The 72,089-nt window shown below is 36.9% G+C and overlaps 1 protein-coding gene and 1 pseudogene across 12 annotated transcripts; one reads left to right on the plus strand and one right to left on the minus strand.

Annotated features, from left to right (window-relative positions):
• Positions 1-9,673: 9,673 nt before the first annotated feature.
• LOC132615430 (serine/threonine-protein kinase STY13-like) lies at positions 9,674-12,929 on the plus strand (annotated as a pseudogene).
• Positions 12,930-13,172: 243 nt separating this feature from the next.
• Positions 13,173-52,978, minus strand: LOC132615930 (ubiquitin-like-specific protease 1D). Of its 12 annotated transcripts, none has more exons than XM_060330528.1 (14): positions 52,482-52,976; positions 46,605-46,644; positions 45,751-45,845; positions 45,421-45,668; positions 44,964-45,012; positions 39,080-39,159; positions 38,947-38,976; positions 38,740-38,835; positions 26,648-26,744; positions 25,593-25,687; positions 16,018-16,140; positions 14,831-14,942; positions 14,146-14,253; positions 13,173-14,054 (listed from the first exon to the last, which is right to left on the minus strand). In XM_060330528.1, the coding sequence occupies exons 1-14, from the start codon at positions 52,791-52,793 to the stop codon at positions 13,956-13,958; spliced, it is 1,584 nt and encodes a 527-aa protein (XP_060186511.1). In that variant the 5' UTR covers positions 52,794-52,976; the 3' UTR covers positions 13,173-13,955. The 12 variants fall into 12 exon arrangements, with proteins under 12 accessions (XP_060186511.1, XP_060186510.1, XP_060186509.1 ...); XM_060330527.1 differs by having other exon boundaries at positions 25,593-25,690; positions 45,421-45,665; positions 52,482-52,975; XM_060330526.1 differs by having other exon boundaries at positions 25,593-25,690; positions 52,482-52,975.
• Between the last annotated feature and the right edge of the window lie 19,111 nt (positions 52,979-72,089).

Here is a 72,089-nt window from a genome sequence, read left to right on the forward strand (position 1 = left end):
GATTAGTGATATTGTCAATGATTCCAATGTTGCCCCTGCAGATGACAATACTAATACCAACACTAAGGCTTTTAATGCCTCTGTCAGGAATGGAAACAAAGAGCCGGTCAAGAATGGTCAGAATTAAGAAGGAACCTGCTATTCCTAACAACACTAATGTTGTTAAGAAATCATCAACTGGTACTGATAATAGGAAGTGGATTGAAGTTGAAATTCCATGGTCAGATATGTGAAGTCTGACCAACAACAAAAGAACAAAAACAAGCAAGAAAAAGTTCAAAGAGATGCAACTCGAGAACAGGTGAAGGGTGAGGAAGATAGAAACAATAATAACACCAAGGAACAAATGAACAGAACTAGAAGAGGAAAAGAAAAAGCTTAAAAGAAGATGGAAGATGATGAACCTGCAGAACAAAAGGAGGAGAATGAAAATGATAACAATGAAATTAATCCCATTCCTAAGGAGATACATCAGGTCAGTAATCAGGAGATGCATCAGTAGATTCCCAGCAACAAAAAGAAAGTCAAAAAGAAGAATAGGAAAAAGAATGATACTATTTCAAAATCTGTCCAGGCTATGAAGAACAAGATATGGAAGTAGAGGAGCATTAAAGGTAGAAAGGGAGGAAAAGGAAAGATGCCAAAGCAGAACACTGAGAAAAGCACTAATCATAAGGATGAGGAGAAGTTGAATTCTAGTAAGGATATGGAGACAAATAGCAATGACAACAATTAGGAAAATAACAAGGAAGGGCAAACCAACTCTCAAAGTAGGACAAATCTGAATGATAATTCCTCTGGCTCTGGGTTGCATGTAACTCTTTCTGGAAATGATAATTTCAAGGAAATGAGTGAGAAACTTGTAGTGGATTTTGGACATTAGAGAATGGAAATCATACAACAAATGGAACAAACTCACACCAATAACATGGAAATGACAAGTAAAGTGGAGGAATTAAATGATGAACCACTGGAAAGTGATCAAAAGCAGAGAGCTACATCCATCCTCAAGGAACCAATGGATCCTATAGCCAAGAACTAAAGGAAATCATTGACATAAAAAGGTTTATCTCCAAGCGTAAGAAACACAAGAAAAAAGGGGAACAAGCAGGTTATAACAGTAAAGCATGCATTCTTTATGACAAATCTCAGAGACTAAAGCTCATCAACATCAATAGTTCTCAATGATTAAGGCAATCATATGGAACATTAGAGGTATGAGGTATGAAGGAGCTTTTGATAGGCTTTTAAGTCTTGTCAAACTTTACAAAATTAACTTTATTGCATTACAAGAACTTTACTCCTTCCAGTACAAATTGAGGAGTTCAGAACCCTTCTAGGTTTTGAACATGCTATTTCCAATATCAACAATAAGATCTGGTGTTTCTAGAATGATTCCTTGAACTGCAATCTTATTGTTCATCACAGACAACAACTAACTTTTAAAGATAATAAAGCTGGTTTCTATGACTTTATTTGGGTTACGACTCTTTATGCAAAGAGTAATTCTAGTATAAGAATGAGACTTTGGAGAAGCCTCAAGGCAATTCATAGCATGGTAGATGGTCCTTTGGGCAGTCTTTGGGGACTTCAACACCATTTTGAATGCTGATGAAAAGAAGGGGGGAGTCCCCGATACTCTTTCCAAAAGTCTGGACTTCATAGACTCATTTGACTGGTAATTCCTTTACCTGGTGCAATAGAAGAAGAAGAAGACGGAGGATATGCAAAAGACTTGATAGGGTGATTATTAATGATGCATGTTCTGATAAATTCCCTGCAACCAGAATTGGTCACCTTCTAAGACTAGTTCTGACCACAACTTATTGCAACTACAATGTGGGCAGGAGGATCAATCTTTCATCAAGTACTTTAAATTTTTAACTTCTGGAAGAACGAGAAGGATTGATGGATGTTGTCAAGAAAGCTTGGGATAATGATTTTCAAGGAAATTTTATGTGGATGGTTCAAAATAAGCTCAAAACATTATCAAAAGCTCTCAGCAAATTGTCAAAGGATAATATAGGGGATGTCTTTAAAACAATAAAACAATTGGAAAAACATACCAAGAAGATAGAAGAGCAATATGAAAATGATAGCTCTGATGGCAATAGAATCCTTCTTCATAAAGCTTAAGCTGATTACATCAAATGGCTTATGCTTCAAAAATCTATTCTGAGGCAAAAATCTAAAGTCAAATGAGCAAAGGAAGGTGATACTACCTCTAAGTATTTTTCAGTGTCATTAGAGGAAGAAGAAGAAGAAGAAGAAGAAGAAGAAGAAGAAGAAGAAGAAGAAGAAGAAGAAGAAGAAGAAGAAGAAGAAGAAGAAGAAGAAGAAGAAGAAGAAGAAGAAGAAGAAGAAGAAGAAGAAGAAGAAGAAGAAAGAAGAAGAAGAAGAAGAAGAAGAAGAAGAAGAAGAAGAAGAAGAAGAAGAAGAAGAAGTAGTAGTAGTAGTAGTATATGGTTACTGATTAAGACAATGATGCTCTGGAGGTTGATCCTACATGCCATGTCCCAAAATACCCGCTAGACGTGATTGGCACCCAGCAAACACCACCCGCCAGGCGAACCATATATCATACTCTTAATCATTTACAAAAGCACTAATAGAAAATAAGTGCAGGTCCAACAACGTTATTAATGATAAAAATGTGAAATAGTCGCCAACCAAATCCATAATCGATTTATGAAAACCAATCAATGCTAAGATAAAAAGAATCTCTAGCCCACATCCCACGCTAAGACCATGGAGCATCTAACAGAGTTACATGCATTTGAGTGTCGGGCATGTAAACCCAAAATAAAAGAAATAACTAGAAATAAACTAGATAAAGCTGAAATGGCTGCCTCCACGAACAATGCGGTGGCTCACCTCAGGAACAGAATCCACTCACGAAGTCTTCAATTACCAGCCTCATTCTCAACGACAGTATCTGCATGGACATGCAGGTAAGGAGTGAGTTATACATAAATATAACCCAGTAAGATCCTCGACCCGCCACTTCAAATACCCCTGGAACAAGTGTTAGAAAATACAAACACACAACAAGCACAAAAATATTATGCACATGAATATATCATTATATAATAGCAACCAAGGTCCAAACCACTGTTTATCAAATATATTATATATCTCAACACAATTTACACTACGAACCGTCATAAGTGCCAGTTAAAGAATTAGTCAACACTATGAATCCACAGCAACATACACAATGTGCCAAATATGTCAGGAAGCATACACAATGCTAAGGGAAGCATACACAATGCCCCAACATCATCAAGAAGCATACACAATGCTAAGGGAAGCATACACAATGCTCCAATATAATCAAGAAGCATACACAATGCCCCAATATCATGGCTCACAACTATATCACATCACAAAATAATTTATAAAGAGAGTTTTGGATTATTTGAAAATAAAGTATATGCGGTTGGCCTTAAGGACCACCGATTCTGCCAAGCACACGCTCGCCCCAACACATGGACCAGGCAGACAAAACATATTTTTAAAACGGGTTTTGAAAAGCAAGTACCCAAAGCTTAAAGTCTCACTTACCTTAAATTCACAATTCAAGCACACTTCCCAATAAATCAAAATTGCGTTCTCGAGTCTCCGGATTTCCTCAAACTACACAAAAACGGATTTAGAATGGTCAAAACCCTTAGGGTAAACCACTTCTATATTTTTAAAGGCTTAAACGGTTAAAGTCAAATTTTAAAGGACGAAAACGTCCTCTGGTCAATGTGTTCAAAACCCGACAAGACTTATGTTTTCGGAAAGGCCTTAACGAGAGGATTCCAACGATATATAAAAGTCTAAAATACGACGCTATTTGCCCTTTCAAATCAATGATTTTGGTTGAAGAACCCTAGAGCTAAACTTTCTCAATTCCTCAAAATATCCTCATGTTTTCACCATAAAGATTCACCCATAATTATGTAATAAACTTAAATAAAAGGTTAGAGTCATTACCTTAATGATTTGGGATGAAAGTTCTTGTTTTTATCCTCTCTTTTCCTTTATTTTTCTCCCTTTCTTTTCCTTTGTCCCACTGGTTTTTTTTCTCCTTTTGTTGGCACGTTTCCCCTTTTTTTTTTTTTCCTTTCAGCAATTTAGTGATTCACGTCTGATGGCTTAGCCATCAAAATTTTAAAGCCCCTTTTTTTTCTTCTTTTTTCCTTTTCCTTTTCGTTTTGGGCTTGGCCCACTAAATTGCTTCTTTTTCTATTTTCTCTTTAATTCTAATTACGAATTTCTTTTCTTTTAAATTCCTTTTAGCTAAAATTACCTACTAAACCCTTGTTTAAAAATTGGGTTATTACATTCTCCACCACTTAAAATAACGTTCGTCCTCGAACGGATCTAGATCATACCTGTCACGTCAAATAATTAAGGATATTTATCTCGCATATCCGTCTCAAACTCCCAAGTAGCCTCCTCGGTTGGATGATTACGCCACAACACTTTGACTGAAGCTACCTTCTTCGACCTCAATTGTCGCACTTGCCTATCAAGAATAGATATTGGACCCTCCTCATAAGTCAAATTTTCATCGAGCTCCACATCCTCTGGTTGAATCTTATGGCTATCATCACCAACATATCGTCTTAGCATAGACACGTGAAATACAGGATGAACAACAGACAATCTCAGAGGTAAAGCAAGTCTATATGCCACCAACCCAATTCGATCCAAAATCTCATAAGGACCAATGTACCTAGGACTTAACTTACCTTTCCGACCGAATCTCATAACTCCTTTCATAGGGGATACTTTTAGAAAGACTTTTTCCCCCTTCATGAACTCCATATCACGTACTTTCTTATCTGCATAGGACTTTTGTCTGCTTTGTGCTGTCCGAAGCCGTTCTCGTATCAATGCAACTTTTTCCAAGGCTTGCTGAACCAGATCTGGACCTAATAGTTGTGTTTCGCCTAGTTCGAACCATCCAACTGGTGAACGACACCTGCGACCATATAGAGCCTCAAACGGCGCCATCTGTATACTCGATTGGTAACTGTTATTATAAGCAAACTCTGCCAAAAGCAACTGATCGTCCCAATAACCACCAAAATCAATCGCGCAAGCTCTAAGCATGTCCTCTAAAATCTGAATAATTCGCTCAGACTGTCCATCAGTTTGTGGATGAAAAGCTGTACTCAACTCGACCTGTGAACCCAACGACTTTTGAAAAGACTTCCAAAACTCAGCAGTAAATTGTGCACCTCGATCAGATATTATAGAAATAGGCACACCATGGAGTCGTACTATCTCACAAAGGTAAATATTTGCTAACTGCTCTGCGGTATGAGTAACCCGAACTTGTATAAAATGAGCGGATTTGGTGAGTCTATCCACAATCACCCAGACTGAGTCATGTTTCTTCAAAGTATTCGGCAAACCAACTACGAAATCTATCATAATCCTTTCCCACGTCCACTCTGGGATAATCAGGTTTTGCATTACTCCGCAGGGTTTTTGATGTTCATAGTTGAACTGCTGACAATTTAAGCAACTTGTCACATGTTTCAAAATATTATCCTTCATACCTTTCCACCAATATAATCCATGCAAGTCTTGGTACATTTTCGTAGCACCTGGGTGGATGGAGTATCGCGAGCTATGAACCTCTTCAAGAATTAGTTGCTTCACATTACCCACCATAGGAATACACAGTCTACCATGACAACGTAACACGCCTTCGCCATCAATAGAGAATGACTTAACGCCCCCATTTTGCACTCGATCTCGCAGTCTAGCAAGACGGGGATCTTCATATTGGAAAGCCTTGACCTGCCCCACTAAGGACGATTGTGCCACCATAACTGCAAGTAACCTGCCCTGTACTGTATGATCAATCCGAACTTCGCGGTTGGCTAATGCCTGAATATCCTTAGCCATAGGTCGTTCTTCAGCAGTAAATCGGGCCAAGCTGCCCATAGACTTTCTACTCAAGGCGTCTGCCACCACATTCGCCTTACCAGGATGATACAAAATAGTAAGATCATAATCTTTAAGCAACTCTAACCACCGTCGCTGTCTCAAATTCAGATCTCTTTGCTTGAATATGTATTGCAAACTCTTGTGATGAGTATAGATTTCACACGGCTCACCATAAAGATAGTGACGCCAGATCTTGAGTGCAAATACAACTGCGGCCAATTCTAATTCATGAGTTGGATAATTCTTCTCATGTTTCTTTAGCTGTCGAGACGCATAAGCTACCACTTTACCATTCTGCATCAAGACACAACCCAACCCGACTCGAGATGCATCACAATAAATGGTGAAACCACCCTCATCAGTAGGTAAGGTCAAAATCGGAGCCGTAGTCAATGCAGTCTTTAATTTCTGAACATTCATCTAACTACTGGAATACCACACCTTTCTGAGTTAAACGTGTCAATGAAGAAGCTATCTTCGAGAAACCCTCCACAAACCTTCTGTAATATCCAGCTAGTCCCATGAAGCTGCGTATCTCTGTGGGAGTAGTGGGTTGAGGCCAATCTCGAACTGCTTCAATTTTCTTTGGATCAACTTGAATCCCATCTCGGGACACCACGTGTCCTAAAAAGGAAACTGTGCTCAACCAGAACTCACATTTTAAGAACTTGGCATAAAACTTTCGTTCCTTAAGTGTCTGTAGCACAATTCTCAAGTGTTGTCCATGCTCAGCCTCACTCCGAGAGTAGACCAAAATATCATCAATGAACACAATCACAAAATGGTCTAAGTATGGCTTGAATGTTCATGAGGTCCATAAATGTTGCGGGGGCATTAGTCAGCCCGAATGACATCACCAAAAATTCGAAGTGCCCATATCTTGTCCAAAAAGCTGTCTTGGAGATGTCCTCAGTCTTGATTCTCAGCTGATGATAACCTGATCTCAAGTCGATTTTGGAAAAATGAGTAGCACCCTGCAGTTGATCAAACAAATCATCAATACGAGGCAAGGGATACTTATTCTTGATAGTCGCCTTGTTCAGTTGCCTGTAGTCAATGCACATTCTCATCGTGCCATCTTTCTTCTTCACAAATAACATAGGTGCACTCCAAGGCGATACACTAGGCCTAATGAACCCCTTATCAAGTAGCTCTTGGAGTTGAGCCTTCAGATCTCTCAACTCAGCTGGAGCCATACGATATGGAGGAATAGAGATAGGTTGAGTCCCTGGAACTAAATCAATGCTGAACTCGATTTCTCTCATCGGGGGTAGGCCGGGTAAATCTTCAGGAAAAACATCCGCAAATTCGCGAACAACAGGAACACTATCAATAGTAACATTCTCCGCTCCAGTATCATGAACGGTGGCAATAAAACCCAAACACCCATGATTAATCCTATCTAAGATTATCACTATAAGACTTGCACCTATTCTACCTAAGTTAATTTCTGAAAATCAGTCAGGATTTATCAAGGGGAGGCTAATCACTGAGAACGTTCTCCTAACACAGGAGATAGTACATGGTATCAAAGGTAACTTGGTTATGAAGCTGGATATGCCAAAAGCCTATGACAAGGTATCTTGCGTATTTCTGATGTCTGTCCTGGGGAAAATAAGATTTAGAGAGTATTTCATTGAACTCATCTATAGACTCATATCTAACAATTGGTATTATGTAATTGTTAATGATTCTAGACATGGTTTCTTTTACTCATCTAGAGGGTTAAAACAAGGAGATCCCCTCTCCCCTACATTGTTTATCATTGGGGCTGAAGTTCTCACTAAAGCTCTTAATCATCTGAACAACAAAAAGGATTTCATTGGTTTCAATATGAGTAGAAATGATCCCCAAGTGAACCATTTGTGCATGCTGATGACATAGTACTCTTTTCTTCCATCAAAAAACATTCTATCAAACTTATCATGATTCATGAGACAACTGAAGGATTATCATAAAGTATCAGGTCAAGATATCTCATCACTCATAATGAAATTCACTTCACCAACAGGAAGATCAAGAGGTGGACATGGTACAATCAGTAAGGAAAGATTACAACTTGAGATTGTTCAATGAAACAACTAGAATGCAATTATTCTAGAAAGTTAACATAGACAAACAAGAAGAAGAGATGAGAGGAATAGAAAAGTGCAGAAAGGAGATGAGGATAATCAGAGAGTCCACAACTTCCATGATGCCCAACTGAGTACGTGAGTGCTCTTTTTGTGACTGCTAATTTCACTTCTCACGTGTATAGCACGACTGCTATTAGCCTTTATCCACAATGTGATCACCAAGTCTTTTATTTTTCATTCTCACCCTGGAGTTTCTCCTAATTATATTTGTTGTATCGGAAGTGTCTCTAGCATTCACAACTCTGCCATATATATCCTAAGCGAGCTATCTCGTGAGGCTTTAGAGTATATTTCTAATATTGAAGCTGAATGTGCATAATTTTTTTGGGCATGCAGTCTCCTCAAAATATTTGTTTGATTGCAGAAAATGGCTAGCTAGGTGAGAGGATTTATATGCAATTAAACAGAACATTTGGTTAGAATTTATATGAGTGAAGATGAAGCTGATTTCATGCTGCAACTTCCAGGCGGGGACTAATTAAGGAGGAAGAGTCGAGAAAATTATAAAGTTTGATGTGCCAAATTGCTCCAACATCGGGTTTTAGTAGTCCTTTTTAGTGTAATTCCTTCAACCAGAAGCTCCAGTTTATTTATGAAGTTTATATCTTTATATGTATGTTACATTATTATTAATTATGCATAGTCATTTGTAGTTTTGCTTGGACTAATGAAAAAAATATACGTGAGAAGAGAAGTTTGATATATAGTCATGTAATCTCAACTCTTTGTGCTTTGAGTAGAGGCAATTTTACAGAAGAAATTAAAAAATTAAAGAAAGATCGGAGAACGTATTCAAGAAAATCACGGAAGACATGAGAAAGGCTCACATTGTCGTGAAAAAATAAGTACGAATATGAATGATGAAGCTTTCATCACGGTAATCTTCGCCTATTTTCTTTCCAATCCATCTCTATGTTTTATTGTAATTTTTAAAATTATTTACTAATATATAAATACCTTTTGTTTCTTATTTTGTATTTTGCTTTGTTTATTTACAACACAAAATAATACCTCCAAGAACAACAATTTGGCACACATGTCTTGAAATTTGTGTTGCAAGGGTAAGAGGTGGTGTTCCCCTGATGATTTTTGTTGCTAATCCAAAAGTTATTTATATAGAATTTCATCTTCTCAAATATATCTAATAGTAATTTAAATGTGTTTTGTGTAATTAACAGTTTTAAGATGATTTTTTTTTTTAATTTTTAAAATATTTCTTTTCTCAATTAGATAAAATTCCAATAAGCTTCATTAAATATAATTAACTATAAATTACATAGAAGTATATGTCCTACGTAAAGCAATTTTATGGATCAACATTAATATGTGCTATTTTTAGGCCTTTTCATTCTCACAAAAAGAGAGGTAGTATCTGAATTCATTATATATAAGCCTGCAAATGTTTTAAAAATTTACTTATGTTTATTACACGGGTAAATTTACCAGTAGTTTAATTCTAAATATCCACTTTTCCACAAGTTTCCTTTTTTCCGATCCTTTCCACTTCCAACTTTGATTTTGATAGCTATACAAAACTATATATACTTGCAAAAGAACAGAAAGTGTACTGCCAAAATATCTTTTAGAAAGAAGTAACTCCGAATAACATCAAAAACCTAGAAAGGTTTTCTTCTTTCTCTTCTCCGCCCAAAACAATTACTTTTTTGTCCTATCCAAATGGCGAAAACAAGAATTAGAGCAGAGATTGATGTGAGAAGAATGGACGAACAGCTTGAGAGGGTTTTAGATCGAATGTTTAGCGGTCACAAGTGTTGTGAAGAGTCGAAAATCGAAGTCATCAACAGTAAAGAATGGGAATTGGATCCCAACAAGAAGCTTAAAGTCAACAACCTTATTGGTCAAGGAGCATATGGATCAGTTTACAAAGGTTTTTATGATGGTAAAGAAATTGCAGGTACGTTACCTTTATATATATTATGCATTTGAGTATATTGCATGGTAGTTTATACATGGACAAATTCTACAATTTATTATATATATTCTATGGTGTTTTTTTTTTCATATACTACTTGATTCTATTGTGTGATAAACCCTACATATACTTGCTTTGTCTCTTTTTTATCCGACTAACCTAACTACTTTGGTTCTTGTAATATTATTACGGTTAGGTTTATAGAGCTTTCAAAGATTTAGCAATACGTTGTACTAGTAAATTTTTGACTAGAAATTACTTAGCATAAATGAAAAAGGGAATTCATTGCTTACTATGTTAAGTTGTGAACGATCCCTAAATTAACCTAACCCTAATAATTTGGTTTTTGTTTATCTTTCGTCTTTGTTATATAGGCTATAGGGAATATACCAAACCCTAAAATATACCATTCGATTCTTCCACGTCTCTACTTCCAATCTACATACCAAAACCCTCATAGATTCCAATAATATTCTCTCTTTGTTTTACTATTTTTTGTATATGTTCTCCTAGGATACAGAAACAATCTATGAAATTATGCAGCCAAATTGAAAGAGCAATCGACAAACTAATTAAGTAATAAGCTTTGTCCTCAATTAGTTCATCTTGATGTTCCACTAAAAACCCTAAAATTGTTTTTTTTTTCCTATACAATTGTTTCCTCTAATTTCAGTTGGAAGAATTTACTGACATTTTAATTTTCGAATCATGCAGTTAAAATACTTGATATGAGCAATGAAAAGAGAAGGGCTGTAGTAACAAAGGCTTTCACGCAAGAAGTTTCTATATGGTACAAGCCAGATCACCCAAACATCGCAAAGGTATATGTTACTCAAATTTCTTTGATTCCTATATTTCTTCATTTGTATTTTATTTTCTCTTATATAATTTCATTTGGTAACCTGCTTTATTTTCATGTCACTAATTTTACTTAATATGAATGGTTTACCTATAGTTATCTTTTAGTTAACTGATATAGTGTAAAAACAAAATTACATAGTCAGTCATGTATAGGAAAGTTTTTATATAGTATTCTGTTGGATGCATTACCTAGCAAATGTCAAACCCTTTTTCTTCAGATAATCGGAGCTTCGAAGAGGTTGCCCAAAGTTAAACCCAAATCTACAAGTGGTAAACGTTGGACAGAAAAATGGATTGAGCTGACTAATCGCTTGATGACCCCATGGAATTCTGATGCGAAAAATCATTCATTGAGAAAACAATCATTTGGTTATGCTGAAGATATTGCATCGTGGTTGAATATGTCTCTGGAGGAACTCTTACATCACATCTCTTAAAACACAGTATCAAAAGGTTGCCATTGAAGTCTGTAATTCAACTAGCATTATATGTTGCAAGAGGGTAAGTAACACTATCCATATCTTGATTTCTATTTCGGTATATAATACTCCCTCCGTTCGAATTTATTTGACGACACTCGAATTTCAAGACTCAAATAAATTAAGTTTTAACCACAATTTTTTCATATGCCTTTTAAATATTTTGAATTATTAATTATTGTAACTTATAATACTTTTTCCTTAGTCTCCAAATATGTAAATATAATTTGAATCGCTAAAAGATTATTTGTCCAAATGAAAGGTCAAAATTAAGAAGTTTGAATCTCGAAAATCGAAAAGTATCACATAAATCGGGACAAAGGGAGTATTAACATTATGAACTTCGTTCCCAACCTCATGTTCTCTTTATCCATTTGTGTAGGTTGAGTTACCTTCACTCTAAGAAAATTGTTCATAGAGATGTCAAGACTGGGAATCTACTTGTGGACAAGGAAGGAAGAGTGAAAATAATAGACTTTGGAATTTCTCGAGTTGAGACTTCATGTCCTATTGACATGACTGCTCAAACTGGCACCGTGGGATACATGGCTCCTGAGGTATGTTATTATGCATTTTTCTCTATTTTTTTCCTTAGTCAGTCAAAAGATAATAAACTAACGTGATTATCCCTATCTCCAGTCCATACTATTTTTTTTTTTAATATTTTTGCATCCCTTAAGAAAGATATTTAATATCCTTAATTATAAGAATATCTATATAAACATCTCACTTAATTACCATTTCACTAATTGATGCAGTAAGTGTGAATTTGAAAACAAAAGTAATAAATTCTTTTTGTTTTTCTAAAATATTAAATATTTTAAAATAAATTGAAATTGTTAAAACCATAAATAATATGGACCGGTGATAGCTTTACTATGTTTTTTTTTTTCAAACTTTATCTACAAAAAGGAAAAAAAAAAATCTCTGTTTACAAATGATATTATTCTGATTGTTCTTGCTTTTCTTTTGTATGTATGCAGGTTCTTGCTGGTCTACCGTATGATCATAAATGTGACATCTATAGTTTTGGAATTTGCTTGTGGGAGATATACTGTTATTCAATTGCGTATCCTAGCCAAATTTCTCTTTCTCAGACATCTCCAACAATCTACAAGGTATGTTTTCAATTTTCAAGTTTTATCCATGGTTTTCCATGCCACAACTAACTATAAAATAATAGCAACCACTAATTTAATTCTTCAAATTGTACAGTCTAAGGCCAGAAATACCAAACTCTTGCCCAAGTGCACTTGCCAATATAATGAAGCAATGTTGGAATGCAAACCCAAAAAAGAGGCCAGAAATGCAGGAAGCGGTGCTGATGTTGGAAGCAATCGACTCATCTGAAGTTGCACAAAATGGTTGTATTTGCTTGACAAGATCAAAAGATCATAATGTAAAATAGATTGGCTTTGGTCAGTGAAGCTTGTATATATGTTTAGGACCATTCTTTTAATTTTTTGTAGAAATCATTCTTTTTAGCTTCTTGGTTTGCAAATAACATGTGCCCAGCAACTTAAGCTGTACCTTTTGGACACATTTTAAATGGGAATCTGATAATGTTCAACCCGGCATGTAATGGACTAATGTCTATAGTCTTGCTTGCCTGCATATGTGCAGCGGCTCGATTATTACTGCTCATCTCTAATATACTTATTTCGGAATGATTGGTTTACTCAAATCCTTTCATTATCATTACATCAGCAAAAAAGCTCTTCTCTAAAAAGGAATGTTCTATTAGATAATCAAAACTGGTTTTAAGCTATCAGTGTCGGTAAATAAAAGAATTCAAGTAGTGTTCTTGCATAGTTCAGATAAACCAGTTTTCTTTTCTTCTATAAATAATTCCTGAGGTGAAAAGAAAGAGCCACAGAACTTATATGAAAAAAGACTGGATCCGCAAGACTTAACTAAATTGGCTCATTTGATAAATTATCAAGTGAGAAGATGAAGCAGTAAAAATTGCTTGCGTGATCCAAAAGTAGGTGAAAATGTGTTGCTTCATTCAGCTGAAGCTTTGACGTTACGTTCGCTTCATTCAATGCAAAATTTACATGTGAAACTGTTTTTAGTAGAAGGAAAACTGCCACAAGTGGAGGGGAAAATATTGGTGATACACGAGACCTTCCATCTTTGAAATGTTACATTACATTGCCGCGGCCTCTGGTTTTAAGGGTTACTCGCTCCAGCAGATGTGACATATTGATTCACCCAAATCTTCTGCTTTTTCCCCTTGGTGGATGTTCAATTAAAACTTCTGTACAATGTATCTGTTGGCCGGGGAAGTCTAGTGTATTTCTCCTTCCCATCGGATGGCCAATATCAGTTCTCCTAAACCTTCTGCCTGTTTATGGATGGATGTTCAATTTCTCCTTCCCGGATTTTGGTGAGTAACCTCGCTTTACAGTGGGGATACATAGAGCAGTTCCATAATCTCTAATGAACAAAGGTGTGTGACTGACAGCATCCGACTTGCTACCCACAGCAGGCATTTCATGAGCTTTGGTGATTTCCTTGTCTATGCTAAAAACCTATTAGTGGAATGCTTTAAGCAGGAGCAGTTACTTGTGCACAGTAGCGATCCCAAAAATATCAATCCTCACTCGCATTCTTGAATTCTATCTTGAGTATGCAGCGGATTTTCATCCTCAAACAAGAGGCTTCTTCAGGTTTGAACCACCTTCGTCCAAACTGAGAATAGGATTAGTTTAAAATAAGGACTGATGCAATTATGCAAGAACCAAAAAATTGGAGAAAGCTATACGTAAAACACAAGTTATACCATCGTGAAATCCTTCTTTTTAAGCCTTCCGTGAACTTGTTCAATGAAACGCTCCATAAAGAAAAGAACAAAGAGACCGCAGTCATACTCATTTCTTTGTTGTGGGACCTGTTACCAGAAAAGTGCAAGAAAAGCGGTTGCCATGAGCTTCCAGACATAGTCATGAAATATGTATAAATTTGCTTCTATAGGTTTCATAAAGTTCTCAAATGGAATACCCAAAACTGAACCAATGTTTTCGACTCCCCTCCCCCAGGTTGACGATAAGTTTTATTAGGATATCCTTTTTAACCAAGAAAAACACGGAAAAGAGAGGGAAACAAAGGAAAAACTAAACCCGTGTAGTAAGAATTTGGAATTTTAAGACAACCTAAACCCATAAAACAGAAGATTTTTATCAAAATAAACAACCACCATTGATATTTTTCACTGCAGTAGAGAAACCACTTCTTTTCACACAATCTGCAAATGGTATATACATCAAATATAGCTTAAAAGAATTATCCACAAACTCCAAACCTTGCCCCAGGTCATGAGAAAATGATTTCCAAAAACAAAAGCACACATCCTATATGATGCAAAACCAAACTGACATATCACAAGGTATTTGAACAGACAAGAAATTCTAGTATGAAAAGAATTTCACAGAGTTGCTTCATGCAATAAGTTTCAAATGAAAGAATACCGGAATGATGTTTTCATTTATTCTTCGTGGAAGATTTTCCCAGATTTTGTCTGAAATAGGAAGAGCTGGCACTTCCCCTTGTCTTAAGAATTTCCATTCTTGTACCAAAAATCTGCAGGAAAGAATCTCCAGGTTTAAGAAGCTTCCAGTTCAAAATGTTATCGTACCGCAAGTTAAAAGAGAAAATTGGTTATAATAGAGTAAAATCTCCAAGATCTTAATATTCAGATTGTGAAGCTACAACGTTGGTCTATCGGAACAGCCTCTCTATCTCCCAAGGTAGGGGGTAAGGTCTGCGTATACTCTATCCTCCCAAGACCCCACTTGTGGATTACACTGGTTATGTTGTTGCTGAAGCTACAACATTATAAAATGACCAAAGAGCCTCAGTAGAAAACATCCAAACAATATATAGATATCCAAGGTACGAAAATCTGAAAGAACGACCAGACTTCTCAACCCTGCCAATCTCTCACTCCAACAAGGCATAAGTTAGTAAGCAATAATGACTTTTCAGTCGCCTACAGGCATTCCAGATCTCAACAGCAAACTATTTTCTCCCTTGGGCATATTGAATGGAAATGAATTAGCACGGACGTAGCCATTCGAGAATTACCATCTGGTATTGGTATCTTTCCCACCAAACCTCCCAACTGTCACTAATTTCCCCATGCAATTTGACTAGCCTGATAAAGTTCATTTCTGTCCAGCACAAGAATGATGACAGTAAACTAAGTAAAATAAAAGATCAAATTGCAGCTTGTCAATGTTGATTGGAGAAAGAAAAGGGGAAAAATAAGATTTGAGCTAAAGCCAACAAAGACAGAAAAGCTCATAGACTTCTAATAAAATTTTATGCCCCTTTAGTTCTAAAGCTGTTACAATTCATGCTTTAATTAATTATTTGTTCCCATATTTAAGCATATCATAAACAAGATCAATATAGCACAAGAAGTTTCAAATAGTCAAGTTATAGCTTATACAACGCCAATGTTCAGAAATAATGTCAAAATGGTACTGGCATAAGCAGTATAATCATGACAATAGTTACGGCAAATCAGAAACAAGAAGAAGTAGCTGCAGTCGTTAACTATAACAACGCCGAATCAAGACTACAATTTACAAGAAGTAAATTCCGTAGCATGGATATCACATTATTTTACAGCTAATGACAGAGTTCAACTTACTTTCTTATGGTAGCGAAAAGGGACTCGCTGGAATGGAGCCCTAATGAATCCAAGTGAAGTAAAATTGGTCCCAGTTGGTCTTCTTTATCTGGTATGCAAATTATAACCAAGCTCCAATGAAGACTACAAAGGAGAAGAACCAACACAAGGACATCAATAGCAGCTCAATAAAAATAGTGTGAGAGGACAAAGAGCTACCTTGAATGCACCTTAACCGATAAAAAATTAATTTGAAGCAAAGTCAATGAACCCCTCTGCCAACTACCAACAGGAAGGATCTCTAAGTTTCTTTTTATTATTATTATTTCATTTTGAGAAAAAATAAAGATTCTTAGTGAACAATTTAAATAAAGCTCCAGAATTTACCACTTGTATGGAGTTTTCTTTCCATCGTCAATAAAACTATTATACCTCATCAAAAAAGTAGTTTCCTAATTACCTTACAAAAATTCAGTAGTTTGTTGTATGCTGACACTCCTTTAAACTAGAGTGTTCAGGTTATATTTAAAATTTGCCATAATCGTCTCCGGTCTGAATCTAACCAAAATCCGACAGCAAAAAGAATGACATCGTCGAAAAACTCAAACAATTTTCTCCTTTTTTTTTGTGTTGGGGGGGGGGGGGGGGGGGGGGGGGAGAGGGGGTGCGTGAGCAATGACTAGACATGTTCGCTAACAAGGACTACCGGCTGAACTGGTCAACGTACATGGATTGGATTAGGCTGGTTGACCTGCTGATGTAGCAGCTACATGGATTGAGATGTAGCTGCTGACAAGTACAACCACCCAAGATAGAAACCTCGTAGGTGCAAACTGCGAAGTGGTGACTTTAGCTCGTGCCTGTGGGCAAGTAGAGAAGATTTTGAGAATGAGATTGTCACCAGCCTGTCTGTCTTGATACAGAGCTCCTACCTAGGTCGATCAGTTGATATGACGACGGAGAACCCCCGCGCACACCAGACCTAGTTTCGCTAAAGGCTTACTTGAGGCATGCTTAAACCTTGAAGCTAGGTGAAACTGAGGTGACCATTTATTGTTTGTTGAAGCAGATTGATTGGACTTCATACTGTCCCTTAATAGTCTTTTGCTGGAACTGGATAATCTAAGCATAGATAGAAGCACCCCTCAAGGAAGGCGCTTCGTCTCATTAGGTGACGCTAAAGTGCAAATACCAAGGTGCTACGATAAGTGACTTATCACCCATGAGCTCTATTTTTAAGAGGGCGACACTATAAAATAGTTACAGCTGCAAAGTGACCTACTAGTTTTAGAGGAAACATTACGAATTAATTTGTTAGTGATTAGAAATAAGAAATTAGAGATTTGTTTTAAGAAAGTAGTCAGTGAACACTAAAAATTGTTTTTTTTTAATCTACAGCAGAAATTCAAATTATTTTAACTTAATGGACATGATTATTTTTAAATAACTGTGGTGTCCAGGCCTGCTAGTGTGCACCTCGACTAATTCCACAGGATACCTCCCACCAGCAACAGGTACCAAGTACTCTGTCCACCAACGCAAGGACAGGTAGAACCACCTAGTGGGTTTAGACCTCATAGTTCTCAACTCACTTCATTAACCACTAGGCCACACCTTTGGGCGCTTGACGGACATGATTTTTACATCATATAGTTTGCCTCATAGTAATTTTTAAATACTTTCTCCAAAAATTCATTTGATTGCATCATATATATTTTTTTATTTTTTCTCCATTAGTGGCTTTCCTTGCAGCTCCCGATGCTAAATTACACTTTGACTCTTCTCTATGTGTTTTGCCTTTTACAGCTCTAGTCGAACCTAAACAGATACCTACCACGTGGGGCACACAGAAAAAACGTGACATCAAAACCAAGACTTCAAGTCGTGTGTGTGGGCACACGAGGACTTCATAAATGAGATTTTCAGCATTGTGTTTTGTATTGACGTGATGAAGGTTATGATGTGGTCAAGTAATTTATTAACTGATGGGCCATGTGCATTTTTATCCAGAAAGCAAAGGTACGATAACCTGAACAAGGTCAAAGAAATTAGAAATAGATGAGCAAAATGAGAAGACAACAAAAATTTATTTAGCAGGTGGACAAGCTTTTTAATTTGAAACCAACAAGGATGGTATTCTAGCATATTTAAGGTGGTCGAAATTGGATGATGGAGAAGGTTACTCTGTCAAAGAAGGTTACCTGCTTCTGAGCTCCAACAAGGACCTGATTGACCAATGGCCTTGGAAGCTCATTTGGAAAACCAAATTACCACCTGAAGTCTCCTGTTTTTGCTGGGTCACTCTAAAAGGAGCTTGTTTGACTCTGGACAATCTCATGAAAAGGAAATTTCATCTCGCTAATAGATGTTACATGTGCCATTGCACTTCTGAGTCCATTAACCACCTGTTCTTACACTGTCCAGTTGCTACAGATGTGTAGAATATGTTCCTCTCCTTTGTTTGGTTTGCAATGGGCTATACCTTGCACTGTCAGGGAAGTTTTTGTCTGTTGGAGTTCTTGGAAAGTTGGGAAGGCGATCAGAAGAATCTGGTCTATGGTTCCTGCTTGCATCTTGTGGTGCTTATGGTTGGAAAGGAACCAAAGATGTTTTGATGGTACTGCAACTGCCAGCACCAATCTCAAGGACAGATGCCTGACTACTCTTTTTAGCTGGGTTAACCTTACCCCCGCATATAACCCAGACTCTTTTTTGGATTTTATTAGCTCCTTAATCTTATGATAGATTCTTGGATTTGTCAGCTCTTTAGACTTATGATAGGTTTTTTTGTTATCTTTGTATGAACTGGTATTTAAATTGGATGATAGAGATGTTAAAACTTGGTAATTTTATTTATTTCCAAAAATGGATGGCTTGAGGCAACTTTAGCCACCAGTTACATCTACGCCTCAATCCCAACATTTAGCCGATAAATAATTAGTGTCCCCTAGGATCGTAGAGACTGCTACTATGTGAAGTAGTTACAGGGAGAGCCAATAAGTTGAGAATGCAAAGATATGAACAACCCATCTTTGTTATTTTCTAGGCATACACTTGCTTTATTTACAAGGATCACTTATCCCACTAGTCATAAGACAACATTCATAAAGATACTACCTAATTTATGTTGCAACAATCAAATGTTTGCTCAGTCACTATATAGGTATAACTTATCAGAATTAAGTAAGTGAATGGTACACGGCAATGAAGTATCAACCACTCAGAATGTAAGTCTATGGAATAACATTACGAACCACTGCAAAGTATTTCCAATTTGGTAATACCTTCTCCTTCATTACCGGTGATGACTATATCATCAACATAAACAACCAAATACATGTACAAATCTTGAGCAAAACAGAATGTTCAGTTTCAATGCGAATCATGCCAAATTCTTAATTTAACTGTGTTAAATTTTTTCGAACCGTGCTCGAGGTACTTCTTCAGACTAAAAAGTGATTGACGTAGGCTACACACCATGTGTTTTACTGGACTCCCCTGAGCATTGTTCCATGTATGCCTAGTTTTCGAGATCCCCATGAAGAAAGGCATTTTTAATATCTAACAGATAAGAATTGCAATGACGAATAACAGTAAGAAAAAAGAGATGGACTAAAGCAATCTTGGCCACGGGAGAGAAGGCATCACCAATTCACCATAGTCGGTATGTATAACCTTGGCAGCAAATGGCGTGTTTAGCAGATCAAATGATGGACAAATTCATAGTGTATACCCATCAACAACCGATGGTAGATCAGGAGTGTCAAGTAGGCATCTACTCAATCATAGCTTCTCGCCAACATGGATGAGAAAGAGTTTCACCTGTAGGCTTAGGAATAGAAACAAATGACAGTAAAGATAAAAAGGCATAATATGCAGGTGACGAACGATGATTAAAAAAAGGTATAGTTAGGGTTAGGGTTAGGGTTACGAGTATAAAGCATACCTTTTCGAGTAGCAATAAAGGACTATGGAGACAAGCCCACGCATGCAAAGAATTTGGTGTCTAGACTGGATAAAGAGCGCGAACAACAATGATAAGTCAAGAATGGTGGAAGTCGAGTTGTTGGAGTTGGAGATGTAGAAGGTGGAGTAAAAAGAGACGATGGCGGATCCTAAAAGATGGAACTGGTAAAATCTCATAAACGTCTAGGTGTTCAAAAGAACAGGGTGCAGAGTAAGGTTGAGTTTCAAAGAAAGTAACATTAGGGGATATAAAGTACAAAAGATGGAACTGGTAAAATCTCATAAACGTCTAGGTGTTCAAAAGAAGAGGGTGCAAAGTAAGGTTGAGTTTCAAAGAAAGTAACATTAGTGGATATAAAGTACCACCGGAAGTCAGGGTGAGTAGAACCAATATCCCTTCCGTACACTTGAATATCCAAGAAATAGACACTTAATAGCTATATTGCTCAGGCTATCCAAAAATTATGCCTCACCCGTATAGTATCCTCCGAAAAAGCATTACTTTTGGAGGATTTGACACTTACCGGTCAACATTTTTGAAGAGTTAGAAAAACATAGCTTTAAGAGTTCAAAAAACATAGCTTTAAGAGTTCGAGAAGCTAATTGCCTTTTCTTGAAGTGAAGTTATGGGCAACACGTGCTCCAAAGACATGATGTGGAGGAGAGAATAAACAAAACTAAGTGTGGGACTTGATTTTGGATGGCAGAGGAAGGCATACGACTAATTAGAAAGCAAGATATGAGAGTATTGCATCCCCTAGAGACGCAATAGAACATGTGCCTGTATAAGAAGGATGGGCACAGTTTCAACGAGATGCCAATTTTCTCTTTGGTATGCCAATTTATTGTGCACTGTAAGCGCAAGAAATCTGATGAATAATCTCGTGGGTAGTCATAAACTATTGAAATTGAGAGGATAGATATTCAAATGCATTATCACTGCAGGAAGTGCGAATAGAAACACCGAACTGATTTTGTATTTCAACACAGAAAGTTTGAAATATAGAAAATAACTCAAACGTTCACCATCAAGAAACTCAAGTACATCTCAAGTAATTATCAATGAAACTAACAAAGTACTTAGAACCCAATGTTGAACTAACTCGATTAGGACCTGAAACATCAGAAAGAACTAAATGAAAAGGAGACTTTGCACGATTATTTGTACTAGGAGGAAACACAGTTCGGGTGTGCTTCTCGAGTTGACATGACTCACATTCTAGTGTACATAAATTGAACAAACTACGTACCAACTTTTGAAGTTTGGATAAACTAGAATGTCTCAACCGTCTATGAACTAATCTGGAGAATAGGAGGCTGAACAAGCTGTAGTGTAATACGGAGAGGTGGGTTAATAAAGTCCATGCGACTTACACCTTGCGCCAATAATCTTTCCTGTATTATGCTCATGTATAACAACAGTCATTAAAGAATGAATCTTGAACAGTTTGGATTACTAGACAAACAACTGACTGATATAAGGTTAAAATAACAACCAGGGCATAAAATGAAATCATAAAATTCAGAGTTAAGGGGGTAAAGGATAGGCTTGACCAACTCCAGTCGCTGTGGTCAGAGATCCACTAGCTAAGATGATAGTTGGAGAGGACTGAGAATACGTAATGGTAGACAAAAGATATTAGAAATGCCCTCAGAAATGCTTGAGCCAATGACCCAAGGACCAAGGGTGGTGGACTATGAGATACTAACAAGAAGAGTATTGCTCAGAGCAACTGAAGCTACTTGTAAAGATGCATGCTTACTTGCCTAATACTGAAATCATTGTACTTTGCCTCAAATAAGGAAAATGTGAAATTAGTTGGGTTACCACTGGGCTCAGCTTGAGCAACATGAGCATTTCTTTTCTTTTTTTTTTTGATAAGTAAAGTCTTTTATTAATCTTGTACCAAGCTGGTACATACGCAAAGGACCAAGCAGAACTACATAACTAACATCAGTCACACTACATATTTTATTTTGAATAAGGTAACATTCGTATTCCATCCAAAAGTATCAGCATTTTTATGCTGATGTGAAACTTTACAGGTAAAGCCACCAAAAACAGTGGCCAGGAGGTAATGATGCTAGTTACAATTTATACATTGCCTAGAAAATCTACCAAATCACCGACTTCCCCCACTATATCTTGTTTACACCAAAAATAAAAGAGACTAAGACACTTCATTTTACCTATTTGGATGGAGTTAGCTTTATCTTCAAATTGTCTTGAGTTTCTTTCCTTCCAAATTGACCACCAAATACAAGCTGGAATGGACTGCCACCAATCTTCCTTTGCCTTCCTTCTTCCAATTTCTTTCCAGTTGCATAGGAGTTCTAGAGTTGATCTCAGTAACACCCACTTCACCCCTAGGATACAAAAGAACATGTGCCACAGATATGCAGTTATCTGACAATGTAGGAATAAATGCTCATTTGTTTCTACATCTTTCCCACAAAGTAGGCATCTTGAGCATATCTGAAGACCTCTTCTTTGTAGAGCCTCTTGTGTTAGACAAGCCTGCTTCAAAACTAACCAAACAAAAGTAGAAACCTTATATGGAATTTTAACTTTCCAAATAAGTTTTCATGGCCAAACCAGAGATGGATTTACTACCTCGTTCTTCTCCCAATAAACTGATTTAACAGTGAAATTCCCTTTGCTGCATAGTTTCCAAACTGGTTTATCTGGAACATTAGTGGTTCCTATGAAGGAATTGAGTACCAAAAGCAAATCTGTGACTCTCCCTATTTCCCAATCATTTAGTGCCCTTCTAAACAAAAGATTCCACATTTGGGATATTTTGTCATTTTTTTAGAGACTGAGAATGTGTAAGTCCTGGAATAAAGTTTTGAGATTACAGTGCCCAATCCAATGATCTTCCCAGAAGGAAGTTTTTCTCCCATCCCCCACCTTTATGCTAAAATTTTCACTGCAGTCATTCTACATTCTCCTAATAGTATTCCAAACACTGCATCCATAAGTAGTATTTACTTCATTTGTTGTCCACTGATTCAACAAACCATATTTTTGAGCTATGTATTTCCTCCAGAGAGATCTGACTTCCTTGCAAAACCTCCACACCCACTTCTGGAGTGGACTCTGGTTATGAAGTCTGAGATTCTTAATCCCCATGCCTCCATGTTGCTTGCTGAGCGTCACAATCTCCCACTCCACTAAGTTATAACCTTTCTTGTCTTTGTTACCATGCCACAAAAATTCCCTTCTTACTTTGTTAATCTTCTTCTCTATGCCCGTAGGAATAGGAAGCAAAGACGTCATGTAAGTAGCTAAGGCATCTAAGACTGAATTTATCAAAGTCAGTCTACCCCCAAGAGATAAACATTGACTCTTCCATCTTGTCAATTTCTTTTCGCACCTTTCTAACACATCATTCCATATCTCTTGTGTCTTGTGGTTAGCACCCAGAGGCATTCCCAAGTACTTTGTGGGCAGTGACTCAGTTTGACAGCCCAAGTTAATTGCCAGAAACTGTAGATCAGTCACCTGATTCACTGGATATAAGAAGCTCTTGTTCCAGTTAACATGGAGACCTGAGATGGCTTCAAAGATGGTCAATATTGCCCTAAGGTGTCTGATTTGTTCAACCTTAGCCTCACAAAACACCAAACAGTCATCAGCATACAATAAGTGTGTAATTTCCATGTCTTCACCCCTATTAATTTGGGTTTTAAACCCTTTTATCCATCCATAGATCATCACACTAAATATTACCCCCTAAGGAATATAGAAAATCCAAATAATGATCCATCCTATCTAGAGTACTATTGGAACACCAAAAGAATAGATTTTTGATGCATTTGTTCTTGACTCTAGGAATCTGCACCATCTTTCCTTGAAGCATGCCTTATTTCTTTCCAACCAAAGAGTCCACAATATACAGATGGGAATTGTCCTCCATATCTTCTTCAATTCTCTTTTAATTCCCTGAGCCTGCCAGATCTCAAACATGACCAATTTTATGACAAGCTACATTTCGGCCTATTTTTTCCAAAACGACCTCCATTCTGATTCTCAATCTAAGATGCTAAGGCAGAAGAGGCTGTTGATTTCACTATATGAGTGAGTAGAACAGTAGGTGGTGCAGTAAGCCTCAATAATCTAAGATAGCAGATGATATACTATAGGAACAATAGGACTAACCAATATTTAGTCATGCATTGAGTCACAGATCAAACAGAATCCCAACAAGTGTTAGAACTTCTTCTCACAGTGCTCCAACAATCAGCCAATACTAACAATATCGAGCATCAACTCAATAAACTCTTCAACTCTTCGATAATTGCCTGAACCAGTCCAGGATAGGTAGACATATCCAAATCCTACTTTTCAAGGTTAGTCAACCAAGAGATCAAATTATAAAAGCGAAAGATGTTTGTATATAAAGCACGGGCCTTGTCCCAAACTGCAAAACAAGTCTGGAATGGACGATTCAAAGGCATTGACTTTGAGTCAATCGACTTTCATAAAAGGTTACACAATTGAGCATCCATCTTATCCTATTCTCCTTCAATCAATATCCTTAGCCTGTTTAACTAAGTTATCCTGAACTCCCGGACATTTGCACCATTATTGAATAGCAGAAGACCAACTAGTTTGCGCTACCTATCAAAGGTTCTTCGGTTATAACTTGATCCACATTGCAAAATCCCATGGTTCTTTTAGACATAAAGATCCATTCCAAGTGGCATTTTTCAATAAAAGCCAAGTAAATGAAGAAATGTACTCATAAAAGGAGATTAATCTGTTGATCATAATTTTGCCCAAATCAGAAGTTAGAAGGAACTGATACTAGCAAGAGTGGTCTGTTTACCGTAAAGAATTGCCAGAAAAGTGGTCTGTTTGCCGGAAAAGCTCTTAAAATAGATCTCAAATAATGGAGGGTCTCAAATAAATGGTGGGTTGACCTCCAGGATGCCCAAAAATTGGTGTAAAGTAAGCTGGACAGTGACGAAGTCGGGGGAAACATAGTCGAAGAAAAAGATCGCAGTCAACAAAGAACTAGTGGAGATTGGATGGGGTGAGATCAGAATCAAAAGGCTACTCTACTACTGTGTGAAGAAAGTGGCCTGGAAAATACTATTCGTGCCAGCACGTGAGGCATATGATGCCAGAGATCTGATTTAGGTAATGGTGCGTGAGGACGCGTGAACACCCTACAGCAGCTGAATTACTTGGGTGGGGTCGCACGAGGGTTTCTATTCTACTGGTGGTACTGGTATATGCATAGTACTCCTGAAAAGCAAAGAAACCTCGGAACAGTGCTGAGTTGCAGAAAAATTGCTCAGCAACGGGATTTCTCTTCAACGATTACTATTTCCTTACTAAGTGCACGGGTTCCATGTGAGAGAAGAGAATTTGAGATAAAACTCACTGTATGTTACTCCCTCAACTAATTGGGGTTAAATAGTACAGTACATGTCCTAAGTAAAGAACACAATCAATCTAATTACATGATTACAAGGAATGAATCACTCTAACTGATCCTAAATGATATGCATAGTAAGTATAAGATACTAATACAAACAAGCCAAGTAAAAAAGCTCCAAATATAGCATACTTAAATTAAATCTTTGTAAATCAACACCATGGAAGAAACAACACAACTTACTCTTCATGTATGGGAAGAAATATATAGGCTTTCTCAAATATATTCACCCCTTTCCACCACCTTCTTAGTCTGACAAATGAAGCTTCCTTTTCATTCTGCTGTAGAGAATTAGGAACTAGATTCAGATTTACTGATACATGTGACTCACTGCAAGAACTAGGAAATAAAATAAAAATAGTATCGAATAGTTCCTGAGTATTCAGGATATATTCCATCAGAAAATTAAGAAATAATGACATAGTCATCTGCTACTTTACATTTTGTCTTCAGACATCCATACAGCATACATAGATATAAGTAACTAAATAGAAGTGTGTTTATTTTAAAGCTTAAGCTTTTAAATGAGATGGCCGTGTACACTTCAACATGGTATCAGAATAGACAAAAATCCTGGGTTCAAATCTCACCGCCACGCATTATCAGAAGAATTTCCATGTGTTTGGCCCATGAAAAAGAATTAGGCCCGCATATGAAAGGTATGTTAACACATAATTAATTAAGTAAAAGTTTGCTCTCTCTAACAGTTATGAGATGGTCGCATACTTCAACACAGATAATATCAAGACAAGAAATATTAAGAGAGACAACACACCAAAAATCAATCAGCGTTTAAGAGTCTAAGTGCCTTTTACCTTAAATATCTAATCTTTTAAGAAAAAACAAATAAAGACGAGGTCGATGCTCTCTTCTCCACGTTTGTCTCATTAAAAAGAAGCAGCAAACACGGCTCAGTACTTTTGGGATAGATCTACCAAATTCAGTATTGATCTATAACACATAAAACTTTTGTTTGTCTTGATGTACCCGTGTCAACGTGTACCCCATGGCTACCCGCATAGAATTTTCAGAAATACACTAAAAATTAGCAAAGGACCTACACGTTCCATACTAGATACTTTCACAGCAGTATCCGATCTATACTTGGTAACCAAGTTGATGTAACATAGTTATTAATCTGGAAATTCTAAAAGATTACTAGTCTTAGACTCTTAGAGTACCAAAATTTATTAGTTAAACTTGCATGGAAAACTTTTAGCTCAGAGGGAAGATAATACCTTGGTCAGTACAGCCTCTTTGAGCTTCTGGTAAAAATATGTATTGAAAAAGTGATACGCGTCTACATCTGCATGAAGTTTTGTCTTCTGGAGGTACCTGACAACAAAACAATGCAATTAGGGTATAACAGATTGAGAAGTCAGCGTCAAGTTTCATCTTACTCCTCTACTAGCAACAGTATGGGAAAACTTTGACAACCAACCTTAACTTCCTGGTTACTAAAATAAGGTTGATACAGTTGGTTTAGTTAATGTTATGTTTCATTGATAGGAAGTTCATGCTCTAATACAATATCAAGCTACCATGAGGATTTGTATCCCAGTTGACGCGACTTCTATCTTTGGGTGATAATTTTGTGACTCCAACGGTCGAACCAATTGAAGAAAGATCATATGAGGGAAACAATTTCAAGCAGAAGTTAACAACACGTCAATAGTAGAAAGTATTCAAAAGACAATCTTAAGAGAAAATTCTATTACAAACACTTGTGATTTATATGTCATCACTTAATAGGAACTTCTTTCCTCTGCCTCTGAATGAAGACTAGTACACCAGCAACGGCAGCCTTCACTGTAAAGCCCCGTAAATTTTTTTAACGTTAATTAAGACCAATTATGACCTTAACGGATTGGTTAAAGTGTTTCCGAGGTGTAAGCGAATTCACATGACTATGGTGAAGTCTTCCGGACATGAGTGTATGTATGGTAGGGTCCGGAAGTGACTTAAATCGATAAAACAACAAGGAAAGATCAAAGATTGAAGTTGGAGAAGAAGTCAAGTTCTAGGGCCCTTTCACAATGGTTACCCATCGTGAGAGAGGGTGTCCTAGCCAAGTATGCAAGTGCACGAGACAAGACACTAAGCTCCGACACAAGACTACCACGAAAATTGGGCCTAGCCAGGTGCCTAGTTTTCCAATGGCCTCACGTCGCGGGGAAGCTAGGTTAGCCAACTTCCAAGAGAAAACAAGATACATAGAAGTTTGTGTCATTGCGAGCCAATCGTGAGGACTGGGCCTGGGCAGGCCAGCCAGTCTCGCAATGGCCTTACGCCGCAAGAGGGGCCTGACCCAAGCAAGGCATAGGACCTCGTAAAGCGAGGACCCCCCCCCCCCCCCCCGCCGTCTATAGATACCGATACCTGGGCTATCGGGGAAAGAAAATGTGAAGACGTTTGAAGGAATTTTTAAAGCTTTTTGGAAGGGATCTTGCCTAGCATTTAATACACCCATTAAGGTAAGCATTTAATGCTATTTCCGGTAGATGTTACTCAACAAATGCTAAATATAAGTATATAACATCCAAAAACATTGATTTCTCAAATTTTTCAAGAATCACCAAAACACCCCAAAGTTGAATTTTTAGGGCTTGATCTCAAGAGATAACAGTTCATTTATGATGCTTATTTTAAGTATATAAAATATATTTATGAGTAGAAAATGATTAAATCGGAGCATCAAATGAACCCCAAAAGTTGGTATTTATTGGAGTTGTTGGGTTTGGATAGGATGATGATGAATAGTGTTGGGAACATTAAAATTGGGTATTGCAATTATCAGAAGACATTAATAACCTATTGATATAGTAGAATTGGTTTGTGAACCAAGGTAGGTGATACTAGATAGCTCCATGGGCAAGGATGAATCTATAGAAGTCCAAAGAGGACAATCATCAAGGTCTCAAGCTAAGGAGTTGCAAGCCAAGGTTGTTGGGCTTCAATGGGAAATCAAGAAGATGCTTACCATGGAAGAAGAGCCCAAGAATGAGTCCAAGAATTGCGGGGAAGAATGGGCTAAGTGCTACACATATTTCATGGTCCAAGTCCAAGCCCAAGAGGAGGAAGATTGGGGCCCACATGGAGCCCCAAAAGAGTTGCAAATCTCGCCCAAGGGGGTTGGAAATTCACGCCCAAGGACATGAGCTCCACGTGACAGGCACACGAGCTAGAGTTCATCCCTCCATCCATGCTTTTGGTGAACCCCGAAGGCCTAGTTTACTTAATTCTTTTGCACAGTCAGTTGCATCCCGGGTATTTATTTCATTTGGTTGTCCTAGAGGCTACATATGTACTTTGGGTTATTTTGTATACAATTTATGGGTACTCTGTAACGACCCTCCCGGTCGTTATGGAAAATCTAGGATCACCCGACCAAATAGAACCTTTCCAAGGGTAGAACGAGCTAATAGAAACTCTAATGTAGAAGTCTAAGAACTGAAAACTTGACTTGTTTGTGATTATTGTTTGGTTGTGTTGAGTCCATTGGGGGGTGACGTAGGAAATTAGACCTCTGTTGGGAATTCTGAGGCCATGGGTGAGTCTGCATGATGTTTTTACATTAATGTGCATGTTTGGTTTTTGTTTGTGAGGCCTCGGACAAAGTGTTGCATGGTAGAGTGAAAAATTGTGAAAAATTTGCGAGCCTACTAGCTCAGGGGTACCGCTGCGGCGGGCCGCTCTAGCGGCGGGCCGCTCGCCGCCGCGGTCAACTGGGAAATGGGTTGTCCGCTATGATGGGCACTGGACCACTATAGTGAGGCCGCTGCAGCAGAACCAGGCTCGCCGCAGCGGAGGGACGATTTTGGTGTGGTCCGCTACAGCGGGCACTTACCCGCTATAGCAGGACCGCTGCAGCGACGGTTGGACCGCCGCAGCGGTCGACAGGGACAGAATCCCGATTTTTAAACACTTAGTTCCGAATTCTTTATTCATAAAACTCCAAAACAATTCCCAACAAGCACCTAGGGCGAAATTCTAAGCTAGGGCAAGAATATCCTTGAGAGGTAAGCCTCAACCGTTCCTTCCATCATTACGCTTTCATCTCTATGGTTATCATCCCTTTTTTGGGTCTACAATGGTGAATTGAGAATAGTAACCCTAGAACTTAATAGACTTTCTTGATAAAAAAAAAAAAGAAACTTAATAGACTTTCAATAGTTGGTTGGTTATGAATATTATTGTTTTATCACCAAAAGGCTTGGGTTATCACTTTCTAATCAAGAATTGAACCATTAGAGACATGAACTAAGTGAATTGAGACTTAGGGTTTCATAAAGATGATAGCTTGACCATAGAAACTGCTGATAAGAGATAATTTGATTCAATAGCCTTGTAAATTGATAGTTCGTGGTCGTTAAGGCCAATGTTAGGATGATTTACGCCTAGTAATCATTCACCCATTAGAAAAGAAGTAAGGTGGAAGGGTGTTCATTGTATTGATATTGTTCACTAGAGTGATTGTGACTTTTTTTGCATCTTAATTGCTAGACTTTGAGCATTCCAAGACATTACGGAAAGGAAAGGCTATAGCGGAGTAATCTGCATTGTTTCAACTCTGCAGTTGAGGTAGGTTACGGTCTACTTGAGTTAGACTTTGATTAGTTGGTTGTATGTGTTGTGAAATTGATAGGAGAAAGCATGTCTAGTCTTCAAGCATAATGTGTGTGGTTGAAATTCCTATATGCTATTGATTGAGTGATTATGTGGGCTTAGTGCCGCCATTCGATATGTTGTGAACTATAGGTTGATGATATTTGTGGGGAGAAGTTAATATGATCTTCTTAGTGAAATTGAGGTACAAATTGATAAATCAATTATTGAAGGCGATGAGACAATAAATATGTATAGATATGAAAAGGCACATTTGATCGGGGGTGAGGATGTGACCTACATGTATGAACAGGCACATTTGACCGGGGATGAGGATGTGGCCTAGTTGTGAACTCAGGTCCAAGGAGTGAATCCGGAATGAGGGTACATGGACACCATGGGTCCCCTACAGGTCATGACTATTGGGCAATGACACCAATTAGCATGTATGTACGCGAGTGGTCAGTGACTAAGTTTTTTTTTTTTGAGACTGGTAACATGTATATTTATATATATATATATATTAAACCTGCACCATGACAGTGCAGCCATACAAAATTAAAAAAAACACCCCACCATGCTGCAGACTACTGCTTCACAAGGAACCTATCATATCAACTAGTGATTCAGCCTCTTCTACGTAGTTTTCTTTATACCAAAAGTGAAACAAAATGACACAATTCATCTTAATTTTCTGCACAGAATTACATTTGTCTTCAAAAACTCTATTGTTCCTCTCCTTCCAAATTATCCACCAAATAACTGCTGGGACAAGTTTCCACCAACTCTTTTGTCTTACTGCTCCCCCATTATAGTTCCAGCACTTCAATAACTCACAGCTGTTCGCCGGCATAGTCCAACTTAGTCCTACCATGTTCAGGAAAAATTGCCACAATTGTATAGTGAAAGGACAATGTATAAATAAATGTGAGTTACTTTCTCTGGCTGCATCACACAGAACACATCTAGTACATAGATGAAAACCCCTTCTCCTTAAGTTTTCCTGGGTGAGACATGCTTCTCTTGCTACCAGCCAAGAGAAACATGAAACCTTATACGGTGCCTTAGTGACTGAGTATTGAGAATGTTGTTGGTAGACTTATTTCCGTTCTTTGCTTCTGTTGACTTGATTTTGATATCATTGGGTGACTGATTGTTAATATCATTGGTTGACTTGTTGTGGGCTATTTGATTATGTGTTGTTAACTGGTCTGTCTATTTTATTGATTTTATGAGTCATGCTTGATACTAATCTTAGTCGGCCTATGATATCTACCGGTACATAGTGTTTGTACTGATACTACCTTGCTGCATTCTTTTGAGTGCGGATTGTGATCTAGAGACTGCTACCCGACCTCATATTTAGCGTTGAGGCCATTTGCTGATAGATTGAGGGTGAGTTTTTATCCATGCCAGGCCGCCCGAAGATCTTCTTTTTCTAATGTCTATTTCCATTCCAGACATTGATGGTTATTTATTTCAGATAGTATACATTCCTTAGACATGTTTTGGATTAGATTCCTTGTACGGTGACTTTCGGATTTTGGGGATGTAATAGTTAGAACTTCCGCATTTACGCTATTAATTTATGGCATGACTATTTATTGGTTTATCTTGTGTTTAACTGTTATGAATTGGTTAACTAAAAATGGACTTGAATAGCCGGAAAAACTTTCCTTTGTCTTCCAAACCTAAGTTACCACCTTCTGTGGAGGCTTACACAGCCATTTCTTTCTTCCTTCTCAGCTAAGTTAGTGTTTGCTGGCCAGATATGGGGGATCATAGGATCTACTTCAATGCTGGATTTAAATCCTTCGACATTACTAAATGGGTTACTGACAGTCCCATTTGGTATGAATGCGTGGAAAAAAGCCGTAATATGATGAGAAGATCTTCCATCAGCAGCAAGATCATGGAATGGATTTGCTCCGTTCTAAAAGAGGCCTCGAAAGATCAGAAGAACACAGTAAGAAGATGGAAAACCTCAGACCAGGGCTCAGAACATTTTTGTACCAGAAAATATAACGAGCATGGGAGATACATGAGTATTTTATCCTTAAATGGAGATGGGAGATCTGTCATTATTATCCCTGAAATAGCATTGAATGCTGGTTGGTGTGAAATTGCATTTAAGATAGAAAGGTTTATTAAATGCTCTCCAAAGACGGGTATAATAGTTCCTTCAAGACGCACTGAAGTCAACTACCCTTTTGCTAAGGCAGTACAACAAAGCAAATGGCAATCCAAGAGTCTCAGAGAAGCAGAAGTGAGAACGAAGAAGGGAAACATTGATATCAGTGATTCCACTGGCTCCAAGGATGATGGGTTGTTAAAAAGATGCTTAGTAGGGTGTTGTGGAGAAGAAGCAGATGAGAAACCCGCCTTGCCGATGTGAGAAGGTGGACATCAATCAACTGGAATTCGGTAATTGGGGTCAATATTTATGAGATGAATGGCGGTCTATTTCTATTCGAGTTCCTAATAGGTTCATGGCTGAGAAGATTCTTCAAGGCCAATGGAACTGGAAAAAATCCAGGTTCCTACTGGAATGGTGGAGCCCCATGGTGGGGTGTTTGTCAGACTCTGTTTCAGTCAAGAACACTTGGATCAAAGCAGTTGGTGTTCCTCTTAATCTCTGGTCCAAGAGAGTTTTCCAAGAAATAGGAGATCTATGTGGAGGATGGGTTGCTACGGAAGAAGAGACAGAGTTGAAAAACCATCTCAAATGGGCAAGAATCTTGGTATCCAATGATGGCAGAGATCTTCCAAGAGAAGTGACAATAGTTCGAGAGGGATTGTCTTATCATATCCCGATATGGGCAGAAGTCAAAACTAGGGTTGAAACTCCATCGGAAGCCACCACCGGAGCTGTCAGAGAAGAGATTGCAGAAGAGACAGTCGAGGTTGCAAGTCGCAATAGTGACCGCTGGACAAAAGAGAATCTGACTTGTAACATAAGAAAATCCCAGAATTTTAGGGATTTGAACTGGGGAAAGCACGTAGTGTGCAGTTGTCAAATAGCTAGAGGTTCTGATGCAGCAGTAGCACGTGACCAGCTTGTGAGAATTTTAAATGAAACTGTAAAATTGCCCCCCCCCCCCCCCCCCCCCCCACCCCCCACACACACAGAGCCCAAGTCTGTGAATATTACTAAAGGGGAAGATGGGCCTGATTTAGCTGAGCTTTTAATTTTCAATGGCATTCAACATTCTCAATGGGAAGAAAAGGCAGATGACAGAAGGACCGTAGCACTGGATATCTTTCTTCTAGAACAGTCTTCCACGCATGCAAACACACAGGGTGAAAGAGTCGTTATTTCTTCTATAGAGATAGTAACGAACACAAAGGGGATGGAAATTGGGGAGCTCGGACAACAAGAAGGGTTTGGAGAAGCAACAATCCACAAAAAGGATGTTGAAGACAAAATTGGCGAAGATAGCGAGACGTTTCAGGCAGGGGAGAATTCACTTACTCTGAGAGATAACTGGGAAATTGAAGAGGCTGAACCTTTGCTCATTCAACAACAACAATCCTTTCTTGAAAAAGAGATGGAGGCAACAGAATGGGTACATCAAAACATGATCAAGATAAGCAAAATTCTTGGGGGAGATTTGCAGGGGCACGAAGAGAAGGCTCTGGAACTTCTAAAGCAAATCGATAGTAGTCAACAAGCTAGAAGGATGGTGTCAGATTTCGAATGCAAGAAGACAAGATTCAAAGGTGCCCAGGAATTGAAAGGCCTAATCACTTTTGATGTCAAATACAAAAGCAATGGTAAAAGGAATAAGGGGAGGAGTTCGACTAATGTTGATCCGTGAATTTCAAACTGGTATCATGGAATGTTAGGGGATTGAACAAAAAGGTTAAAAGAACAATGGTGAGAAGTTTAGTACTAGACTAGAATGCAGATATCATTTGTATCCAGGAAACTAAACTAGAAGGGAATTTTATAGAGGTGGTTAAGGAGATATGGGGTGGCAGGTGGATGAGGTTTGCTTGGTTGGAGGCTAGTGGTACAAGAGGGGGGTATTTTGTTGGTGTGGGACAGTAGGGTTTGGAAGGGGAAAGTGCTTGAAATTGGTGCCTATACTTTGACTTGTAAATTTGAGGCACAATTGCAGGATTTCTCGTCATATTACTGGGGTATATGCACCTAACTCCTACTTAGAAAGGAGGATAGTGTGGGATGAGATTGGGTCTGTAAGGGGACTGATGGAAGGGCCATGGGCAGTTTGCGGTGACTTTCATGTCACTAGATTTAGCTCAGAAAAGAGGAATTGTAATACAAGAACAAGGGGTATGGTGGAATTCTCTGATTTTATAGAAGATATGAACCTAATTGATACCCAACTTGAGGGTGGAAATTTCACTTGGTTCAAAGTGGATAATCATGAGATAGCTTCAAGAATTGACAGGATCCTTATTTCTAAAGAATGGGATGACAGCTTCAATAATATCAAACAATAACTTCTCCAGAGGCTAATTTCTGATCACTTTCTAGTAGCATTACAAAGTGGTACTAGGGTTCAGAACAAAAATTATTTCAAGTTTGAAAATTGGCGGTTGGGATTGGAAGGCTTTACTGATAGAGTTAGTGTTTGGTGGAGTTCTTTTAATTTTATTGGGAGACCTAACTACATTCTTGCTTGCAAACTGAAAGCTCTTAAAACAAAGCTAAAGGAATGGAGCAAGAGTGAGCAAGGAAACCTGAACTCTCAAAGAAAGAAATTGTTGGGGCAGATGGCAGAGCTGGATTCAGTACTTGGTGACAGACCTTTAACTGAGGAGGAAATAGCAAAGAAGACTGCAATTTATATGGAGTATGAGGAACTTGTCAAGAATGAAGAGATTTCATGGAGACAGAAGCCTAGGACCTTATGGCTACAAGAAGGTGATAAAGCTTTTTCACAAAATGGCTCATGCTCACAAGAGGTACAACAACATTGATCAATTGCTAGTTCAAGGAAAGTTAACTCAGGATCCTGTCAAAATGAAAGGGGAAATCATTGACTTTTATCAGCAGCTTTATACAGAAACTGAAGAATGGAGGCCTTCCTGTCATTTTGAAAGATGCCCTGTCATCTCAGAGGAAGGGAGGGATCTTTTACAAGGCAGGTTTGAGGAACAAGAAGTACTGAAATGTTTGAAGTTGTGCGCAGCCGATAAAGCCCCTGGGACCAGATAGTTTCACCATGGGCTTTTTCATCAAATGCTGGGAAGTGGTGAAACATGATATAATGAATGCTATGCAGAATTTCCATGATCAAGAATTCTTTGAAAGAAGCTTCAATGCTACTTTCATTGCATTGATTCCTAAGAAGAAAGGGGCAAAGGAACTGAGGGATTTCAGGCCTATCAGTTTGATAGGCAGTTTCTACAAGCTAATTTCCATAGTGTTGACAGAAAGATTGATAGGGGTAATGACAAAGCTGGTAGATTCTCAACAAATGGCATTTATCAAAGGAAGACAAATCATGGACGCTGTGTTAGTGGCAAATGAAGCTGTGGATTCTAGACTTAAGCAACAAAAACCTGGAATTCTATGCAAGTTAGACATTGAGAAAGCATATGATCATGTTAATTGGGTTTTTCTGCTAAAATTATTGGAAAGGATGGGCTTCGGACATAAATGGATTCAGTGGATCAAGCATTGCATCACAACTGTCATTTCTCAATTCTTATTAATGGTTCTCCTGCAGGTTTTTTCGGATCACAAAGAGGTCTTAGGCAAGGAGATCCTTTGTCTCCTTTTTTGTTCCTTCTGGTTATGGAAGGCCTCAATAATATGATAAACACAGCTAGTTTAAATGGGTGGATTCAAGGTTTTGAAGTGGCTACAGCTGATAGGGGCAGCATGGAAGTGATACATCTCCAGTATGCTGATGACACTCATTTTTTGTGACGCACAAAAAGATCAGTTGAGATACTTGAGGGTGATCTTAGTCTTATTTGAAGGTGTTTCTGGTTTACACATTAACTGGAGGAAAAGCCTTTTATTCCCCATCAATGAGGTCACAGAGATGGTACAACTAAATGCAATTCTAGGTGGAGAAGTTGGCGCTTTACCAACTACTTATCTAGGAATGCCACTGGGAGCAAAATCTAAATCCATAGGAATTTGGGACAGTGTTATTGAAAAATGTGAGAAGAAATTGGCCAAATGGAAGACTCAATACTATCTTTGGGGGGTAGGTTGACGCTCATTCACTCAGTCTTAGATGCTCTTCCTACATATATGATGTCTTTGTTTCCAATCCCAGCAGGGGTCATTAAAAGGCTGGACAGAATCAGGAGAGCATTCCTATGGCAAGGTAACAAAGAAAAGAAAGGGTATCATCTAGTCAAATGGGAAGCTCTTACTTTTGGAAAGAAATATGGAGGTCTGGGAATCAGGAATTTGAAGATTCACAATAAAGCAGTGAAGATGAAATGGCTGTGGAGACTTACCAATGCGAATCAGACTCTATGGGGTAAAGTTATAAATGCAAAATATGAGAAGGAAGACAAATCGATGACCAAGGAGGTTGATATACCATATGGGATTAGTTTATGGAGGTCCATCAGGGCCTTTTGGAGTGAACTGAAAAGCAAAACAAAGATCAAAGTCCTGGATGGTAACAAAACTAGCTTCTGGGATGACAACTGGCATGAAATAGGGATTCTTAAAGTACACTTCCCCGACATATTCAATCTTGTGCTTCACCAACAGAAGACTATAGCAGAAATGTGGACACCTCAAGGTTAGGATATAACTTTCAAAAGATTACTCAATGATTGGGAGATGGACAGGGTAACTGAATTTTACAGCATACTTGCACAATTCAGTGGTGTACAGGCAGGTGAAGATGTATTGAGATGGCAAGGTAACAACAGTGGTGATTTCAAGGTGTATGCAGCATATAGGTTGATGAATCGGTCTAATCAACAGATTGATAATTGGCCTTGGAAACATATTTAGAGAACTAATATCCCACACAAAGTAGCTTGTTTTGTGTGGCTCTTGGCAAAGGAACCTGTCCTCACCAAGGAAAATTTAATGAAAAGACAGATAACATTGTGTCCCAAATGTTTATTGTGTGGAGATAAAGCAGAGACAGTTAACCATCTATTCCTACATTGCGAATTGACTGAACAGCTGTGGAGAATTTTCTTTAACCTTAAAGGCATATCCTGGATCATGCCTGGAAAGATTACAGAAGCTTTACAGAGTTGGGAGGAAGCAGGGTCTATGGCAAAGAACAGAAGTAGATGGAGAATTGTCCCTGCTTGCATCTGGTGGACAATCTGGAAGGAGAGGAATTCAAGATGTTTTGAAAATATAGAGAATAGTATGCAGAAGATCAAACTGAATTGTCTTTTGCTATTATGTTTTTGGTGTAAACAGATATTTTCAGATGATACTGCTACCATAATTAATGTGCTAGATTCAATATGAGGTAGATCAGTTTAGCTTCTGAAGTACAATTGTAAATATGGTTTCAGTACAACCCATGTACTGTGTTGCCCACTTATATATATACACAATAGTTACCAGTTTAAAAAAAAGGACTTGAATGAGTAGATGGTTAGGCGTATTGGTTCGCCCACTAGGAGTTAGTGTGGGTGCCAGTCATGGCGGGTTGGGTCGTGACATACTTATTATGGCATACCTGAATGAAACAGATTTCTTTTATAAGATGAGGCTGAAGAGCCAACACTTATGTCATTCGTTAAAATGATATTTCATTTGGCGTGGTACATACATTTGTCATACATGGGTATATGAAATAGGTGGTTCACTCGAAGGGAGTTAAAGGCATCGAATGTCGGTCACGCACTCATCCAGTTTCGATCTCTTTTTTATCGTCGCTGGATTAATACGACACGTGCTTGGGTTCAAAAGAAGGCATTCCAGTGCACCAAGACAACGGTCCCTCTATGCTCAGGATCCTAGAAAAGGTCGAACCACATTGGGTCTATTGTATGCAGCATAACTCGCATTTTTGCATGAGGTTGTTTCTACAACTTGAACTTGTGACATCCTGGTCACACCGTGGCAACTCTTACTGGAGCTAAGCTATTACTACAACAAAAATATCTTTTGTTAATATGCAATTACTTCTATGATATTAAAATGTTATGATAGATTGGATAGAAATAACGATAACACAAGTGTTGACCAACTTCATGCATCCCCGAAGTCAACAATTTCATTCTATAAAGGCAGTAAGTGAAGAGATTATCCAAACCAGCGGCTAAAAATTAAGTCCGTAAGAAATTTCCATTAGTAAGTTAGTAGGTATTTATTAGTTTATCATAAAACTTTTGCAGGCGGCTAACTAGCAACAGTACCAAATGATCTGCTGATGTTGGGAAAAGGCAAAACGATATTACTGCGGTACTCATCAAATTCAAACACAAGATTTCAGAAAATTATTATTACATGATTGTGTCTGTATATGCATATGAGACACAACATATATTTAATCAGCTAAGCTCTATAATAGACATTATACTAGAGATTGCTTTAATGGAAACAGAAAGTTAGAAAACAGCTCTTTGTTCAGAAGGTGATATTTTCTTTGGAACTGACATCAAGACTCCTTAGTTTCATTCTTCTTTTCCTTTTATAATTTTTCCCTTTTTCTTACGGAAAATTCAAAGCAACCTATTCCTAATAGATGTCCAATCTATCTATTCATTGATCAACAATGTGACTATCAGACAAAATATTTTGTTAACTCACCGGATGTAGAAATTCATTATAGTCGATGACAAATATGCTTCAGGTGCAAGAGATTCCATGTCCGAACAACAAATTTCAACAGATTCAGGATCAACCCTATTTCAATGCAAAAACAATAAAGAAACGGTAAGCAACAAAAAAAAATGGAACTCCCCAAGGTTATAAGTAATGCATAATGGGTCAGTAAGGTTGTGATTCATGCCATACCGTGAAGGATAGTATATCTTGGTTGCCTTTCTGCAGGAAAAAGAGGAATATAAGAAATATCAACAATTGCTCACTGTACTCAGATCAGGTGCTGATGTCACTGTGAGAAGATGCTAATTTACAAATATATTACCGTTCAACCACTTGGTCCACTCGCTCTGTCTCTATAATTGCATCAGGTTCCCCCTCATCCACTAGAACAACAGCCTCCCCCTGAGAAAATAATGAATCGAATATGGCAGAAGACCATATTCAGTATTTGGAAAGCAAGGAGCGAAAAAGGCGACGAGGGCACGCTTCACCAAAGCGATGAGAGAAGCATGAAGCGAAGCACACATTTTTTTCAACTGAAGTGCAATTTAATACAAAAATAAAAAAAAATATTAATTTGGATGCAAGTGCAGGAGTTAGACCCAAGATGAGTTAGTTGGGCAGTTAGAGTTGTTAGAATTCTGTTAGTTAGTTCATTTCTGTTGATTCTATTCATTCTATAAAGCCAATCTGTAATTTAGATTCATTCATTATAATACAAGTTACTTCTTTCTCTGTCTAAACTCTATCTCTCAATTCAGCTTCCTTCTCGGTTATCCTTGAACTAGCTTTTCCCCTTCCTCGAGTTAGTTCTCCTGGATTGATCAGTTTCCATCATATATCTGTGTTTGTGCATTAATTGGTATCAGAGCAATCGATCCTCGGCATTGCAATTAGGACTCGAAGCAAGAACCAAGATAAACCAGTATAAGAAATGGAAGACAAGCTGTCACAAATTCAAGAACAGTTGCAGAAATAGATGGAGGGTATGACGAGCATGAATGAAAGGAAAACGCAGACTAATAAGAAATTGTTGGAAATGAAGGACGCCATTGGAGTTATGACTCAAAAAGGGAAAGATAAGGAGCAGGTGAGAGCTGAATCATCAACCAACAGAGTCTGTTCATTGGACGGTCATCTTGAAGGTCAAAACAGAGAACCTCAGAATGGTTAGGCGCATAATGGAAATGATTCTTCAACAAGAGATCCGGATCTTCTTGAAGACATGCTTCTTGCCACACTTTTTACAGAAGATGAAGGTGATGTATATTTTAAATTTGGAAGAGATGCAGTCGCTCCTCACATGTTCGATCAAATGCCTGAGAGAAATGGGATGTCAAGGAGTAACATGATATCTGATTATGTACCTTTGGCTTCTTGGTACTCTATTCAGCTGGTTATTTTTATGTGAATTCTTGTAATGCCTTCATGTTGGAATATGAGAAAATGAATTTGGATAATGAAAAGGAGAAGCATAACGGAGTTGGTGCGAAGCAATGGGAATTGGATAAATTGTTGTTAAATAAAGGCCAGCAGCAATTCTTTCACCTCAAATATGATCAAATTAGGTTTCCAGGGGTGAAAAATGCATTTAATAACAAAACTTATGATGTTTATTCAAGAGCTGCTTGGAAAGAAGTGCTCTCATGGCAAGCTCGTGGGCCTGCACTTGGAAAGACGAGTTCAACATCTTTTGGGCGGACAAAAAAAGTTTTCCCAGTCAGTAGATACTTTGGCCATATCCTATTGATGCTAAGTTCCTATTATCATCTACCTGAAGCTGCTTTGGAAAGAAGATTGGTAAAAAAAGGCAACAAAACTGCATGTCAAGTGTTAGTCAATTGGGACCAGCATAACTGCGGATCAGGCTACATGGCAGTACCTTTCTGAGTTGCAACACAGGTTTCCATCCTTGAGGTCAAGGATGTTCTTTACGAAGGGGTATTGATGCAAGTGCAGGAGTTAGACCCAAGATGAGTTAGTTGGGCAGTTAGAGTTGTTAGAATTCTGTTAGTCAGTTCATTTCTGTTGATTCTTCATTCGATTCTATTCACTCTATAAAGCCAATATGTAATTGTACTTAGATTAATTTATTCAAGATAATACAAGTTACTTCTTTCTCTCTCTAAACTCTATCTCTCAATTCAGCTTCCTTCTCGGTTAATCCCTGAACTAGCTTTTCCCCTTCTTCGAGTTAATTCTCCTGGATTGATTAATTTCCATCATATCTGTGTTTGTGCATCAATTCGGCTAGGTTTTCATGAAATATCGAAGAGGGGAAGAGAAGATATAAGAAAAACAGTAAGGGGAGAAGAGAAGAAGAAGTGAAGAACTTACCTTGAAGTCCTAGAATTGGAGGAGAACAAGAGCAGCAACTTCGAGTAGCAGTAGCAGGAAGAAAATGCATAAGTCTTTGTTGCAATTGTTTTAAACTTAGACCTAAAATTAACCCTGATTTCAATTACAGTTCCAAAAGTCTCGCTTTTTCGCTTAAGCGACGCTTCACGCCTCAGTCGCTTGTCATTTCTTCTGCTGAAGCGCACGCTTTTCTGTTCTCACCTCGCTTCAGGACACAAAACTGTTGGACCCAATGCCTTGCCTCGCCTTGCTTCACGAAGCGAGCGCTTTTAATAACACTAACCACATTAGGAATAAAGTAAAAGCTCAAGACTTCCGAGACAATGAACTATATTCAGGGTAAAAAGAATAAATAAAGCACAAGAGACTACAGAAATTCATCATGTCCCTCCGCAATGTCCTAGCAAATTTTTGACTTATCATCATCGTCTGCACTCTTCATCCAGTCCAAACAATTCATGCCAGGCACTAGATTCTTTGCAGGTTGCCTACAGAGAGTTATCCCGTTGCCACTCAGAATTCAGAAAGGTATTCGTTTTACTCGTAATCGCAATCCTATCTATACTTGCCTGAGTTATCATTGTCTGTTACCAGCTCATTATGCTTTTGCATCATCACTATCATCTGTTTCAATTCCTAAGACTACAGGTGAAGCTCTTTCTCATCCAGACTTGCGACAAGCTATGATTGAGGAGATATCAGTCTTACACTCTAGCCATCTAGTGGTACTTGAGAACTTGTTCCTCTACCTCCATGTAAGTCTACAGTTGGTTGTCGTTTGATATATTCGGTGAAGGTTGGCCCTGATGGATAGATTGATCAAGCCCGACTGGTTGCCGAAGGCTATACACAGGTTTTTCGTCATGACTACGGTGATAGCTTCTCTCCTGTGGCTAAGATTGCTTTAGTCCGTCTCCTTTTATCAATGGTTGTTATTCGCCATTGGCCTTACAAATGTTTTTGTTCATGGAGATCTCAAAGATGAGGTATATATGGAGCAACCACCAGAGTCTGTTGCTTAGGGGGAGCCTCTTAGTGATCCTAGAAGACATGGGAGGTTGGTAGAAAAATTGAATTATCTCACTGTGACTCAACCACATTACCTTCCCGGTTAGTGTTGTAAGTCAGTTCTTGAATTCTTCTTGTGACAATCATTAAAATGCAGTCATTCGCAGTCTCCGGTACATAAAATCTTCTCCAGGAAAAGGACTACTTTACGAAGACGGAGAACATGAGCAAATCGTTTGATATACAGATGTAGATTGGGCAAAGCCACCCTCAGACGATCTACCTATGGGTAATGTGTTTTAGTTGGACAAAATTTGGTGCTTGGAAACGTAAAACAAAATGTGGCTGCTCGACCGAGTGCAGAAGCTGAATAACGAGCTATGGTAGTGGCTACATGTTCGGAAACAACCTCCCTACCTCCCAAGGCAGGGGTAAGGTCTGTGTACAATCTACCCTCCCCAGACCCCACCTTGTGGGATTATACTGGGTATGTTGTTGTTGTTGTTGTTGTTGTTGGTAGTGGCTACATGTGAACTTATATGGATCAAGCAACTGTTGGAGGAGTTAAAAAGTTTGGAAAATTAATGAAATAAAACTTGAGTGATAAATGAGGCTACACTTTTTTTTTTTTGAAATTGATAAATGAGGCTACACTTCACATTGCATCGACTCTGGTATTTCTCGAGAGGACTGAAAACATAGAAATTGATTGTTTTTTCGTGAGAGAAAAGATACTCCCAGCCTCGAGTTTGCGTACATAAAATACAGAGAATGAAATATTAACACAGTGTCTTGTTAATTACTTAGTTGTTTGAGGGGAAGGAGGGGTGATCTTCAATACTCTTGCATCTACCATCTCTACTTTGTTTGTGATCTTAAAGTATGATCTTTGCCTCCTAGAATAAGAACACAAACATGTGACAGCTCATAGGTTCCTGGCATTTTTTTCTTCGAATGGTGTAGTCTTGATGAGTATGTTCGAGATTTCTATTTTTTATGTCAAGTGGGCAATACTATCATGAATGTAACTCACCATGAAGAGTTTCTCTTCATTTCTTAAAATAACTAAACTTATGGAATTTTCATCCCTCTGTCTCTTCATTTCTTAAAATAAGTAAGTTTACGAAATTTTCATCCTTTAGTTATATTGATATTTTGGACAAATTTTCATCCTTTAGTTATAGTGTTTCAGAATATTGTCTAATGTCCGAGGATTAATTTATTCTTGTAAAGAGAAAAGGAAGAGGAGAAGAAAATAAGAGGACACGAGGTTTTGGAAATATTTTATTTATTATGCCCTAAAATTTTAGGGTTTAACTAGTGCTTACATATGGTCTAGATTAGGAAAGCACGTGTAATAAAATCTTCACATTTAATACAGAATACTATCTATCTAATTTAAGCTATCTGAAGATTCTCACAAATCCTTACCACAATTACAAACAACAACAACATACCCAGTAAATTTCCACAATGTAGGGTCTGGGGAGGGTAGAGTGTACGCAGACCTTACCGAAAGGTGAGGAGGTTGTTTCCGAAAGAACCTTACCACAATTACAAAGATTGATGTAATTTTAAAAATAGCTTTTTTTTTTAGATGCCGTCATTTCTGGAACCTTGAAATTATGTAAGAATATTTACTAGTTGGCCATCTGAATTGATGACTCATAGTAACATATCTCCGGTCAATGAATTGCCAAAAATTTATTTCTATTTCTTTTATGAAACTTGGGATTTTATAGGGGTTTAGTTGTATCTGCTAGATTTTAGTTTTTGATCAGGAGACATCATCACAAAGTTTGTGAAGTGAAATGATCAACTTGTAAATATATTCACCATGTCCTAATTAGCCGGTCCTAGAACAAGTAATATATGTAGCAAGCTTGAGAGAATCCTTGTGAATATTCTAGAATATATGTAAATATAGTAGATCACTTGATTTACTCCTATTGTAAGAATATAGTGATTTGTTTCCTTTTTAGCACATGTAAACATATATATTTAAACTCAATAGCTTGAGGGAATAATCAAGCCAAGTTCTGGCTTATTTCTCTTCCACTTCACATTTCTGATCATTATACCCTAGCAAACTTCTACGGAATAATTAAACAAGAAGAAATAAGGAGGGACTAAGTGGTTAAAGTATTAATAAGCTCATCAATCAATGTGTACCTACTGCAACTAGCCACCCCCTCCCCCTAACGAAGGAAAGAAAAGGAGAGAAAGAAAGAGGTAGTGGTGCACTGCAACAACCATTTGAGCAGTCTTTAGCATGTGAATATTTACCATTCACCAAAAGACTTAAAGCTATTGCCCGAAATTGTAATAGCGCAGTACATTAGTGATATTGTCCACTTTAAGCCTAGGCCCACAAAGCTGTAAAGCGTGTCATTAGGGGTCTAAGACTTGTCATCTTATATACTCAGCATTTCTCCCATGTTTTGCCGATGTTGGATTTGCCTAGGGTGTCACATACACCTTCCCGTGCGGATTCAACGTCCTCGTTAAAGTTGGCCCCACTATCATCTCAAAGATGTGAGATTCGCCTAAACTTAGTTGAACGCTCAAATTTGCCCCACCATCGCCCAAGGTTGCACGCGGAGTGACTCTGGTACCATTTGTAATAGCCTACCCCAATCATTAGGGTCTAGGACTTGTTTTCTTATATATCCAACATCTCTCCCGAGTTTGTCAATGTGAGATTTTCCTAGAATGTCATAGAAAGAAAATAGCAGCTCCCAATATGACAAATGCAAGTAATCATATATACAAAAAAGTAGTCACACGCCTACACCGGAGCTAGCCGGAATGGGATAACTAGGATAAATGAGAAGCCTTACATTTGCATGCCTTCTAGTATATGAAGATCGGGCTTGAGAGGCTTTGGTCCTGAAAAGAAAAAGATTAAATTACTAGCAAACACGTATTCCTTTTGTTTCATTATTTATAATAGGACACCAAAAGATACAAATTGCAGCCAAAGGGAGACAGGAAAGGAAATGAATAACCATAACAAGTCAAAGTTTCATGGTTCATACATGGGTGTTTTAGCAAACCAGTACAACAAATAATGTCTTAATGTAGCTTGAAGATCACAAGTGCTTTAGAATATCAAATTAATATCATGACCAAAATGACCTCCAAAGTATCTTTGGACTTAAAAATTGAAATTCAGGTAGGAGAAGAGAGGAGCTTCCAGTAATAACCAAGATAATAATAGCAACAATAAAGTGATAGCAGAAAAATTATCTAAGAAAGTCAAGTGAAATAGAAGAACCCAAAAAACAAAACACATACTTCTCCGAGAAACAGATGGTGATACTTTCTTCAGAACAACGACTAGAAGAATCCCTTCCCTTTAGATCAACATTTAAAACTTGTTCACCATTGTCTACAGGAAATTTATAACGTGCTTCCTGTGACAACGACTCTCGCTTGTGCCGTTTTCTTTTTGAGAACTGGTTGTTTAATGTCTTTTCGCGGTCACAGGGATTCAGAGCATATAATTCTTCTTGGAAAGCATTGGCTGGCTTAGACTCTGCCTGCTATTCAATAAGCAAAAGTAATAAAAATTAATGGTTAACTTCAAGGAGAAGAAGAGAAATGAATTTAAGAATGAGACTGTACTTTTGCTTCCAACTTGTTCAAAAAACAAGCAGCAAAGGTGGCCTGTGAAGAGGACACAGATGGTGAAGCCTGTGGCTCGAAGTTATCAGGTGCACCTATAAAGTCGCATCCAACTTTCAGGCTCTCCTTTTCGAAGAAATAACTTTAGTAAAGCAAATTAAAATAACAAATAAGACGCACTTCTGATTCCCACACAGTTGTCCATGTACATGCACATGCACACAAACCCACAGCCATTCTTGTTTGTATGAAGAGACTCACAAAAATACCTACAGTGAACTATAAATCTCTTCAAGATGGGCAGTAGGCACACTAGACAGTAGGCGGGATTCGTGTTCTTTATTCATGCAGCAGCTTCAGCACTATATGGAAGCATGGAATTCAAGATAGAGCAAAGCTCCTATGGAGTCTATTAGAACTAAGCAGAAAAAGTAATAAATATGAAACAAAAAGATGAAGAGCCTATAAAGAACGATGTGTCAGTTATGCAAGCATAGTTCCTACAGGGGATATCAAGAAAAAGATTCATTGTTGCAAGCCCCGAGTCTGATGATTAGATGTGAACCTAAAGACGGAAAGAGATTGTAAAATAGAATTTGGGAAAACTTTTCAGAACTTCCTAGGGAGACCAGTGCAGAAGTCATGTGCCTCATGCACGTGATACAACTGATTATGTTCGTTCACCTCTCAGGAACTCCGAAGATTTTCTGCCTCTGTACTTACGTCCCAGACTCCCATTTCCCCTAAAGGAACTCTCCTTAATTTAAATATATATAAGAACTTATAGAGTGAAGACAGCAGATAACTTAACATAGATACAACACACACAAAGAGACCAGAAGTATTGACCTTACCAATAGAACAAAAGTCATGCCTCACGCATCCATCAACTTCCTGTCGAAATAGATGCAGCAAGGATGCTCAATTATACTATCATCGAAGAGGATAAAACGTACTTCTTTTGAAGGTGGACTGTGGAATAATTGAGAATATCATTACGATTATGAATCAAATTCAAAAACTCCAACACTAACGAATTGGCATGATTGTAAAAAAAAATCACAAAAATGCAGAATTTAGTGTGAAGACTCACACAAATTCCATTATGAATTATAGTTGTTATGGGTTTCAGTAAAGAGCTTTGTGTTATCTTATTATGGTGCTAGGTCCGCAATAAAAGAAGAAAAAATTGGAATGCAGAAACTCAGAATTTGGAATGGTCTTTATGAAAAGAATGTTTTAGCATTGCTTCATGGGGATACAGGTTCATTTATGAAGAAACATTTTTGAAACATTTTTTTGTTCAACACCATATTTTCACTGTTAAGGGGAGTGTGTTAAGAAGCTGAAGAGATCTTTCTTTTTCGTGTATGTCTGTATATTCTTGTATTAGATAGGTTCCCCAAGGTTGATTTGCTACTTTTACAACTTGATATCATATCTGGGAGCTACCAACCTGTGAGTAAACAGTATTTAAAAGAAGTAAAATGAATCAACTTCATATGGATGATAACATCAAAATATGAGGCAGAGTAGTCTGCAAAAATTATTATCGACATCTTCCTTTACTGATAAGTCAAACAATATTTCTTCCAAATTTCTACTTAGCAGTTTAAGGAAAAATATTTCTTCCAAATGATGGAACTTATGGGGTTTATTATTCTTGCAGAAAGTAAGTTCAATCGATATATTTTAAAAATCTTCAGTTTTGCATTGCATGTGTCAGCCAAATGATTGAACAAGTTTGAGCTCCTTATTGCTAAGTATGCTTATTGATCTTTCAATTAAGCAAGCTAATCTCGAAAATATTGAGAATCGAACGCAGTTATAATGTTCAAGAGAAAAAGATTGAAGTTTTTCGTGCACGCTAAGGGAAGAGCAGAAAGGAAATTCTCAACTATGCCAAGCACAAGAAACTGATAGATTTACTTCATGCAATGTCACTAATAACTATGGAGAGAGTGTTTTTTCCCTATAATTATCACCTCAAACCATTCAAGTGGAGGAAAAGGGATACAAGAGTAAAATCTAATTTAATACTCAATTTATGTGGCGCACTTCCCTTTTTAGTTTGTCACAAAAAGAATGCCACCTTTCTATATTTAGAATCAATTTAAATTTAAAATTCTCATTTTAACCTTAGTAAAATTATTTATAGCCACAAACATGTCTATGGCTTGTTTTCAACCACAAGTTTCAAAAGTCTTTCTTTCTTCAACTCTGTGTCGAGTCAAACAAGACAACACATAAGAAAATAACTCAAGTTGTACATGTAAAGAAATGGATCGCCCTCTTCTTGCAATCACAAAGTGAAGAGGTTTCATAAACTGCAAGTGAAAAACCAAAGTTTGTCTCGTGCAAGCAAGCAGATTGGAATAGGTCCAGCATCGCTGATCTTTTGCCAATTGGTACTGATCTGACATTAATAGATCTAAAAGCACAGGTACAAGGAAAAAGAAGATGGCTTCGTATTACAGAACCAGGTTCTTTATGACAAAAAGGGAAGAATGGAAATAATAGGAATAAAGGATTTATCCTATTCCAAGATGGTTAATCTGCAAAAACAGTTCACTTAAACTTAGATGGTTAAGCTGCAAAAACAGTCCACTCCATTTATCCGGGTTATCTAGGTAAAGGATATGCTCTGGGTTATAAAAGGAAATCTACTATTCTTCCAAAACCCTTTTTGATTGGGCATGCCACTGAAGGGTTACGAATATTCTAAGGAAGGATCATGACATTTGAATAGTGAGTTTCAGAAGGAGCACACCCTCGCGAAAGTCCCCCCATAGAAACCTTAAGAAGCTTTCTCAAATCTGTCTAGTAAAAGACACGACAACGAAATTGAACTCATATGTTCTAACTGGTTCTATAAAATAAATAGAGATCCTCTTGACTCCCGTCATCCTTAATTGGACAAGTAATAGAGGCCTAGAGGTTGATGAAGTTGGAACGAAGATCATGGAAGACTAGTATTCAATTTCAGTAGAGACAAAACACCAGGCAATTTCTTCCAATCTGCCTAAGTACTAGTGCCCAGAGTTATCTGACACATCTACAGGGGGGATAACACAGGTACCTGGTGAAATAGCCGAGGAGCAAGCAAGCTAGCCCAGACACCGTTTGGAAAGAGAAAAGGTTGACAATTACTAGTATTTTATTCACCTTATAATGGTACTACAATTGTTTTAAAAAATATTATATCTCTAAGCAAGCTCACAAGCTATATAACATTGTCTAGCCATTTACATCATTTTGATTGCATTGGAAAAAAAAAAATTACATAAGCAACTGTTTATCAATTTATTTCTAGCAACTATTTCCCTTTCAGAATATCTTTTACTCCTCAGCCTCCAAATTGCCATGTTATGCACAAGGAGGTTGACATCCTAGGACCATTCTTGCTGTCTTTGAAATCACAAAGCCTTCCATGTCAATAGCCAATACAGACACCAAAAGTTGTTCTTTGCATTAGGGCGAAATATGTAGATAGCCCCTCAAACTCGGCACCAATTATCAGTTAGATACATTAGCTATCTCAGTGATCATATATATAACTTTTCTCGGTGATGTGTCTCGTGCACATGCCAATCTGACCTGGCAACACGAGTGTCACTTATTCACTTTTCATTAAGAACACATCTGCAACAGTAAAAAACAAGGAACTTCCTTCTTCTTCTTTTTTACCTTAATTTCCACTTACAATTAATCCCAAATAAAAAATACTAACAATTACCACCTTCTTCCCCCTCCCATCTTTCTTCTTTGATTTTTCCACCACCACCACCGTTAAATATATCAAGCATGGACCTTCTTTTTTATCGAGTACTAATCTGGTTAACTGAGAGGGAGCTACAGTAAATGACAAACAATGATGGTCAATCGAGAAAATTCTATGGAACTTATTTACCAAATTAATTTGAGAGGCTATCTATGCATTTCGCCTTGCATTAGCCATCCCATGCCGAATAGCATAAAAAACATCATTATCATCAGAGATTGCAAAGTCGTATTTCTCAACATGAAAGAGTATAAACAATGACTTCCTCTTTTTTGAATGTTAGCTTGGTTTAAAACAGCTTCACGCAGCTGTCCAGCCAGAGAACGAGACCAACAAATAATTTTATTTTCAAGGAGATAATGTTGTTATCTTGTTATTCCAGGTTAAGAACCTTGTATTGCGAGGACTAGTTTGGAGCTTTGTTTCACTAGACACTAGCAACCCATGATTCCCTTTTTAATTTTCCACAGCAAAGTGAGTTCCTGAGTGGTGCTTATCATCGAGATGAGCTGAGGCGAGATCAGTTGCACTGCGAGATGATGAAAGTGATTCATTAAAATTTCAGTCATTATCACTGGCTTCACTGAGGATTTCTTCTCAATACAAAGGTTAAGACAAGGTGACTTCCTGTCTTTGTTTGTTTATAATGGTGATGGTAGGTCTCAACTTGATACTTAAACTGGATGATCTTCTCACAGTCATTTACTTTGATGAGTCTAATAATTATGTCGTCTACATATACCACCAGATAAGCACTTTTTTTAATCAAGAAATAAAATTAAGAGAGACGCCAGATAAGCACATTAACCAGGTGAAATACAACAATGAAACACTGAGTGATCTGCTTCACTGCGTTCTCTATTTTGAAAAACAATACAGAACTTTCCAACCCTAGCTCGTAGAGACTGTTTTTAATCCATAAAAAACCCAAATTTCGCAGGAAATGGTACTCTACATAGTTCACAATCACACTACTCCTAATTCATACTTCTCCGACTTGTAACAAGATGCTATATACTGCAATACAATAACTATTCTCTTGTACAGCTGACTGTAAAGCATAGGATTATTCAGAGGTTAGTCTATAATAGCATTGTAGCAAGTTACTCTATTTAGAGTTAATAGTTAAAAACACACCTAAACTATCACTTTTTGGCGAGTTTCACACCCCAACTATCACATGCTCCTTTTTTCCTACCTGAACTATCACCATTTATTTATTAAAACACACCTCGAGTTTAGGTATATATTAAAACACACCTCGATATTTCCTACCTAAACTATCACTAACTATTCAACTAGGAGTGTTTTAATTACATAGATGGTTATAGTTCAGGTAGGAAAAGGGAACAGTTGATAGTTGGAATGTGAAATTCGCCAAAAAGTAATATTTCAAGTGTGTTTTTTTACCATTACAACAACTACATATCCAGTATAATCCCACAAGTGGGGTCTGGTGAGGGTAGTGTGTACGTCGACCTTACCCCTACCTTGGGAGGTAGAGAGGGTGTTTCCAATAAACCCTCGGCTCAAGAAAAAACATATCAAAGTAGTATGGAAAAGACAGTTACCAATTTCAAAAAAAAAAAAGTAGTATGGAAAAGAAATAACGGAAGTGAAGAAGCCACGACAAAATACTAAAGATAGCATGATAAAGCATTCTAGAAAGAAAGAAAGAGGGGAGGGGGACCAGTAACTACAACAAAATATACTCCCTCTGCCCCAAGTTATGTGGCATACTTTCCTTTTTAATATGTCCCAAAAAGAATATCACCTTTCAATATTTTTTTTAATCAAAATATCACCTTTCTATATTTAGAAACAATTTAACTTTATGAGATGATTTACTGGCAAACAGATATCTGAGACTTATTTTGGACCAAAAATTTGAAAAGTGTTCCTTTCTTTCTTAAACTCCGTGCCTAGTCAAATGGTGCCACATAAATTGGGACGGAGGAAGTACTATAATCGAGGTACAAGACACAACAGATAGTAACAGAAATCAAAGAACAAGAAACTACACGACTAATACTACGAATACTAGTAGTGTTTTTTACCATTATCTCATTAAAATTTCACGAAATGCAGTAAATAAACGAGCAACAAATACCTACAACCATACAATACTAGAAATGGAACTGTGAAATTAAACATAGATGGTGATCGTTCAGGTAGAAAAAGGGAAACAACTGATAGTTAGGGTGTGAAACTTGCAAAAAGAAAGTGATATTTCAGGTGTGTTTTTAACCATTATCTCACTAAATTTCACGAAATGCAGTGAATGCACGAGCTAGAAAATACCTACAACCACACAATGATAGAAATGGAACTGTGATATTAAACATAGATGGTGATAGTTCAGGTAGGAAAAGAGAACAACTTATAGTTGGGATGTGAAACTCGCGAAAAGGTAATATTTCAGGTGTGTTTTTTACCATTATCTCACTAAATTTCACGAAATGCACTGAATGCACGAGCAACAAAAATACCTACAAACACACAATTCTAGAAATAGAACTGTGAAATTAAACAAGTGAGTCAAAGTACAAGTGCCCACAATGTGAAACTCACGAAAAAGTGATATTTCAGGTGTGTTTTTTACCATTATCTCATTAAAATCTCCCTAAAAGCTTGAAGACACAACCGACAAAACACTTACAACCACACAATACTAGAAATGGAACCACGAAATTAAACAGTGATAAAAGTCAAAGTCAAAATAATACTATAATGGAGGTACAAGACACAACAGATAGTAACAGATATCGAAGAACAAGAAACTACAGACTAATACTACAAATACTAGTAGGGGTTTTTACCATTATCTCATTAAAATTTCACGGAATGCAGTAAATACAAGAGCAACAAAACACCTAAAAGCACACAATTCTAGAAATGGAACTATGAAATTAAACGAAGAGGAACTTGAAATAAAAGTGAAAAGTCAAACCTTTTGAGACCCGACCCGTTTCCTTCGTTCTAATTCATCTTCGTGCAATTTAATATTAGCTTTAAGCTTTTGACCACCATCAGGTAACCTAGCACCAATGTTGCTAGACAATGACTTTTTTAACCTCGCAATTTTATCAATTAAATCTGTATTTGATAAGTGCGAAATTCCTTCTTCTCCGTCCATGGTGAACGGTTGATGTTTTATCGCCGAGGTAACAACTAGCTCAGCCGGAGGATCGTCGTTGTTGTTGATTAGCTTGTCCCAGTCAATTGCTATTCCTTTACTCCCCAGTTCCTCTCCTTTTTTCATGTGTGTAGGAAGGAAAAATGGAAGGGAGGAAGGGGGTTAATTGTGAACTTCTTTACTCTGGAATTTGTTTTTTTATTGCTAGAAACTAGAAATAGAGAGAGGTACTATACCTTTATAGGAAATGCAAAGTTTATTGCCACAGGGATCCAGGTGAGCGACAATGCTTTTAGTAATCAGCAGCGAAAAAGAATAGTATTACGTAGAAAACGAAAACGCTTATCAGTACTCTGTGTTTTTTTTATTTTAAATGCCCCTAGAATTATTAATTAATATGAATATTTAAATAACTTTACCCTTATTTATATCTAACTTATAGCATGTGTTTGGTATGCCGGAGAGTATTTTCCTATTTTCTTTTGTTCGATTGCACTTAAGATTTTGAAAAATGTTTTCCTCAAAATTAAAGAAAATGGTTTACATAAAAATTTGGGGAAAAATATTTTCCGGATTAATAAAAACAAAAACGCATTCGCCAACCCACCCCCATTACGCCCTACTCCCACTGCGGCGACCCTCTCCCCCAAATTTTCTATTTTATACATTTGTTATTTTTATAAAAACCCTCCCCCCCCAACACACACACACAACGCTACTCCCCACCACTAAAAGTTACACTCCGAATTCAAAAACTTCATAGTGATTTTACTTTGAGTATATGCAAATGCTCTTATAATGACATTTTCCAACTTGTGCACCAACCACAAGAAAATGAGTAAAAAACTACTTATTTTTCGAGAAAATATTTTCTTAAAAACATGTTCGTCATACCAAACCCACCCATGATCTTTCTTCATTAAATGTTTACTCTATTTATGTAATCTTTATTAATGACAAATTTCTACTAAGGATAAAATGTGGATAAAATAACTAATTGGGTTTTGAACTTCTAAAACGACTACTGATTTGAGACAACTATTTTTACTAACCACGACAGATAATTTGAGTCAGAGAGAGTAATCAGCAACAAAAAAAAATAGAAAAACAAAAACCCTTAGTAATCCTTTTTGCATTTTGCCCCTAATTTTTTTTCTAATTTTTAGATTCTCTTATTTTCACTATTCCACTTTTGTTTGTGTACTATACTAAAAATAGTTATTCACTTTTACTTGTCTAGTTTGGAAATCAAGAGAGAACTTATCACTTAGTTCTTAATTTTATCTTTCTTACTATTAACTATAAATATTTTTCAATGCATTTTCCAAAATATTGAATTTGATATATTCAAAGGGTGATATAATAAACTTATGATTTTATTAATTACTCCTTAAGGGGTGTGTCAAATCAAACATGGACAAGTAAAGATGGACGCAGGGATTAATGAGCAGCGAAAAAGAATTAGAAAAACAAAAACACTTAGTAATCCTTTTGCATTTTGCCCCTGATCCCTTTTTCTAATTTTTTATATTCTCTTATTTTTACTTCACGCTTGATCTTATATTACTTGTCACATTTCCCTTTTACACATTCTTGAAGAAATAATAAATAATAATTTACCATTAATGTAAACAATATTTTTTGCTTTTAAAAATAATTAATTTTAAGGGTAAAATGAAAAAAGGTTAATTAATTTTATTTTTTTGCATTTTGTAAATTACAATTTTTTGAGAAGGGCATTTTAGTAATGTTAAAGACTAATGTGAGATGAAGGGAATCTGTACCAGTACTTTCTGATCTTTTCACTTTTATAAAGAAGTGAAATTATGTTAAAATTGCATGTAAAAGTTAGGTTGATTTTTAAGTTTACAATCTACTCGTGATTTTGGAATCAGAAGGATGCTTGGACTAAATTGACATTATTATTATTTTGACTAGAATGACATCTCACTCATTGTTCAGGGAATAACATTCTTCTTTATTTATATGATGAAGTTAATAGGATGTTACACCTCGAAAAATTTTCCGTTGGTACGCAAGTAGATGAACTAGTGATGAATGTGAGTGCATGATGTCTATGAGCAAGAAACGACGTTTGATGACCTTAGGCGAGATTTCGAAAGTATCCGATGTGAGACGAGGAAGTTGGCTAAGTTAAGATGAGATACAAGGTGAGCAATGCATGTGCATGGACGGGGGTGATTAAAATGAGAAGTTTAAGAAATATGGGAAGTTGCAGAATTGCAACTGCCCAGTGGTCGTAAATCGCAAAATACGGACCGTAAATTGCAATATGGTCCGTAAACTGGCAGTCGTAAACTGCCATGCAAGGTTTCAACTTTCTGCCCAGTCAAGAAATGGTGAAACACGACCAGGTGGACGGACCGTAAAGTGATTTACGGCCCGTAAACCATGATCGTAAACCACCATGAAGGCAGCCCAGCTTCTGGTTCTGGAAATGGTTAAATACGCCCATGGAGGACGAGCCGTATAGTGGAATACGGACCGTAAACCTCCATGGACGACCACTGTTCACCCAGCACAGATTTTTCAATTCATTAAATAAAGGGACCAACACTTGTTTTATTTCATTACAACATTACACCACTTCTCTCTAAAACTTCTCTCTACATTTATTATGTGAGGTTTCAAGGATTATAAGCCATCAATAACATTAAGACAAGTGAATCAAGGATAAGGGAATCATCAAGGATCATCCAAGTCAAGAAATCCAAATGGAGAAAAACTAGGGTTTTGCTCAAAGAGGAGTATTATCAACCAAAGCTTGTTCCTACAACTTCTAAGGTAAGATTCATGATTTTTACATGATGTTTAAGGTATTGGAGAATTAAAATACATGGATTGTAGGAAATGTGGTCAACTAGGTCATGAATGGTGAATAGTGACATTTTGAGGAATAGTTTGAATTGAATTATGAATGTTGTTGTGTTGCGATATGAATGTATTATAAATGGTACTAAGATCATGAACTCGACACTTTAGACGAATGGACGAAGTTGGAGGTCATGACCATAAATATGGAAGAATTAGAAGCAAATTGAGAAATCTAGATAATGTGGATGATATGAATGACTAATGACCATTGTTATGATATTAATGAAGGTATAGACGCTAGCATTGGAAGAGAACGTGCAAGTGTAGAATAGTCCGACGAAAAGGTATGTAAGGCTAACCCTTCTTTCATGAGGCATGATTCTTGGCCAAACTTCTAATTCCTCTATATGAGTATGTTGTATTCAAGTGATTGACACTCCGAGCTCATAAGCTCACGATCCTAAACATGTACTACGATTGTACTACGCCCCTCATATGACGAGTAAGCCTAATATATGGATGTAGCAATAATGATGAAGATAGTGATGACGATAATAATAATAATGATGCCAAAGGTGCCTACGGGCTATTATACTTATATGTGCCTATGAAGGGCTATAATGATACCCCGAGCTTATAACGCCGGGTAGGATATATGTATATGATTATGTATAAAGTATGTATACGATTACGTAACACGCTCACACCTCTGCAGATGGTACGGATAACCCTGAAGCCTTGGTAGGGCCAGGTAGAAATAACATTGAGCCTTAGTTGGCTAAGTACGTATGAAATACCGAACCTTATGGTCGGGCACGCTATGTATGTATATAAGTGTATGGCTATGCATATAATATGAATATGAATGTGAAAAGACTATGTATACGAATACGAGTAGGGACATGTATGCGAATATGAGCCCAAGTAGGGTACGAGAACTATTATGAAATACGCATGAGAAATGGAAAGTTCCTATGAAAGGCAGGTAAGTGCCATGATGATGATATTATTGTCTTCCCTCCTGTGCCACTTCATATATTGTCTATGATGCTTCTATATTGATGTTAATCACGCTTTACATACTCAGTACATTCTTCGTACTGACGTCCTTTTGTTTGTGGACGCTGTGTCATGCCCGCAGGTGCACAAGGAGACAGACTTGATCCATAGCTGCCTATTTGGAGATTACATAGAGAGCTCCATTTCCTTCGGAGCCATATCTTTTGGGTACTCATTCTTTTGTGTATATAATTATGGGCATAGCGGGGTCCTGTCCCGCTAATGTGATATGTTATACTCTTAGAGGCTCGTAGATATGTGTGTGTGGGGGTAGATGTGTTTGGCCTTGTTGGCCTATGTTTTGTATATCATTTTGTCGGCCACGTGGGCCCATGTACATTGATGTGGCATAAATGCCTACGATGATATAAATGGGTTGTTGTCCAGATGGGACTAGTTGACGAATGAATGGAAATGCATGTATAATTATGTGGCTCACCTAGATGTAAGTATAAGAGTAAGCTAAGAGGGTGCTCGGGTGGGTTAGAACCGGGTGCTCGTCGCGGCCCCGAGTCGGGTCGTGACATAGGAAAGGAGGAAAATCTGAACTAGATTAATAGTGCCAGCAAGTTATGTGGATTTAAATTAATCGCAGGGCCGTTGGAATTGTTGCATTATTGTCACGACTCAAATTCAACACTTAGACCGCGACCGGACACATAAGGAGATACCATCCATAAGGCAAACCTTAAGCTAAGTATATGAATAATTAAGAAGCATAAAGAGAAATAGTCTCAAACTGTGTTAATATGGATTTAAGTGTGGAAATCAAAGTAAAATATTTGTCTGCCCATACAATCCCAAATATACAAGTCATGGAGTACTTACTAATATCTGGGATATAAGATATGAGACGCAGCTCGGTAATTTAGAAAATACTGAGTCTGCTAAGAGAAAGTAGTCACCATGATCTAATTAATGGACGCTCACCTCAACTAGAATGACTGAAAAGAAGCAGGAGTCACTGGTCAGCTACCTGGTCACCAACTGCTTCCTATACGCATAACTAAAAAACAACAAATGTGTGTCTAAAAACTCAGCAAGATCATCGATTCGCTCTCTCAGCTTACTCCTGGGGCAAGCCTTGAAGGTATAAAAATAATATACAAGTAAGCATCTGAATTGAATTTACAAATACAACTAACAAGTATAACCACAACATGAAAACTGTAATAAGCTCAGACGGTGCATTAACCTCATGTCTTGCCCATCTTAGAAGCATAGGTGTATGTCTTCCCTGTCTTTAACAGTGTAACGATCTCACGTCTTATCCAATCTCACTAGAACTGCATGACTAGCCACCTACCCGGAATCATTATAGTGTGCTCAACTAAATGATAAAGAATGCTAAACATGTTTATATATAGGGAAAATAGCTACAGTGCACCCTAACGTTTGTCTGGATTAATTATAACGCACTCAATCTTTACGGGAGACCTATTACCCCCTGGACAATTTTAAAGTGACCAATGTCCCAAGGATGGAGGATGTAATTGAAAACCAGAACCATGGGAAGCAGGAGAAAGCTAGGAAGGAGGTTGGCAAAGATAATAGCTTGTGTTGACACCCAATTTTGTCCCGCCTTTCCTCCAAAATATTTATTTGCGCTTCTAATATTTTTGGCAACTTAAGAAATAATTATTTATAGTTTACTAAAATTATTAGCTTTTTATTAATATCACCGTTTCATTATCCTATTATAGTCATTAGCTATTATTATTTTCTTTATTTTATTACCGTTACTACTACCACTATTATCATTACTGTTATCATTTATTATTATTATTATTATTATTATTATTATTATTATTATTGTTATTATTATTACCATTATTATTATGATTTGCATTATGATCACTTTTAACATTTTTTACTTACTGTCTTATGCAACACACGCATCGCATTTATTTTGTGCAATTAAACAATAGCATTTACTTACTGTTAAACTTTAAGAATATTATCACACGGCTATTACGATATCATATAATTTTATTTTTTATCTGAGTACTAATGAATATATACTTTTATACTAGGTAATACTTTAGCACGCGTTAATATATAGTTAATTAAAATGGGTCCTTCATTTAAATTTAGAAACCCATTCGTCCAAATCCGAGCCCAATCAACCCATAAATATTTTCAGACCTGTCCATAATAATCAGCCCATAATCAGTCCTAAAATTACTTGGGCTAAGGCTTAAATCATATGAAATCAGCCCACTACCCGTCTGCACCGACCTGGCCCACATCTTTTATTTCATTCCTCTAAACCTAGCAAAAGAAGCAATGGCGCCTCTCTTCTCCCTCTCTCTTCTTCAACGAAGATGGAAAGGTCACAGAGCTCTTTCACGAACACAGGCCATGCATGGCCATTTTGGGGAAGGGAATTAATGATTCCGTCCTTCCTCCATCAGGTTTCAGCCGTTGAAGAGGGTAATTTTGTTTTCTTTCCCTCTCTTCTGCTTTTTATCTGAAACCCTTAATGGGTTTTGTCCATTTGTTAATTTTGAATACTCGCATGTGATTGGTTGTTTCAAACATTGGAGGGATTTTTCCCTCCATTTCTAAGGGCCTCACAACAAAAATAGCTTCTGGGATCTAGGGTTTTGGGGGTTCTATATAAAGAACCCCATCCCAATGTTGAACGGGGGAAGATAGGAGAGAAAATTTCTCATTAAGTCTTTGCTAAACTTAGTCCTATTTAGTTAAGAGGTCACTTTAGGTAGAATCCCTACCGAGTCTAGTTTGATTTCTCAGTTTAAAATTCTCTTTTTCCTTTTTGTTGTGGTTGGGTGCGTCGAGGATCTCGGAAGTAAATTCTCAGTTCCATTCAAGACAAAGATTGCATTCAAAAGATCCGAGCGTCATTCGCGGTCGAGCGTAGATCCGAGATTCAAAGTCCTGTTCACTGCACCCGGAAAAGGTCAGTAACCTTCATTTTTTTTTATTTCTTTCTGCATTCTCTTGTTCCTTTTCTTGTTATGTGTTATGTTAGGTTAGTAGGATAATCTGTTTATGTGTTAGTTTTGGACTGGTTTGGCTCTCATGTAATCTGCTAGCCATGCTCTGTTTATCTTAGATTGGTAGTTAAAGCATGTTGATATGTTAGCAAATTAGTTAAATAATTCCAGTTATGTATTTAAAGCCTATCTTATGTGATTTATGTGGTTTTATGCGTGGGGATGACTTAGTTTAGCTTGAAACGCATGAGCAAGATCTGTTGAGCATGTTTAGGTGTTAGTTTAGCTTGTTTTAATTGAATATGTCTTAAATGTTGCGTTTTCTGGTCTATGTGTTGTTCTGGTTAGAATGGATTAGTTAACTGCTGTAAAATCAGAGTGTTATTGGTCCTGAATCAGGCTGTTATATGTATATTAGCATATTTTCTGCCTGTCACTTTCCCAAGCATATGATATAACCCTGTTTTTTATTTAATCCAGTTCATCATGTCTAGTTATATTGTTTAGCCTATCATGCTTAGTTACGATGTCTCGTTCTCCTGTTTCTTTGCTTGAGTCTATCTGTAGCATTCAAGTTCCTTGTCACCATGTTGAGCATAGTTCATCTAGTTCAATTATAATGTTCAGTTCCATTGCTTCTGTGTTTAACTCATCATGATTAGGCATAGTGTTTAATCTCCCTGTTCCCTACCATGTTTGTCATGTGTGTCTAACTAGCTTGGCTAATAATTCTACATGACTGAACAAGTGTGCAATGAGACATTAAAGGTTTAATATGGTTTAAATAGAGAGAGACAGCTTGATATTCTTAAAATTGTTGATGTGTAACTTGGTTGTCACAATAGGTTTACTGGTTTATTGATATAATGTGAAGTTTAGATATCCTGACACAACTAAAAAGGGTAAATGAACTCAGATGTTAGTTTAAGGTTGCAAACATAGGCTAGGGAGTCAATTTAAAAAAAAATGTACATAAGTTGGTTGTTATCAGAATCTTGGTAGGTCTGTGCATTGTAATATTTCTGCCCTTCTCCTGTTGATAGTTTGTTGTCTTGTGATCTTTGGATCCTTAGTAAATGAATGTATCTTTGTATAAGTTGGCCATAGGAAAAGAGTAATATGCTTAAGAGTCTTAAGGTGATGGTGTTTCATGAGTCATCTGTTTTGGATCATCTGTCTATACTCTTCGCTTTACTTAAATGAATTTAAGGCCATCTTGGCAACTTAAGGGTTGACATGCCTATTGTTACCCGTCTGCTATTGTATGCTCATATGTGGGATTATATGATTCATTAGTTGTTCACAATCTGCAGATCTTTGTTACTGCTACTGCTATGCAGATTCTTTGCCTTGGCACATTTTGTAGTTAGTTTTGCGATGTTCATTGACTGCCGTATGATTGATTGGTTGGAATATTCTCAATGTGCCTATAAGTGTTTTAATTTTGGTTAAGGCAGTGAGGTTGTATAGCCATTTATTCTTGAAGTATGTTCATGAAAATACATTAATAGGAAGATTAGTTGGTCATTATGGATTAAGCTTGAACCCTCCTCTGTGTTAGCCATGCCTGGGATTCCTGGAAATCCCTTGGAACTTGTGCAACATCGGGAAGACGGGGGCAAAAGCTTTCCAATATTAACCCTCTAAGCATCCTTATGAATGAGCATACATGAAGTATACTCAAATATACATAATATATATACAAGTCACTGATCTGTTTGTGAATTTACATCATATATGTTTTGCCTTATTTAATGGTTACGTACGTTTCTAATTCTTTATATTTTTTGCATGTACACTTTGGGAGCAAATTGGGGTCTTCGTAAAAGACTTCCGTTGCCACAAGAAGTCTCGTTTTGAGACTCAACCCGCAGCCCAACTTTGCATTCGTGTCACTCTGGACTCAACTCCCTTCTCGTGAAAAACTTTCCAACAAAACAAAGAGAGGAGCTATTGTCGATTTTAGCTTACCTCGGGACTAATTAATTCTTCTCTCTTATATATGTTTATTTGTTTGCCTTATGATTATTGACTTTAGGACATTTAGAGTTAGGCAGGGTAGTTGACTTAAAGGAAAACTAGTAGTTAATTCCGTTAGTTTCTTTTTTTTTTCTTATTTTAGAATAGCATATAATACCTATAGCGTTTTATGTTACTAGAATAATCTATTTTCAGCGGCATGAACACATATTTTTGAATCAAGAGGATCACATTTTGTTTCTTTATTATCTTGGAAGTTTAAAACGCCACCGATATACAAATACGGATTCAAGTATATTTTTCATAAACAATTCTTTCAAGTTTGATCCGATTATGCATGTTTTTGTTTTACATAATTGAGCATAGATAATAAAAATAAAATAAAAAAAACTTGCGCCCTTTTGTGTATCATATTTGTAGAATAAAATTCAGATTTTCAACATCGACATATTCACATAATTCTTATTCGAAGCCCGAATTTGCTAAATTTTCTTTTAAAGCAATTATTTATTCCTTATTTGAATTCATACAAGGTGTTGCGGAAATATTTTTATTAAAAATAAATGATACTAAGATGTATGATTTATAAATGATTTTCGGCCCTTTTGAAGATAGTTATTTCTTTGTTCAAGTTTAGAAATGCATCATGTTGTTTATTTGAAAAGTTTTCTCTATTTTTAATTACGTATATGTGTTTATGAGATACCTTTTCTTAAAATATTTATAAGATATTATTTATTATATTTTTCGATATTAACCTAAGTTTGGTCGGTAACCGTAATTAACGGATTCTAATGGATGCCTAATACCTTCCCATTAGGATATTTAGAACTCTTACCTAGAATCATTAAGTTTAAGTAGACTATTAACCGAAGTTAACCTTTTTAGCACTTACTTAGTTAAAATGGGTGTCCTAATTCATCGTTAAAATAATTAGGTGGCGAATCCTTAAATTAATAATTGGGAATCACCAATATGTTGTACTCCGATTCGACCCGTTTAAAATGAGGTATAACAGCTTGAATCAAAATAGAGCTAATAATGAGGAAGTTCTGATGGTGGGTGAGGAAAATGTACAAAAAGCTATGAGTATGAATGATAGATAGAAAAAGAAAAAGAAAAAGCAGATCTGCGTCAGTAGAAAAACAAGAGGATCTTTAAAACAGATCTGCCTCATGTGGGTGAATTACACGCGCCTTACACGTGTATTTTACCACCAAAACCACCCGTCATCACTTTCTCACTGGAAAAAATGGTCAAATCTGGTCACTTCTATATTTTTCTGGCCAGATCTGCGAAATGACAAAAAAGGTCCAAATCTGGCCACGAAAAAATGGCCAAATCTAGCCACTTGTGTATTTTTCCATATCTTTTCATTGGGAATTTTCCATAAATTTTCATTGGGAATTTTGCTTTAGTCACCCCCTTTCTCACCGGAAAAAATGGCCAAATCTGGCCACCTCTTTCTCCCGCTAATAATTGGCCAAAAAAATGTTTTAGCTTACCTTTTTCAATTTGGTGTTGGCTATTTACATCTTTAAAATGGTATAGTTATGGAGAAATTGTTACACCTCGTAGTTTTGCACGTGAAACCGATCAGGTATTAGTCGGGTTAAGTGTAGATCCTGGAGGACTCACTAGGATATATGAGATTAGATGCGCTTATCTTATGTTTATGAGGGTTTAAGTTCATATAATAAGTTACGGAAGGATCGGAGGGCAAGTGAATCAAGGAAATTAAGTTTGTTGGAACTTTGAAGAAAATATGAGGGGCAATTTTGGCCCAACTTGGAGGAAGAATATCTTTTAGTATATGAGAAGTTTTGAAGCAAAGAAAAAGCCTAAATTGAATTTCATGAAGTCTAGTTTCCAACGCAATAAACCGCTCGTCGATAGTACATCGGAGTAGAGAGTTATGGACGTTACAAGTTAGGCCGCCATAGCAGAAAATTACCCTGCGTGAACGCGAAGAGTAACTCTGAGAAACCCTTCGCGAACGCGACCCGAGGCCGCGAACGCAAAGGGCAAATTTAAGTTGGTTTCCATCGACTTCAACCCACTATATAAGGGTTAAAAACCCCTCTTTTTGTCATAATAAGTCCCCAGAACACTCAGCAACATATGAGAGCTTATATACAACATAAAAGTAATGATTTTGAGTAATTTCAAGTGACGGAATATTGATCGAGGTCCGGGTAACGTATAGCCGTGATTATAGTTTTGCCTTGCGTTGGAGTTGGCTTGGATTCAAAGCAAGTATTGAAGATATTCCTATTCTAGTAAAGGTAAGGTATGAATCTCTCTTTATTAATATTGATTTAAGAATATTTACGAGAATAAGAGTTATAGATTGTTGGGTTGGTATTGTTGGCTTATGGATTAAGGTTTGAAGAAAGTTTTGGATGGAATTATAAATATTTGTCATATAGGATCTTGCTAATATTGTTGTTGATGTTGTTGGTATTGTTGGGAGTTGTTTTGGTATTTGGAGGAAGTAGATAATATAGGGAAGATGCTACCCAAATTTTCGTAACCCAAATTAGTCTTCGATAACTAGTACGAATAAGTTGATGGGAAAGTATGATTAAAGATGTATTTCTCGTTATATAGGTTCGAGTGAAGGTCGGGCATTGGGGTAAAGGATTCCCTGAGTGGTAGCTTGACGAATAAGATATGTAAGGTGTTCATTTCTCTCTCTTTCCTTGGCACGAATCCAACTAGAGCATGAATATGAACGTTCCCTAATAAAATCACTCCATTCCTATGTCATGTAGCTCAAATCTTAATGTATTAGTTATTTGATTGATTCTTGGTATATTATCATGTTTATCATCGTTAAGTTATTTCTTTAGATTCGACACGAATTCCATAATATAAATCGGAGGTTACCGACCTTACGTCACTCCGATAAAGTTGCAGCTTTCATATGAGCTTTCGTGCATACTATTTACATTATGTATATGTATATATTATATTTATGGATCGGGCCGTACGTTTCTCGGCACTAACATATGATATTTATGAATCGGGCCGTACGTTCCTCGGCACTAACATATATGGATCGGGCTGCATGTTCCGCAGCACTAACACTTATATGATATATGTGTGTGTGTGTGCGCGCGCTTACTTGCATATGATTTTTAAGATTCATGCTTTGCATATTGTATGTTCTCAACTGACAGGTTACCTCTACTCTCTTTATATTTCCGTCCTACCTATGTCATTGCTTCCAGCCTTACATACTCAGTACTTTTACTCGTACTGACGTCCCATTGCACATGACGCTGCATTTCATGCTATAGGCTCTGACAGAGTTATTGGAGAGCAACCGCAGTAGGACTTCCAGCTTTAGCGGTGTCAGCAAGTGCCACTACTTCGGACTTGCTATCTTTTGGGACTTTCAAGTTAATATAATATATGTTCATTCTTAGGGGCTAATAGATATAGTGGGGTATGTAGATACTATGTATGGTCTTACCAGCCTCGTCTAGGTTTTGATATTCTCTTGTAAGCCTTGCCTGCTTTACGATACTTGTGATGTTGTAGCGACCTTGTCGGTTTGCATATGTACATATATGTTGGATTATTGAATATTTCTGTGTTGGGCCTTTCTACTTGCAGGTGTTCTCTGAGTTATAGTATATGGTATTGCAGGTAATCGTTAAGTCAGGTGGTTCCCGGCCTGTGAGTCGGAGCCCGTCATACTCCTCATTAGGGGTGTGACAGAAATGGTCCTCCCAATTTGGAAGATGGCGGACGGCTTTTAACAGTGGCAACATAGAATATGAAAGGGTGTAGATTAGAACGTGGAGGGGTGTAATTAATTCTCAAACTGATATTGTAAATTGAGGCATAGCAGTTTCCAAAGTGCTTTTATGCTTTTTAATAGGAAGAAACTATTGGTTTTTATATAATTGATTGTCCGTGCACAGAAAATAATTATCGGAAAAATTGCTGAAAACTACATATTTCCGGTGAGAGGAAGTGTGTGTAACAAAGAAGAAGAAAGGAATAAAAGAGAAAGACAAAAAGGAAAATAATAAGAAAAGAGAAAAAGTAAAATGAAAAGTAGAAATGTTGAAAAGTATTATTTTAATATTTTTATTTGCTTCTCACTTTCTCAAAGAGAGTGAACTACACTCTCTGTGCCACCTCACTATTCATGGAGGTATTAATTTCACTTTAAAATTGTCCAGGGGGTAAAAGGTCACCCGTAAAGGTTGAGTGTGTTATAATTAATCCAGTCAAACATTAGGGTTCACTGTAGCTATTTTCCCTATATATATATATATATATATATATATCGATACAGTTCGCAACTATTGTTACGGTTCACTTTTCCGCGGGTGCATAAAAGCTACTAAGAACTTGTTGGTGCTCTAATTGGATTTTGTTTTTTTAGAATCGCCACCTAATTTTATAATAAAAATTAGGAAAACCGGTTAAAAAGGGTTTATCAAATAAGAGAAAAATCCTTTTAAACCAAAGTTCGAGGTAAGAGTTCTGGTGATCCCCTAAGGAAGGTTTTAAACACCCTAGTATTAAGGATCCGTAGAATACGGTTAACTTACGAGCTTCAATGTGTGATTATTGTAATTATTTGCTTAAAATATTTCCTTTATCGCAAAAGTGTTATGCTTATCATAAATTTAAATTTTCGGCAAAATATCTCCTTTAAAAGGGGTTTCGGTTTCAAAATGCATATAAGCGTTCAACTCATTTCATTTCCAGACCAAGACACACTCGGGATTTCTCCTGAGTAGAGTCGCTACTATTTTGGTCATAATGTGATGAGTTTAGTTCTTATAAGTTTTTATTAATTATATATAAGAAAGTAAGTGGAGTATATCTCCTTTTTATAGTATAAGTATATATAAAGAGTTTATTATATCCGTTTTTATTTTATTGAAGCTCAATTGGGTCAATCATATTCATACCAAAGCCAACTCACTCTCAAAATGGTCCAAGTGTATTTCCTTTTGTTTTTATCCTTAAAGTTTGGGTTTTTGGCCCAGAAAATTCACTAAGTTTTTTTAAAGGGATTTTAAGTCCATTTTGGTTTTTATACGAAAAGTCCATTTAAACTTGAAGAAATATGAATTTATTTAGAATTGCACAGAATCAGTCTAAACTACAAGAAATGTCCAAATTTGTAAGTCCAAATCGTTTAAGCCTTTATGAAGATCAATCCATTTTTCTAACTTATATTGGGCCTACGGCCCAAAATCAGTTTGTTCTTTCCATGTTCTGCAGGGGCGTGAGGCCCAACTCACCTGTATTTTTTTATACTTGAAAAAAATCTTGTAAGAATAATAATATTAAAAAAAAGTTACTTATTTCATGCTTGTGTTAGAGATTAGCCAAGTTTGAAAATCGTTTGAGGCGACTTCCTTATAATACTAACGTATTTCCTAAGTGCTAAACATATAAAGGGTTTCAATATTTACAAGTGTGTTTACATATACATACAAATAATACAAGTATATGAATGGAATAAAAGAGGAAGAGTTAGGCTGGTGGGCCTACCTAAGTCCACTAATTGCCTATTTTAACTAATAGGTGGGCCTTCAATATATTAGTTTCCCTTCATTATCGGACTCGATCAAAGAGAGGGAGTTGGGCCTCTAGCCTAACAAGTTTTTTGTGGCAGAAAATAGCCCAAGTGGCTCGTATGGTTTCACATGCAACACAAAGGGAAAAGAAGGGTAATGGGTTAGAGAGTATCTACTTAACATATACTAATCATAATTATATAAATAAACACGCATATTAATATACGTTCAAACAATTGACACATGTACTATAAAAGGCCCAATCCAAAATTACAGACATGAAAGAAAAGCTTAAACAAACATGCCCAATTTGAAGTAACAATGGCCAAAGGTATGGCCCAAGTAGAGTTAATTGACAACAGATGAAAAGAAAGCCCAGTATGGCAAAAAGAAAAGAAGCAGACCCAAATACCAAAGGGAAAAGACATAGGCAATGAAGCCCAAATGCACATCAATCCAAACCCAAATTACATTAAGGTTCCTTTAGGCCAGAATTCAGCCGTATACAAAGTACTACCTGTATACACAATAAGACACGTAGATATGTTGTATATTCCATGTATATCAGTGCATATTTATTTCAAAAGAGGGAAACCTAGAATTAGAACACTAAGACAAGTGACTTAGGACAACAATTAAGTGTATATCTAGGCCACATGATTTTAAGAAAGACCTCAAACATCTTCAACATGTCAAACAAACCTTACTACCTATGTTCTAATGCACTAGTCCTACATTTAACTCCTTGAATAAGTGAATTCTAACAGGTTTAGCTTAATGGATCTTCCAAATTTAACTTAATCAGTGATGATTGCTACCTGTTACGGTTCGCATTTTGCGGGCGGGGTTAGCGCTCGGAAAGCTACTTCGAACTTGTTGGTGCTCTTTCGGACTTTGTTTTAAAAGAATTGCCACCTAATTTTTAGGAAATTAGGAAAACCAGTTTCGAAAGATTTATTCATATACAGTGAAAAAACCTTCGTAATCCAAAGTTCTAGGTAGGGGTTCTGGTGATCTCCTGGGGAAGGTGTTAGGCACCCTAGTATTAAGGATCCGTACTATACGGTTGACCTTCGAATTCCAATGAATGAGTATTTGCATGAACTATTTATTTAGTGTTATTTTCCCGCGTTTATAAAGTCTGTCATTTGCGTATCATTTTTTGAAATGAATTGGATATATTCCCTTTATATATAGGGTACATAGGTTCGGATATATAATATCCTTATATAAATAATTTTCTATATATATAAGGGTAGCGTCTGTTGTTTGTATAAAGAGTACAAAATTTGTTATATTTTAAGTAACGAACATAGGTAATTTTGTTCATGCTTAACTCATACTTAGATCGAATCAATCCGCTTTAATACGTTTAGAACACCTTATAAAACTTCGTTTAAAAATGGCTAATTATCTACAATTGTTCGCAATAAAAATGGCGTTTATTTATTTAACTAGTTTCATGGGCCAAGTAAATTCATTTTTAATTTTCCCAAGAGTAATAATAATAAAAAAAGACTTGCTTTGAGTATTTTCCGGATTAATAAAAACAAAAACGCATTCGCCAACCCACCCCAATTACGCCCTACACCCATCGCGATGACCCTGTCCCCCGAATTTTCTATTTTATACATTTTTTATTTTTATAAACCCCCCCCCCCCCCCCCCCCCCACACACACACACAACACTACTCCCCACTACTAAAAGTTACACTCCGAATTCAAAAACTTCATAGTGATTTTGCTTTGAGTATCTGCAAATTCTCTTATAATGACATTTTCCAACTTGTGCACCAAACACAAGAAAATGAATAGAAAACCACTTATTTTCCCAGAAAACATTTTCTTAAAAAACATGTTTCGTCATACCAAACACACCCATAATCTTTCTTCATTAAATGTTTACTCTATTTATGTCATCTTCATTAATGACAAATTTCTACTAAGGATAAAATATGAATAACATAATTCATTGTGTCTTGAACTTCTAAAACGGAAAACTGATTTGAGACAACTATTTTTACTAACCATGACAGATAATTTGAGTCGGATAGAGTAATCTACAACGGAAAAAAATAGAAAAACAAAAACCCTTAGTAATCCTTTTTGCATATTGCCCCTGATCTTTCCACTTTTGTTTGTCTACTATACTAAAATTAGTTATCCACTTCTAGTTGTCTAGTTTGGAAATCAAGACAGAACTTATCATTTAGTTCTTAATTGATCTTTCTTACTATTAACTATAATTATTTTTCAATGCATTTTCCAAAATATTGAATTTAATAAATTCAAAGGGTGATACAGTAAACTTATCATTTTATTAATTACTCCTTAAGGGGTGTGTGAAATCAAACATGGACAAGTAAAGATAGACGGAGGGATTAATGAATAGCAAAAAAATATTAGAAAAATAAAAACGCTTAGTAAACCATTTGCATTTTGCCCCTGATCTCTTTTTCTAATTTTTTTATATTCTCTTATTTTTACTTCTCGCTTGATCTTATATTACTTGTCACATTTCCCTTTTACACATTCTTGAATAAATCATAAATAATAATTTACCATTAATGTAATTAATATTTATTGCTTTTAAAAATAATTAATTTTAAGGGTAAAATGAAAATAGTTTAACTAATTTTTTTTTTCGGATTTGTAAATTACAAATTTTGAGACTGACATTTTTAGTAACGTTAATGACTAATCTGAGATGAAGGGAATCTGTACCAGTACTTTCTGATCTTTTCACTTTTATAAAGAAGTGAAATTATGTTAAAATTGCATGTAAAAGTTAGGTTGATTTTTAAGTTTACAGTCTACTCATGATTTTGGAATCAGAACGATGGTTGGACTAAATTGACATTATTATTATTATTTTAACTAGAATGACATCTCACTCAATTGTTCAGGGAATAACATTCTTGCTTATTTATATGATATGAAGTTAATAGGGGAGGAGGAAAATCTGGACTAGATTAATAGTGGCGGCAAGCTATGTGGATTTAAATTCATCGCAGGGCCGTTGGAATTGTTTCATTATTATCACGACTCAAATTTGACACTTTAGACCGCAACTAGACACATAACGAGATACCATCCATAAGGCAAACCTTAAGCTAAGTATACGAATAATTAAGAAGCATAAAGAGAAATAGTCTCAAACTGTGTTAATATGGATATAAGAGTGGAAATCAAAGTAAACTATTTGTCTGCCCATATAATCCCAAATATACAAGTCATGGAGTACTTACTAATATATGGGATACATGATATGAGACGCAACTCAGTAATTTAGAAAATACTAAATCTGCTAAGAGGAAGTAGTCACCATGATCTAATTAATGGACGCTCACCTCAACTGGTATGACTAAAAAGAAGCCGGAGTCACTGGTCGGCTACCTGGTCACTAACTGCTTCCCATACGCATAACCAAACAACAACAAATGTGTGTCTAAAAACTCAGCAAGATCATCGATTCGCACTCTCACCTTGCTCCCGGGGCAAGCCTTTACAAATCGTTGATAATGCATAAAGGCATAATCTAAGCAATGAAGGTATAACAATAATATACAAGTAAGCATCTAAATTGAATCTACAAATATAACTAACAAGTATAACCACAACATGAAAACTATAATAAGCTCAGACTGTGCATCAACCTCATGTCTTGCCCATCTTAGAAGCGTAGATGTATGTCTTCCCTGTCTTTAACAGTGTAACGATCTCACGTCTTATCTAATCTCACTAGAACTGCATGACTAGCCACCTACCCGGCATCATTGCAGTGTGCTCAACTAAATGATAAAGAATGCTAAACATGTTTATATATAGGGAAAATAGCTACAGTGCACCCTAACATTTGGCCCAATTAATTATAACACACGCAATCTTTACGGGTGACCTATTACCCCCTGGACAATTTTAAAGTGACCAATGTTCCAAGGATGGAGGATGTAATAGAAAACCAGAACCATGGGAAGCAGGAGAAAGCTAGGAAGGAGGTTGGAAAAGATAATAGCTTGGATCAAAATAGAGCTAATAATGAGGAAGTTCTGATGGTGGGTGAGGAAAATGTACAAAAGGCTATAAGTATGAAGGATAGACAGAAAAAGAAAAAGAAAAAACAGAAGAGGATGCCTAAGTAGAAAAACAAGATTATCTTCAAAACAGTGGCTTTACTTGAATTTGGTACGAGGAACAAGAAACCAAAAACCAACATCAATCCTCCTAAGGAGTTAGAAAAACCTCAGGAGAATTCTATGAAAAAACTGCAACTTGAGACTAGTATCTATTTGGATAGTGACAGCAATTAGGTTACTAAAGGGGGTCAAATTGATAAGAATAAGGAAGAACTACAAGTGGAGTCTCCGATGGAGGAAACTCATGTAAGAAACACCAAGGAAGACAGAAGAGGACAACCATGAAGATAAAATTATTAATAGTGATAGCAAGAAGGAGGATATTGAAGACAGGGAAATCATCTCTCCAGTTCAAACTAGCTCCTCTAGTCTCCCATCTTTTATCAAGAATCATAAAGTTATTAAATTATTGACAGGTAGGAATTTAGTAGCACAGTTAGTTGGCTACCTGAACTTTCACCTTGTTGGTGAGGGTTTGAATCCCTACGTTGTAATCCCCTCCCCCTACCCCCTATGTAATAAAAAATTAAAAAATTAAATTGTTGACAGATCTACAAGATGTTCCTACTGATGATCAGAATGTGGTCCATGATCCTGGGGAAAAGAAAAAGATTTTGAACCTTGATCCTAGTGAAAAAGGAATCCATACGGGAAGTAATAATCAGTAACAACTTATAATGCAAAGTAGTAACAAAGAAAGGAAGAACACCAACAAGAAGAACACTGTTGATGGCAAGAACATTAAACACCATAAAAAGAGCACCATTTTGCAAATAGACTCGGAAGAATCAAGAACCAATGACAAAGACTATTATCCTACCTAGCAAAGTCAAAGAAAGCTACCTTCTCTTGACTCAAGAGGTGGAAGCAGAAAAAGGAAAACAAAAGGAACATACTCTG

This window comes from Lycium barbarum, chromosome 10, assembly GCF_019175385.1.
Source record: "Lycium barbarum isolate Lr01 chromosome 10, ASM1917538v2, whole genome shotgun sequence".
In the NCBI taxonomy this organism is placed as follows: Eukaryota; Viridiplantae; Streptophyta; class Magnoliopsida; order Solanales; family Solanaceae; genus Lycium; species Lycium barbarum.

What these genes read in the sequence shown, in the direction of transcription:
- LOC132615930 (XM_060330526.1), bottom strand. Translation starts at nt 52,793, where the DNA reads ATGAAAAAAGGAGAGGAACTGGGGAGTAAAGGAATAGCAATTGACTGG. An exon ending in GCATGACTTTTGTTCTATTG is followed by an intron (nt 45,846 to 46,604) that starts GTAAGGTCAATA and finishes GCGACTTTATAG; the next exon opens with GTGCACCTGATAACTTCGAG. An exon ending in TAAATGAAAACATCATTCCG is followed by an intron (nt 14,254 to 14,830) that starts GTATTCTTTCAT and finishes TTCTGGTAACAG; the next exon opens with GTCCCACAACAAAGAAATGA.